At 33.6% G+C, this 72089-nt stretch overlaps 1 pseudogene; it reads left to right on the forward strand.

Moving 5' to 3' along the window:
• Positions 1–30696: 30696 nt before the first annotated feature.
• Positions 30697–35977, forward strand: LOC124985884 (rho GTPase-activating protein 29-like; annotated as a pseudogene).
• The last annotated feature ends 36112 nt before the right edge of the window (positions 35978–72089 follow it).

Here is a 72089-nt window from a genome sequence, read left to right on the forward strand (position 1 = left end):
TAAATGCATTCTACTGTCATGTACAACTAATTAGAACAAATAAAATTAGAAAATTAAAAACATTTTTCAAGAAGAAAAAAGAAAGTAGATGTAAGGAACATACCAGCCACGTGACCAAACTCTCAAAAACCTATGAGAATGATAAGAAACTGTTAACAAGTAATGTAATTCCTCCTGTTGCTGCTATCATAAACCATTCAAACTCCATGAATCCTGTGGCTACTATAAACTAATAAAGGAACCCAGTTGAGACCAAAGAGCATTGTCACTAAGCAAATGCTTCTTTTAAGTTCCTGATTTGGGAATGGGGGGAGTAGTTTGTTGTATAGTAAATGCTTAAAGAAAAGAATGGTACCATAATTAGAGTAGAAAAACACAAAATATGTGAAATTGCCTTTGGAACTGGGCTATAGGCAGGTACTAAAAAAACAAAACAAAACAAAAAACTCTTAGTAAAGACTAGAAAAATAGTGAGCAATCAGTAAAGTTGAAAAAATGGCGAGAAAATTGCTATAGCAGGTGGAGAAAGCATTAACGCTGATAGGTTTAATTGATGCAGGCATAAAATAAACAAATTTTGTTCACTGCATTTGAAAAATGAGCTGGCTATGTCTGCAGAATGATGGAGTAGGAAGCTCCAAATTCCTGTTCCTCCAGAGAAACATTGAAAAGCAAACAGAAACTGTCAGAATTCTGGAAAGTGACTGAAGGATTGTAGACATGAAGCGCACACCAAATCAATAAAAAGGCAACTTGGAAATGGCGGGAAAGTTTTGTAGTGCTTTTAACTTATCTTTGGCTCACCTGCATTTGCTCCCAGGTTCAGGGATGGTCAGGAAGACCAGCTTGGATTCCCAGAGCAGAACTCTTTTTCAGGTTCCAGAGGGAGCAGGACAGACCGTATTCACATTTTTGTGTTTGTTTATTCAAATCTGTCTAGATTTTACATAAAGGACTGATGCTTGTCTCTGTTGTAATACCTCAGAACTCTTCAAGGAAATGAGACAGTATCACCTGAAAACACAGTAAGGTGAACAAAAGCCCACAGCTGCCTGGAGCCAAAGAACAGAGTGGACGTATTTGATAAACTGCCTAAAGACTAGAAGAAACAACCTAGGGAGACAGTTTCTTTTGGAAATTATGGCATTCAAAAGTGCCCAAGAATCCTGTGGTACTCTAAGTTATACACATTTTCAAGGAAGCATGCATGCCAAGAAAGGACCTGATAAGACCCTACAACAAATACTAAATGTACAGCAACTGAAAAACAATAGATATGGGGTAAGGAATTATGTTTTCCTAGTATGGAGAATCAAATTTATGGAAACAAATCCTAGTAAAGTATACCTAAAATTTTTAGATTAAAAAGTTAAAATGGACAAATTGCATTTATTCATGGATATTTTTCCATGTGGAAAATACAGACTATCTCCAGAGTTCAGAAACAAATAAAAACTGCTTATGATAAACAAAGTCAATATTTCCTAGAATGTATCTTGCTAAATCTTTGCAGCTTAAAGTTTGGATTAAAATTATATCCTATGAAGGACAGAATTTCAAAGCTGTGAAACTTCCCTTCCCAAAGAAAGGAAAAAAAAAAAAAAAGAAAAGAAACTAGTGGAAGATTAAATTAAAAATATTCACATAAAGGAAGAAACCTTGAAATGTCAGTGGATGACAATCTCAAAGAATAAATGGGAGACTGGGAAGCTCATGGACTTTAGATTAGAAGCCGTGACTAAGAAAATTTACCAACTTTAGTGATTAAAATATCATATAGTAAACAATGAAAAATTAAAAATGTACTATCAGTGGCGATATTTGCATTTTGAATCTTAAATCTTACTGAAGTAAAAAAGGAATAATTTATGTCCTATGAGTATCTTTAACAAAAGTTCTAAGGAACATAATTCCAAAATCAGAACTCATGAAGCAAATAAGGAAACTTCTATGTGCAAAATTCACAAGAAAAACAAAATTAAAAACAGCTTTACAACGGGGCGATCCAAGATGGCGGCCTAGAGGGAGACTGCACCCCCTGTCACTCCAGAACCCAGGAGTTAAGAAGGGGAGGCATTGAGAGACTCGGACTGAAATAGAGCCACGGGTGAGTCTGCCCACTGGGTAAAGCGCGGCCCGGGTGGCAGGCCCAGATAGAGGTGGCTTATTGGAGCCGGGCAGGGCAGCTAGAGTCATCCACAGGCAGCCCTGCGCACTCTGGCGGTGGGCCCCGCCCACACAGCCAGCTTCTCCAGGTTCTCGGAATGGATCTGGCCTGCTAGTGAGAGCCTTTCTGACCAGAACAAGCTCCAAGTCCCGGAGCCAGCGCATCGCAGCGTACTCCAGCACACAAGCAGATTCAGGGACCAGATAGGGCAACCAGAGACTTCCCCAAGTAGTCTGGACCCCTGCGGTGGGAGGTGCCGTTCAAGGCTAGTTTCTCGGAGCTGACTGCCCAGTGAGAGACTTTCTACATAGAACCAGCCAGAAGCCCCCGAACCAACGGAGAGCCTCGATCCGCAAGCAGCCTCTGGGATCAGGGCAGGGCAGCCAGAGACCTCTTCAGGCGGCTCTGCCCACTCCGGCTGCAGGCTCTCTTCACGGGGTGATCCAAGATGGCGGCCTAGAGGGAGACTGCACCCCCAGTCGCTCCAGACCCAGGAGTTAAGAAGGGGAGGAATTGAGAGACTCGGGCTGAAATAGAGCCACGGATGAGTCTGCCCACTGGGTAAAGCTCGGCCTGGGTGGCAGGCCCAGATAGAGGTGGCTTATCGGAGCCGGGCAGGGCAGCTAGAGTCTTCCCAAGGTAGCCTTCCACACTCCGGCAGTGGGCTCCTCCCACACGGCCAGCTGCACGGTGCAGGCCCACAGTGAGAGCCTTTCAGCACAGAGCCAGTTCCAAATCGTGGAACCAGTAGGGGGCTAGGGGCAGTTTTCTTCGGATGAGCTGCTTTATCAGATTCCTCCAAGACATCAGGCTACTGAAGGCTGGGAGGTGATACACTGGAAATCTACCGGGACACTATAAGCCAATAGCGGAAAACTGCAATATCTCAGGGTCCCACTGACAACTGACCAATATGAGAAAACAAGGGAAGAAAATGTCCCAAACAAACCTAGATACTATATCAATAAAACCCAATGACAGCACAGCAGAAGAAATGTCAGAAAGGGAGTTCAGAATGTACGTAATTAAAACGATCAGGGAAGCTAATGAGGAGATGAAAGAGCAAATGCAGGCATTGAAAGAGGAGATGAAAGAGCAAATGCAGGCATTACATGATCGCTCCAATCAACAGTTAAAAGACCAAATACGGGACGCAAGAGATCATTTCAATAAAGAGTTAGAGATATTGAAAAAAAAACAAACTGAAATACTTGAAATGAAGGAAACAATAAACCAAGTTAAAAACTCCATAGAAAGCATAACCAATAGGATAGAACAGCTGGAAGACAGAACCTCAGACATTGAAGACAAATTATTTAATCTTGAAAGCAAAGTTGGCCAAACAGAAAAGATGGTAAGAAATCATGAACAGAATCTACAAGAATTATGGGATATCATGAAAAGGCCAAATTTAAGAATTATTGGGATTGAGGAAGGCTTAGAGAAACAAACCAAAGGAATGAACAATCTATTCAATGAAATAATAACAGAAAATTTCCCAAATCTGAAGAACGAAATGGAAAACCAAGTACAAGAGGCTTATAGAACTCCAAACATACAAAATTACAACAGACCCACACCAAGGCACATTATTATGAAAATAAGTAACATACAAACTAAAGACAGAATTTTAAAGGCCGCGAGAGAAAAGAATCAAATTACATTCAGAGGGAAACCAATAAGAATATCAGCTGATTTTTCAATCCAGACCCTAAAAGCCAGAAGGGCCTGGAACAACATATACCAAGCCCTGAAAGAAACGGATGCCAACCAAAAATCTTATACCCAGCAAAACTTCCTTCAAATTTGATGATGAAATAAGATCCTTCCATGATAAACAAAAGCTAAAGGAATTTACAAAAAGAAAGCCAGCATTACAGAACATTCTCAGCAAAATATTCCATGAGGAAGAGATGAAAAACAATGATGCAAATCAGCAACAGGAGGCGCTAGCCTAAAGGAATAGCCAAATAAAGGAGAAACCAAATCATGTCAAAAACAGATATGAGTCAATTGACTGGGAATACAAATCATATCACAATAATAACCCTGAATGTTAATGGCCTGAATTCATCAATTAAAAGACACAGACTGGCAGATTGGATTAAAAAGAAAAATCCAGCAATATGCTGCCTGCAAGAGACTCACCTCATAGAAAGAGACACCCATAGACTAAAGGTGAAAGGATGGGGAAAAACATACCATGCACACGGACACAGCAAAAAAGCTGGAGTATCCATCCTCATCTCAGATAATGTGGACTTCAAACCAAAACTAGTCAGAAGGGATAAAGAAGGACATTACATGCTGCTTAAGGGAAGCATAAATCAGCAAGACATAACAATCATAAATATCTATGCCCCGAACATTGGCTCATCCATGTACGTCAAACAAATCCTTCTCAATTCCAGAAATCAAATAGACCACAACACAATAATACTAGGCGATTTTAACACACCTCTCTCACCACTGGATAGATCGTCAAAACAAAAATTGAATAAAGAAACTATAGATCTCAACAACACAATCAGCATGTTAGACTTAACAGACATATATAGAATATACCATCCAACAAAGAACGAATACACTTTCTTCTCAGCAGCACATGGATCCTTCTCTAAAATAGACCATATTTTATGCCACAAAGCTACTGTTAGCAAATACAAGAAGATAGAGCTACTACCTTGTACTCTATCAGATCATAATGGATTGAAATTAGAAATAATTGACAGAATAAAAAACAGAAACTTCTCCAATACCTGGAGACTAAATAATACACTATTATATGATGAATGGATAACAGAAGACATCAGGAGGGAAATAAAAAAATTCTTAGAAGGAAACGAGAACAAAGACACATCATATCAAAATCTCTGAGACACTATGAAAGTAGTACTTAGAGGAAGATTTATTTCATGGGGTGCATTCAAAAAAAGAAGTAGAAATCAACAAATAAATGACTTAACACTACAGCTCAAAGCGCTAGAAAAAGAAGAGCAGACCAATACCAAAAGTAGTAGAAGACAGGAAATAGTTAAAATCAGAGCCGAGATCAACAAATCGAAACAAAAGAAACAATTGGAAAAATTAACAAAATAAGTAGTTGGTTCTTTGAAAAAATAAATAAAATTGATAAACCCTTAGCCACACTAACTAAGAGAAAGAGGGAGAAAACTCAAATTACTAAAATTCGGAATGAACAAGGAAACATCACAACAGACACGAGTGAAATACAAAACATAATTAGAATCTATTTCGAAAATCTATACTCCAACAAAAAAGAAAACCTCGAAGACATCAACAAGTTTCTAGAGACATATGAATTACCTAAACTGAACGAGGAGGACATACACAATTTAAATAAACCAATTCCAAACAATGAAATAGAAAAGGTCATCAAAAGCCTACCAACAAAGAAAATTCCAGGACCAGATGGGTTCTCAGCTGAGTTCTACAAAACCTTTAAAGAAGAGCTCATTCCAATACTCCTCAAACTATTCCATGAAATAGAAGAGGAGGGAATCCTCCCAAACTCGTTCTATGAAGCCAATATCACCCTGATACCTAAAGCAGACAGAGACACATCGAGGAAAGAAAATTTCAGACCAATATCCTTAATGAACATTGATGCAAAAATTCTCAACAAAATTTTAGCAAATCGCATACAAATATATATTAAAAGATAGTGCACCACGATCAAGTGGGTTTTATCCGAGGGATGCAAGGTTGGTTCAACATTCGGAAATCAATAAATGTCATTCACCATATCAACAGACTTAAAGTTAAGAATCACATGATTATTTCAATAGATGCAGAAAAAGCATTCGATAAAATACAGCTTCCCTTCATGCTCAAAACACTAGAAAAAATTGGGGTAGTGGGAACATTCCTAAACATTATAAAGGCAATCTACGCTAAGCCCATGGCTAATATCATTCTAAATGGTGAAAAACTGAAAGCGTTCCCCCTAAAAACTGGAACAAGGCAGGGATGCCCTCTTTCACCACTTCTATTCAACATCATCCTTGAGACTCTAGCCAGAGCAATCAGACAAACCAAAGAAATTAAAGGGATACGAATAGGAAAAGAAGAACTCAAACTATCCCTGTTCACTGATGACATGATTATATATTTAGAGGAACCTGGAAATTCCACCAGAAAACTTTTAGAATTCATAAGTGAATTCAGTAAAGTAGCAGGTTACAAGATCAATGCTCATAAATCCAATGCATTTTTATACATAAGTGATGAATCTTCAGAAAGAGAAATTAGGAAAACTACCCCATTCACAATAGCATCGAAAAAAATAAAATACTTGGGAATCAATCTCACAAAAGAGGTGAAAGACCTCTACAATGAGAACTACAGAACACTAAAGAAAGAAATTCAAGAAAACCTTAGAAGATGGAAAGATCTCCCATGTTCCTGGATAGGCAGAATTAATATTGTCAAAATGGCTATACTACCTAAAGTGCTATACAGATTCAATGCAATTCCAATTAAAATCCCAATGATGTACCTTGCAGAAATAGAGCAAGCAATTATGAAATTCATCTGGAAGAATAAAAAACCTAGAATAGCTAAAGCAATCCTCACTAGCAAGAGCGAAGCAGGGGGTATTGCAATACCAGATCTTCAACTCTACTACAAAGCAATAGTAACAAAAACGGCATGGTATTGGTACCAAAATAGACAGGTAGATCAATGGTACAGAATAGAGGACATGGACACAAACCCAAATAAATACAATTTTCTCATACTAAACAAAGGTTCCAAAAATATGCAATGGAGAAAAGATAGCCTCTTCAACAAATGGTGCTGAGAAAACTGGAAAACCATATGCAATAGAACGAAATTAAACCCCTATCTCTCACCCTACACAAAACTCAACTCAAAATGGATTAAGGACCTCGGAATCAGACCAGAGACCCTGCATCTTATAGAAGAAAAAGTAGGTCCAAATCTTCTACTTGTTGGCTTAGGATCAGACTTCCTCAACAGGACTCCCATAGCACAAGAAATAAAAGCAAGAATCAACAACTGGGATAGATTCAAACTAAAAAGCTTTCTCTCAGCAAAGGAAACTATCAGAATTGTGAAGAGAGAGCCTACAGAGTGGGAGAATATTTTTGCCAACCATACCTCAGATAGAGCGCTAATTTCCAGAATCTATAAAGAACTCAAAAAACTCTACACGAAGAATACAAATAATCCAATCAACAAATGGGCTAAGGAAATGAACAGACACTTCACAGAAGAAGATGTACAAGTAATCAACAGATATATGAAAAAATGTTCAACATCCCTAGTAATAAGGGAAATGCAAATCAAAACTACCCTAAGATTTCATCTCACCTCAATTAGAATGGCGATTATCAAGAACACAAGCAACAATAGGTGTTGGCGAGGATGTGGTGAAAAAGGAACACTCATACATTGCTGGTGGGGTTGCAAATTAGTGCAGTCACTCTGGAAAGCAGTGTGGAGATTCCTCAGAAAGCTTGGAATGGAAACACCATTTGACCCAGCTATCCCACTCCTTGGCCTATACCCAAAGGACTTACAATCAGCATACTACAGAGATACAGCCACATCAATGTTCATTGCTGCTCAATTCACCATAGCCAGATTGTGGAACCAACCTAGATGCCCTTCAGTTGATGAATGGATAAAGAAACTGTGGCATATTTATACAATGGAATATTACTCCGCAATGAAGAATGATAAAATTATGGCATTTGTAGGCAAATGGACGAAATTGGAGAATATCATGCTAAGTGAGATAAGCCAATCTCAAAAAACTAAAGGACGAATGATCTCGCTGATAAGCGGATGAGGACATATAATGGGGGTTGGGAGGGGTTAGCATTAGGTTTAGGGTTAGGTTTAGAGTTAGGCTAAGGAGAACGTTAAGAATGAAGGAAAGAAGGACTGTATAGAGGGAAAAGAGGGGTGGGAGGGGTGGGGGGGAAGGGAAAAAAATAAACATCATTACCCTATGTAAACATTAAAAATAAATAAATAAACAAACAAAACAAACAAAAAAAACCAGCTTTACAAAATTGTATGTATTGAAATTTTTGAATATAACATAAAATAAAATAACAATAAAATGAATCATATAGAAAATGATCAAGTGCATTTTAATGTAATAATATTAACTCATAATAATTAAAACCTAAACTTTTAAATAAAAACCTACTTTCTGCTCCAAAATAGTCAAAATAAATATTAAAATTATATATACATTAAATATATTGAGCATAAGAGATTAAGAAAAATGGAATACAGAGTTAAATAAAAATGATCAGATTGATATTCAGAGAGTAAAAATATGGAAAATATATTAAGGGACATAAAATGGTAGAAGTTTCAACTGAAAAAAACAAAGAGTGAATGGAGACTTGAATATGGGATAAGGATGATAGGGAAAAAGTTTTAACATTCAAGGACTAAATTATAACAAGATTGATAGACAAAGGGGAATCATCTAAGGTAGAAAATGCATAATGGGAAGGGGAGGTATGGAGAAAAGGAGAGAGAGAGTGAATAAAAAGCTAAAAGAGAAGAATGTCAAAGCATCAAAGAAAAAATGTAGAGGACCTAACAAGGATATTAATTTGCCTACCAAGGACATACCAAAAGAAAATAGAATACAGAGGAACGAAATAATATCTTCAAAATATTGAAGTAAATCAACATAAAACTGAAATTTCCAAAGAAATTGTTTTTTTTAAAAAATTGCTGAATAATGATGTTTTCAAACAAGCACATATCAAGAATAAATTAGAAATTATGGAAAAAATATTCATTACAGGTAGGAAGGCATGCAAAAAAGGAAAGTGAGAGAGACTGACAAGTATAATTAGTCTAAAACAAAATCAAAAGAATTTGTAATTTATGGTTTAATAAATAATAGAAAATAATAATATAGCCTGGAAGAAAATGACTGGAGTTGCATTTTTATAATTCACTTATACTTTGTTAAATTAAATATGCATACTTTATGTCAGGTATAAAATAAAATAATAACCAATTAAAGTTTATTTTAGAGGAAAAAGTAGAAAAAGTAAAGAAAAAAGAGTGTGAGAAGAACAGAATGCAGGAAAACACTGTTAGATATGGTCCAGATGTACCTTTAATTATGAATAAGTAACCCTTACTGTAGAAGACACAGGCTCTGTTTAGGTAATCAGTACAGAAGTTCTTCTTCTCTTGCTGTGTATCTGAGTAACCTTCCTGAGAAACATAAATGCTGGGTAAACTCAAGCAATAACTACCAACGCAATGTGCAAATCATTTCAGCACAATAAATTCAGCTAGGGTTTAAGTGATTGAATTCTAGAGAGCAGGCAGCATGTTGGGTGATGCTGATGTTCTCTTAACCCTCCATGTGGTGACTGTGCCAAATTTTTCACAGTAAAACCACTGCTGAACTTATCAGCCATGCTGATGCTTCCTTCACCACACTCTCCTATAGCTTTCTAACTATGTACTCTCTAGACCTTACTTAGTACATAAACACCTGGTGGGTGTTTGCATTGTAATTATTAAATCTTTCCCTCTCTCCCACTTTCTTGTGTCCTTTAATCCCATTACCTGCTACCAGAGAATTTCTCACACTTTGACCATCCTTAGTGTTTCCAGTGTCTTCTCCATGTTTCATGGAGCCAGCCTGGCAAAAATTTGGATCATCACCGAGGTTTATTGTCAGGTACTAAATCATCAGTTCTGGGACAGTGCTTCAAATGATTTACTCTCACATTCATCCAAAGTAGACATTCTGCTTCTGAATAGGGAGTGAACACTTGCTTCAGCAGATTCAAAGATTTCAGGGAAATATACAAATATACAAATTTAAAAATTTAGGGACATGAACCCAGATATTTCCGTCCATATATCAGGGTATCATTCTTTCCAGTTCAAAACTCTGGCTTTGGCTTGGTGAATCTTCCTTGTTTAGGATTTAAACCTTCCTCAGAGCTCTGCTTTTCTGATGATTGTCATCATACTCAGTGTTTGCTGTACTCCCCTTGAAAGACATGACAGGTTCTTCACAGGTAGCCCATATGAATTTAGTTTTCAGAGTAGGCTTTCAACTATCATAGGCTTTCAACTATCTATGATAGCTTTTTCAGCTTGCTAATCTAGTCTATCAATAGCTTCTTGATATGGTTATCTGCATTATTAATTTTCTATTGCTATATAACAGTATTACCACAGACTTGACATGCAGTTTAAAAACAACATTCTTGTCTTATAGTTTCTGCGAGTTCTGAATTCCAAGTATCACTTAACTGGTCTCTCTGCTTAGGGTATTCCAAGACTGCAATTAAGATACAGACTAGTCCACAACTTCATCTGGAGGCTTAACTGAGCTAGTATTTGTTCCCCTGTATGGATGATTGTTATTACAATTCATTTCTTTATTTTTTTTAGTACTAAGAGATTTTAATATTTTATTGTCCCTAGGGGAGAGAATGTTCCCCTTCATAGAGTGGCCTGCATGTGTGAGAGCTGCCTCCTCGTGCAAAAGAGAGACTCTAGAAATATGGAGCTATAGTCTTTTGTGACATTTTGCATCATAACATACAGATGATCATATACATACTATTGTCCTCGCTATAATCTATTGATTAGAAGTGACAGGTCCCACTTACTTTCAAAGGGAGGAAATAACACAATGTTGTAAAGAATAGGATGTGAGGTTAATGGCAGCCACTCCCAGAGTCCGTCCACAACAGGTGGCACAGTTACTCTTTAAACAATAATTTTCAAATACTTGATATGCTGTACCAACATAGCAAAATATTTTAATTCAACATTTTTGAAAGTTTTAACAGTTATTCTACTACCTCCTCTGAGAGAGGATGATGTGTGGTTCACCCACAGCAGTGAGGGGGTCTTTGTTGCCCCAAATAGTGAGTGGCACTATTCCAAAACTCCAGTTTATGACTGATACTTTTAGTTAACTTCTAATACCAATTTTTCTTTTTTTCAGGAAGCAAATTCTGATATGAATATTTGAGGGTAGGGTGTTTTCTAAGAGGAGACTTTCCAAATAACATACACAGAATAAAGGACAATCTGACAGTTTCCCTCACTGCACAAGTAGATACAGAGCTGAAATGACTCATCTTTTCCTAGAAATACTGACTTTATGCCCTGACTGCATTCAATTATTGGACCTAAGTGTCTCAGAGTAGTATGAGTTGATGTGATGAAACCTCATGAATCTGAGTTAATCTCTGCTGATGTTAGAAGCTTTGGTTGTCTGTCTCTCAAAAATATTCCTAGCAATTGAAGCAACAGTTACTTCCAATTTGCAGACCCACCAGCAACGTGTGATAGTACCCTTTTCCCCATATCCTGGAGAATTGGGTGGTCCATATCTGAGTCTAAATCTATCACCTGATTCCTCTTGAGGACAAAGAAACTCTTCCTACCATTTACTGGGTCTAATTACTTTTTAGGACTCCACAGGTGAGCCCCTCCATGGAATCTCCCTTGCCTTGCTCAAGTTTATGTCAACTCCCTGAGGGCTGCCTGTAGCAAATATCTGACCAATATTGTTAAGAAGGAAAAGAATGGGCCTTTCACCTCAATTGAGGTAACACTGAAGACCCATCCTAGTTTCAGATTCCCTTATGGGCTTGTCTGAGAGTCTCTTCTTCTTTTCTGGGTTCTCTTTCTTTGTAAATTAAGACTTCTCTTTTCTGTATTCTTTTTCTTTGTATATTGTCAGGAGCTGCAAATGAATCATTGCTTTGAAGTATGTAACCCTAGACAGTGAGAAGCCTCTCCTGGGAATCCTTCTGTGTGAGGGCACAGAGGGAAACACCCATTTGCAGGTGACTCATGTTGATAGGGAGAATTTCATGCTTTTCATGAATTTACTAGCTCAAAATCCTTGAATTCAAATTTCAGCTTCTTATAGAAGAGATGGGCGTAAATTGATAAACCTCAACTAAGCTGTTTTGCTCACAACTTTGTCCTGTTTACCTCCAGAAGCCTTTTCACAGTGAATCCCTTCAGTGTTTAAAATGTATATGATAAGCATAAGGAGCCTACCTTATTGTTGGATCAGACCCCACCAGGACTGATTTACCCACTGAATCCTGCTTTTTACCTAAATTGAGTCTTTGTCTTTATTTCAAATAATTTCTTGTTTTCCCAATCTGGTGCAGGTCACAGCAATAGTATATAATTCATATGTTGAAGACTTTCCAGATATTGTATATACCAACATCCTGTAAGAGTTCTAGGTACATTTATCCAATTGTTGGTGACAATTCTACTTGCATGTCCAATTGGTATACAGAATTCAACATGCTCCAAACAAAACATGATTTCCTCACCAAGTTTACACCTCATTAAAACAGTTTTACTTTGCTTAGCATAATAGTCACCAGAGCCATCAATTTTCCAGCACATGCAAAAAGTCATTCTTTTGATGGCTGAGTAATATTCCATTGTGTATATATACCATATTTTCTTTTTCCATTCATCTGTTATAGGGCACTTAGATTGGTTTCATAGCTTACTATTATGAATTTAGCTGCTGTATCACTGTAGTGTGCTTCATCACTGTAGTGTGCTGATTTTAAGTCTTTTGGGAATAAACCAAGGGTGAAATAACTGGGTCAAATGGTGTTTTCATTCGAAGTTTTCTGAGGAATCTCCATACTGCTTTCCAGAGTAGTTGCACCATTTTGCAGTCCCACCAGCAATGTATGAATGCACCCTTTCCCCATATCCTGTCCCACATTTATTGTTTTTATATTCTTGATTGTTGACATTCTGACTGGAGTGAGATGAAATCTCAGTGTAGTTTTAATGTGAGTTTCTGCAATTGCTAGAGATGGTGAATATTTTTTCATATATTTGTTGACCATTCGTATTTCTTCTGTGAAGTGCCTGTTCATTTTCTTTGTCCATTTATTGATTGGATTATTTTTATTTTTGGTGTTAAGTTTTTTGAGTTCTTCATATATCCTGGAGATTAATGCTTGATCTGAGGTGCATGTGATAAAGATTTTCTCTGATTCTATAGGCTCTCTCTTTATGTTCTTGATTGTTCTCTCTGTTATGTGGATGCTAACATACAACAAGGGGGAGGAGAGAATAAAAATTTTCTAGGATTAGACAAAGGGGAATGAAGGAAAGGGAGGCAGGACAGGAAATAGGAAAGACAGTAGAATGAATCTGACATAATTTCCTATATACACATAAAAATACACCACAGTGAATCTCTACATGTACAATGACAAGACTGGAATCCTAATTATACATATTTGTATAAATATGTCAAATTATACTCCATGTCCTGTATAACTAAAAATAAAACTAAAAAATTTAAAAATACTGGAAGTGTTTTGTCCAGGATGACCTGGACATTCAGAATATCTTTCAACAGAAAAGAAAAAAAAAAAAAGAAAAACAGTTTCATTGGCAATATTCTCCATATCACTAAGTGTCATCACTATGTCTCCTGTTTCTTGCAACAAAATCAAATATGGCCTCTTTGATTCCTCTCCTTGCATCATTCTCTAAATCCAATTCATTAGGAAACACTGTCAATCCTGTCTCCAAAAGGAAACCAAATCATAGCAATTCTCACAGGCACCATCATCATTTTTGTTCTGGAAGTCTGGCTGAACATTATAGCTGCTATTCATTCATCCATCCATTCATTCACACTAGTAATCTATTCCTTATGCAAAGCTAACTTGGTATTTTTAAATGACAAATGACATCTGTCCCTCTCATGCTTAAAGCTTCAATTACTTATGCTTTGCCTTTGAATAAAATTCATGTTTCTTATCACAGATTACATGGCTTTAAATTATCTGTACTCTGTCCAATTCACCAATCTTGACTTTGCTTTTAAGATTGACTATTTCAACTCCTCTGGCCTTTTTCATATTCCATAATAAGGCAGGTTTGTATTCAATATGGAGCCTGTGCAGAGACTGATAACAGTATCTCAGTATCCATCCTTCTCTTCTTCCTTCCTGTAATATAGCCACTGAATTGTAGATGGTAATATGCCTGGCAGTTGTGAACTGCATTTTTAGCCTCTTATTGAGTTGTGACCAAATTCAGACCAGTGTCTAGGACAGAGATAATGGGACCTCCACACTAGTCATTAAATGACTGAAACAACCCTGGAAGACTGTTACTGAAGATGATAGAGTCCCAAATACAGTCTAGACAATGAATTTTGGTGTTATGCAAGAAGCAACCACCTTATTTAAGGCAGAGTTTCTTCTCCTAGGATACTATTTGACCAAATTTTTGCATAGCTTTCTTCCTTTTATCTCTGATCAAATGTTCCCTGAACTGAGTCTTCTGCCCTTCTGCCTATTTTAAGAAGCTCTTTATCCATTTGGCACTAATTGCAATTCTGGGACTTTTTAAAATATATTTCATTTTGCAAAGAAGAAATCTTTCTAACTTATTCTTCACTGTAAATGTGGCAGTCTCAAACATAGAGTAGATATTCATTGAATTTTGTGGAAAGTGATTAGGTAGAAATTACCTTTTATTGGATGCTTTTCCTGACTTAATGAAAGTGAATTATGCAGTAGTTTAAGCAGTAAATTATTTTTAATTTTTTTCCTTTGCTTAATGGCAAGATATCCATACCATGTTTTTTGATAATTTTATGCACCGTTCTGAACACACATTGCTAGAAATATTTAAATATAAAATAAGTAATAGAACAGATTGAAACAAACAAAAACAGTTTTTGGGTGTTTATCACATATTTAAAGATGTTCTAATAAATTTTTATATTTGTTGCAATTATTATATATGGCTTACGATGTATTAAATATTGTATATGACCGTAGAAAGCATTGTTGGGAATAATTTCACAATGAGAAATAGTTATAACTTCAGTGCAGAGTCTAAATTTTTTCTGGGAACTTTATAAGAAAGTTTATTATTTTGCCATAGGATGTAGAATAAAATGTTCTTCTGTTTATCATCATACATAAAAGAGTCTGCCTAGTAGAGAACATTGATAATGGTAAAAAGAATACAGCCAGTAAACCAAAGACAAAAGTCAGTGTTCTGAGAGAGAAATGAATGGAAAGCTACAGCACCCCAGGTCAATCCTATTATCTAATAAATTGTTCAGTAAATATTTTTGCAGAGGATAATGTAGAAAAAATATCTACCTTTCGAAATCAATGTTACCTAAATAATACCTTAAGCAAGAACATAAACAAAGATGAGGAATTCTCCAGCCATGTTTTTAAAGTAATTCATGAAAAATAAACAATTATTCTTCCACATATCCTCTGTTAATAAAGAAAACATAAAAAGACTGAAGAATATATACAACAAAAGAATGAAAGTGTTTTCATAATATGCTCGGTGAAGATAAAGCTGAGTTGTGTGGGCTACAGTACAGTTTCTTTATATATTTATATATATATATATGCATACATCCATATATATAAACATGCACATATCCAAACTGATAAATATAAACTATTTTGTGAGCTTTATATTCAAATATATTCAAGTAAAATTATATAAAATTTCATATATATATATATATATATATGTGTGTGTGTGTGTGTGTGTACTATGTTGACATTGCACACTGGGAGGTTTGAGGGACTTGGAGACTGAGTAAAGAAAAAGATAGGCACCAGGTGGCACTAGCACAAGCAAGCTCCATTGGGTGATAACTGAAAGATTGGAATGTGTCCAGAGGGTTGCTATTAAGAAGTAGGGGAGAGTAAGGGAACCCCAGGGGAGCAGGAATTCCAGGGGACACTTATGTGTCTACGTGATATAATTTGGTGGCATGGAAGGGAGTCTGAGTCAGAGAGCACTGAAGAACTGCAGTAGTTTGGAGATTTGGGGTCCCAGGGTTTAAGAATGCCTAGCAGATTTGGGGTTTTGTTTCATGCACAAAAAAAAAAAAAAGAAAGAAAGAAAGAAAAAAAAATCTGCTCTTTTGGGCTATTTTGAAATATTTGGATGTGTAAATGTTTGAATTTGATATGGGCTTTTGAGTTAATGAATCTCAGCCTTCAGCAGAGTAGTAACAACTTAGAGCCTGATATACAGATGTAAACTCTTCAAATGTATTATGAATAAGAACTCACACTGATTGTAGAAATCAGTGGGTTTTGCATGACATTTCCATACATGCATACATCATGCTCTAATCACACCCATCCTTCTTACTACCCTTTTGGCCTCCCCCTCCTTCCCTACTCCCCTGGATCACTTTCCCCTTTCCTATTAGTCCCTTTCAAGAAACAATCTTTTTGAATCAATTATACAGTACATATATATTTCTTTCTGTTTCTCTTTATCTACCTACATCTGGTTTATTATAGAGAGTGGCTTCAAATATTCTAAGCAATGTTTTTGTTATATCCACAAGGATCATATTTTTAAAAATGCACCTGTTACTTTGATATTGAGATACTTGTCTTTGGTAGATTTTGCAAATGCCTATGCATTAAGAGGTGTTTAATTGCCTTAAACTTCTGTGAAAATTGATTTTTAAAATTTTGTTCATAGTTGTACAAGTCCTAGAAAATTTTCTGGTACACGACAAGCACCCAATAAATACTTGTTGATTGATAGGGTTATCTCTACTACATGAATTACATGGAAAGTAAACCTTAAATACAAAATATTGAGAGATTACTTATGATTGATGTGAATATACATTGTTTTGTTTTATTTATTTATTTTTATGAATTAGTCAAACTTCAATAATTACTTTAAAATAAACTGGAATGTTGTATGATCTTCTTATAAAAGACTAGATATTAAATATTTTAAGCTTTAGGGCTTTTCAACTTCTGTGCAATTACTTAACTCTGACATGGTAACATGAAACTAGTCATAGACAATTTGTAAGTGAGTGAGTCTGTGATCCCTTTACCTTCAGTTATAAAACTATTTCTAGACCAGAAAGTATTATTAATACAACTAATAATTTGTATCATATATTATATCAACTTATTTTCCTTTCAGTGATCAAATTTCAGATGTGACTAGAGCCAAACTAAATTTTAAAAATCTTGATAATTAGAAGAATTTCTAATACAACTTATGTGGTTATATAAAGTTCTGGCCATCACTTCTCACTTTGAGCTAAATTGAGGGTGCTTTATCTGGAGTTACCGGAGGAGTTCACCAAAAATGTGATGAGATCTTCACCAGAACTTGATTTTTCTCCCTCCTAGCCCTGTTTTCATTTCTTCGTTGCTACATGTGTTGATTTCAATGACCCTCTTTAATAAGTTTCATCTTACGAATTACTTCCTAGGGAACCTAAGGAAAAAAACATTTTTAAATTGATGTGTGTCTAACAAGATTGAAACTCTAAAACAGCAGGAACTATTTCTGTTTAATTTAGCAGTGCATAATCAGTCCCAGCACTGTGAGTAGTACCTGATAAGCTCTTAGTAAATATGGCCCATATAGATGAAATATTATGTAAATATTGAGATGTTTTATATATGCAAATAAAATATATCAGTAATTTAAGCAATAAGTAAAAAGAATACTATAAAATTAGTAATGTAAATAAATTTATATAAAACATGTATACATATATAATGCATAAATAGGAAACTATTAACATGACTGTGGATTAATAATTTTCTTTTTGGTTCATGTAAAATTTGCCTTCTATCACAACTTCTACAATTGAACAATTGCAGTTTCTACATTTAAATCATCTAATAAGTAACAGCTGAGAGCTTCTCAATATAGTAGTTTTGGACATTGGGTACATGGACACGTGCAAACTAATGACAGTTGGGACAGAACATTGATGGAGCATCATTCACATGTCTGCAATTTGGTCTGGAATGGATGAATGAGTAGAGTTGGTTCCACATCAATTTCTTTCTCCAGTTGGTTCCCCACATGACTATCTTGGGTTTTCTCACAGAATAAATATCTGAAGCTGTTAAAACATTTTATATGGTGACTGGCTTCCTCAGTGTGCGCGTTCTAAAGCATTTGGAAAGAAGTTGCCAGTGTTTTTATGATCTGGTCTCAGAAATCTACCACCATCACATCTGCTCTATTTTACTCATCAAAGTTTGTACAGATTAAGGGAGGGCATGAATGAATCCTGTCTTTCAATGAGAAATAGATTCAGTGTAAGGGAGGGAGAGAGAATTGATGGTTCCATATGGGGAGACAGGATAACACGTGCTTCTATCAAATATGTATCTGGATTTGGTTTTCCTATCCACTCAAGTCCTTTTTATTTTGACAGATAAGTTATTTGATAGACGTATAACTAAGTCAGATTGGTTTGGATTTAGTTCTCCCTTAGTATGTTGGGATATATTTTTCCATTTTTTTGTTGAAATTTTAAATATTTTATATGTAGAATATAATCTATTTTCAGAGATTTTTAATGCCAGTATTTATTTTCTTTTAATAAATTGGAAGGCTTATAATATTTTACTTGTTATAATTTCTGCCGTTAGAACAATTTACAAAATTTCTATATATTTATATAGACTTATTTTTGATTCAACAACTTTAATAACTAATCATTGTATTGATAGAAAAATAAATATACTTAAATTTCCCTATGTATCATCCCTCTGGATATCAATTCTTGATTCTGGTTGAATACTTTGATATTTTTATTTCCTGTAGTTTCTGTTTAAACAATGCATTTAGATCTTTATTAGTTGTGTGATCACCTTTTCCTAATCTAAATATTTTAAATATTCAAATGTTGCAATTGAAATCACTACCAATATCTAGCTTTATCTTTTTAAAAGGGTTCACATTTCCCTACTTTTAGGTAAAGTTTGATTTTAACTGTTCCTTTGCTGAAGCTCAAATAACTATACCTGACTTCAGGCATGTAAGCACATATCTATTATTATTTGATCATTAATAACAGCTCACATCTTACTTCTGTCACATTTTCCTGCTCTGATAAATCTATAGGGAGATAGACATTGCTCTACTCTCTCCTAAAATTGAACATATTATCTGAAATATGTTATAATGCAAAATAGGTTTGTATAATCATGTCATGGTATATTAAGGGATATTTTGTCTTTCTTATCCAGGATTTAAACCTTATTTATTATGTAATTTTTAAAAAAATTTTGGTAAATATTTATTTTCTTAGGACATAATGGTTGGATTGATGTCCCTGAGGACATTGAAAACTTAGATTCTTCCAAAGCCTCCAGAGAAGCAGAATTGATCTTCACCTTCTTGTTAGAGAACAGTGGTTTAAGTGGCCTACAGACCTTGAAAGACCTCCCTTGAAATAGAAAGAAGCCTTCTAAAGGGATCTTGTCCTCCTCAATATTTAGCTCTGCTCATTACCTCTTAGTCTAAAACTAAGCAAAAGTCTTGGCATAGCCAAAATGGTAAATTTTAATCTCTTTTACAGGAAGAACATCTTATCCCACCAAGGAACTGCAAGACCTGACAGGCCAGTGCAACCCTTCTGTTGAAATAGGTCACTCAGTCTCTCTGGTGTTACCTAGTCTCTCAATTTTATCTACCTTTAGCTTGTTCAATAGGTTTTGACCATAATAGTCCTGATAACAAGGATGGAAGTTGCTCATCAGCAACAAAACATGGATTTTCTTTCACCATGGTTACAACAATGGATATCTAAAGTGTCAGTATAGAAACCAAAACAGCTTAGGTTTCCATTATTTCAGAGGCCAATAATACACTTTCATGTTCATCAAGAAGAAGCCAGATAATTGTTTTGAAATTGATATTGAATTTGACTATAGTTTGGTTTTCATGCTCAGTAACACTCTATATTCACTTATAAAATACCTGATGTGGTAATATGTCATTCTGTATGAGATCCCCTTGTATCAATGAACCTAGAATGGTATGAATGAGTTATGACAGATGCATAATCATAGGACATATCAATACCATGATATTACACATGATCCAATAACTGTCAGTCACATGATGTGTTGAAATAAGCTTTGTAAGGCCTAATGAAGTCTATAACTAGTGGATAACAAGTTATGTGAATAAGGCACTGTCTTCTAAAACATAGTATATTGTTGAGATGATGGCTTTTAAATGATGTGGTCAATTCACAAGTTCCAGAACTGTGGAAAGAAAAATTGAACTCTAACTAACCATGCATTGATGCACTTGGGGAATTTGTTCTTCCTGTCTTCAGAACTTAAACCCCATTAGAATAAGAGGCCCCACAGAGAGGAAGAACACAATATGGGCTTCAGTGAATTTAAAATCCATATCTGTCATCTGATCATTGTGAGTTACTTGTGCTTTGAGACTAGAGAAAAAGGAAGGGGTTTCTGTGTTTCTGGGTAATAACCCCTGATTATAAGGAAACACTAGAGTTACTGCCGTATAGTTGGCATAAGGAGAAAAATATCTGGAACTTGAGGAAATCTTTTTGACATTTGGTAATTCCAGGCTTGGAAATAGCAATAAACAGGCAATTGTAAAGCTATGCTTTGTAAAGTAAAAGAATCTAATTCAGTGTTATTGGAGGTTAGTGTCGTCCCACTGAACGGGAAATGCAGACAAATGGAAGTTCTAGTTGAGGGGAAAAGAAATATAAAATGAAGAGTATAGAGACAAAATGATGAGAAAGTAAACAGCTTGTTCCTCTGACCCTTCGATTTAAGAATTTTGTAAAGAATATGGTATTTGCCCAGAAGTGTCTCTAAGAAAATGGATTCAGTGCAGAATATAAACAGACTTGAGTTTAGAGTAGCCAACTGTCTTGATATCCTGGTCCATAACTTGCCCATATGCTCTTGAAGATATTTTCCAGCGTTATCAATTTTCCACTTGCTACACCAAAAATTTGTTCAGCTACATTCAACTGCAAAGGGAAAAGATTACAGTCAATATAGCAGTAAGTAATATCTCCTGGGTTGACTTTACTGCACAGAATTGGATTAAAAAAATTGCCCAGCTTCCATGTTCTTTCTACACAATTCTGAAGAATGTTCCATGTGGTTTTGCTCAGTAGCTAACCACAGAGTGCAGATCAATGCACATTTGTTGACTTTTCTCCTTCCCATATCTCATTTTTCTTACTTACTGAATTATACTGAAGTCATATCCCAGATAAATGATCTTTCCCCAAGACTTCTCTCTAGGTCTGATCAGATCCTAAGTTTCCACACACATACACCCCCCCCCCACATATGAGTGCATATGTATATATGCATATAAATATTTATATATGGTGGTGTTTTGGGTATATAACTTCAGGAAGAATGTTATACATACACATATTTATATATAATTCTGGGTTGATTAAAAGCAATTGCAAACTATCATATTTTATCATAATACAATGTTCTTATCTCCTGCTTGTATGAAAATCTACTTTTTTCTCAATATCATTGAACATTTTAATTTAAAATATTATGTAAATCAAATCATGGTTCACAATAAGCTCTTTCAACTTTTTATCCATCCCAGATGTGCTTGTAGCAAAAGATTTACTGTCACAACATTAGCTCTAGAAATATAAAATACATCTAACAGTAAGGCAAACTCTTTGTTGTAAAGACTTCAACATTACCAAATTACTTAACAAGGAGAAAAGATAAAATCAGACAATGGAAAAGCACATTAACACACTAATTTCATCCTTACCAAGGTTAGGCTCATTATCAGAAGAAAATAAATATTTAATAAGGTGCCTCAGGCTTAAAGCTGGCATAAAAAAGGTTAGACTGTGAACAGTATTAATTTTATATTTTCCATTTGTGTGTGTTTGTGATTAAATTATCTTGTTCAACAAGCTGCAGTATACTTTGACTATTACACACCCAATATCTGCTAGAATACTATTAGCTACTCAAAGCTTTATACATTTTGCCATGACTCATAGTATCTTGTTTATCTTACATTAACTTGTAAACTCTTCTAAATTGAAATAAACCTTAGAAAATCCTACCTTACTGCACAGCTAAATAACATTTTCACTGGAACTGGATTAGATCTGGAAGAAAAGTAAGAAGATGATCCTACTCTTTTCATTCTTATTTAATATCTCTAGGGATGAAATTTAAGCAAAAATTATATTTACTTTTAACTCCTTAAATATATTAATAAGTGCAAATTGAATTGCCATTTTGTTTGCATATTGCTTTCCCTGAAAGTTTTGTCATTGCAATTCATATATCTTTGCATGATACAAACTATTTGTTATGTACAGTTTTGTTCCTTATTTTCATTATTTTCATTAGGTACACTATGTGCTAAATCATATGTAAAGACTGCATGGGATTATGTTATGCAACCCTTAGAATAGCACCTGGACATAAATACACGTTTTATTATCAGTGAAAAATTAGTTTAATTTAAAAATAACATTTGTATGAATAAAGGAAATAAAAGAAAATGGTAACCCAGAAATGCACTTTCCTATAAGAGTAAAATTCTTGGACGTGTGCTCATCAAAACAGTGCAGACTTAATTTTTAAGGCTGGGTAGAGTTCTTCCTAACAAAATTAAATTCATGAAGAATGTAAGTGCTTACTTATCTCCCACATAATTCATTTCGTTTGTAATTTTAAAGTTCCTTTAGATAAAAAGATATATTCCAGTTCCTCTTCCACATTCCCACAACAATCTTGGGTCTTGAGCAATTGAATAAATAAAAAATGGGTAAAAAAATTACACCTTTATTACTGAGAAGAACTTATTAAATGATATGTCTTGCCTGGGTTAGCCAGGTGATTTTATTAATGCTGAAGTTCAGAATTATTCAACTTTAAGCAATATTGCATGATCAATACTGAAGTGGGCCAGAGCTTCTAAGGTGTTGGGTCCTGTGGTTCTCATTTGTCCCTGGATAGATGGTAAAGGATCTTCTCTTAGCCAGTGTTATGGTTTACATATGAGGCGTCCCCCAAAAGCTCATGTGTGAGACAACGAAAAAGAGTTTAGAGGTGAAATGATTGGGTCATGAGAGTTTTAACCTATTTCAGTGCATGAATCCTCTAACTGGGTGGTAACTATAGGCCTATCGGGTGTGACTGAAGGAGGTGGGTCATTGGAGATATGCCTTTGGGGTATATATTTTGTATACTAATCTTAGTCTCTCTCTGCTTCCTAGTGGCCACATCCTGAGCCACTTTCCTCCATACTCTTCTAACATGATATTCTGCCATACCTTGGGCCCTAAGCAATGGAACTAATCATTTATGGATTGAAATTGTGAGTCCCCAAATAAACTTTTCCTGTGCTAAAATTGTTCTTGTCAGGTCTTTTGTTCACAGGAATGAAAAAGCTGACTAAAACAGCCATAGACATATTGGTTCCTCTTTTCCCATTTATTAGGTGAACTCTAAATATTTTCAATTGAATATATAAGAATTAATTTAATTAGAAATTAAATGATAAAAGTTGTAATTTGGGTACTTTTCTTGTTAATTCCAAAGAAGCTATGCAGCTTCCAAGTCAATCCATAAGAATACTTTCTCTGGGAACCTTGAGTCTCCATATAAGAAATTTCAACTCTCCTGAGACTGACATAATAAAAGGCCACAGAAAGACATATTAGTCAATAGTTCTTATTTTGTAGGGTCAGCACTATCACTTGAGGTGATGTAGAAATATAATATGTATCTAATGTATTTTCATAAGGAAATTTTCAATCAAAATTTTGAAAGTACTGTTTTCTTTTAGCCAGGAATAATGAGACATGAATAGAGAAATGAGCTATGAAGGAGATTGCCTAGTTTTCAAGCACAATTTAAAAGAAAAATAATGGAGTGAAGGATTGAAGTATTTGAATATAAAATTATTTCTTATTCATAGCCTGTTTTGACAGAAAAATACTCTTAAAATGAGAAATAGCTTTAGGGAAAAATCATCTCAATTTTGAGGCTTGAAGACCAAGAAAAACTTTGGAAAGATTTAAGGATGTGTTTCATAGATATTCCCAGCTAGATGAAAAGTTTTCTAAGAACTTTAAGCATGTTGCCTCACAACCTAATGATTCTCAGCCCAACTGAAAAAGTGCCAACTTCAGAGACTTTGTAATTAGATATTTGTTTAATGGACCGAACCCACATAAGATTCACAGGATGCCCATTCTTGTAAGAGATTTTGCTTGGTAGAAGCAAAGAGACAGCATGTGGGGGGGGTGGGGATGGGAAGAGCCCTTACTGAATGGGTAGGATATAAGCTGAAACTGTGCATCTGTAAACTTGAATCATTGGTTATGTAAGAGCTACATTCAAAGAGAGGAACTCAGATTTCACAGGACAGAGGTAGGAGATATAAGGAGTCATTCTTGGGAAAGCAGCCCTGAGCCCTAATCATGAAACTGGCGATAGGTTCCTTATAAGATTTCAGAATTATGATAGGCTATTTACTTCTGTTTTCTTCCTATTGCTTCCATTATTGAATAGGAGTATTCATTGTGTTCACTCTATCTTTGTGACATCTTTGTACACTGAGTGAATGGGAAGAGAAACTGGTTTGTAGTTCACAGGTCTTCAAGTTGAGATTGAGAACAGTGAGAAATCCTGAGTCTGTTCAATGTTGTTGAATCTTGGTCTTGCATTTGATTCCATAGTGAGATATGACTTTGGAGACCCTAAAGAAAGGATAATAGCATTTTTTAAGTGGATGCAATATAAAATTATATTGATCCCCCCCCACCAGTGGACTGACTAGAAAAAATAGCAAATTCTTGCTTTTCTTCTGGTTGAGAGGTGGATTCTAATTCTTTTCCATTTCAATATTAGCTAGACTTGATAATATTTTTGGTCAAATAATAGTTGATAAGGTGGCCTGGTACTTTTCATGTGAGGTGAGAATGGCTTTTTTCTTTTGTATGGACTTCTTGAAACATTCTCTCTGGGTGATAGGGTCAGCAGGTAAGAAATTTGACTTTTTTGACATTGCTCTGTCGGACAGCCAGTTCAGGCAATTTGATAGTCTCAGCAGATCTAATCCTTCAATCCAACATCATCAATCTTTATAGACATCTCAGTGAAGGTAGCCCCATCTTCAAGGTGGGACTTGATGTTCCCTTCTTGTTTTCATATATTCCACAGGAATGTAATTCCCATGATGTTACTGTCCCAATGGCATATTTGCTGCTTTTCACTCTGAAATATTTATGTAATTGCTCAACTCTCTGTCATAGTAGCAGCAATAGAAAAAAGTAAACTTTTCATGTAAACCTAGGATATTTCTCCAGTCAGGTTTGGTGGTGCTTTTGACGCTATCATTTCTGTTGGAGCAGTGAGAGCTGTAAGGGAGCATTCTACCTCCATGAGTGAACAATTCATTTTGACTTACTATAAAAAGAGGAAGTAAGATCAGAGAGTTACAAAATGATATAATAGTCTTTCAATGTCTATAGGGGATTTGTTCTAGTGTGTTCCACAGATAGCAAAATCTGTGAATGTTCAAGTCTTATGTAAAATTGTATACTATTTGTATATAACCTACATATACTCTCCAATATACTTCAAATCGTCTCTAGATTGCTTATAATTCCTGGTACAAGGTAAACACTACGTTAATAGTTATTACACTGTTGTTTAGGGAGTAATGACAGAAAATGTCTGTGCAAGTTCAGTATAGAAGCAATTTTTAAAAATAGTTTTGTCTCTGGTGTCGAATTTATGGATGTAGAACCTGCAGATATAGAACACCGATTGTGCTCCACAGTATGTCTTGCATATTATGATGTATTTGCATTCTAGGTGGTAGGAAAAGAAACACATATCTGCTCTCCAGGAACTCTAGCACATTTTTGGCCTATGGCTGTCCTTTAGTTTTTCCCTGACCTTGAGCAATTTTGATTCAAATATACATTTCAGTATATATTTTGTTTTAAGTATATGTTTTGTTTCGTTTTTGTAGACATGCACTGTACTAAAATCTTGACATTGCTGTAGAAATCTGTCATACAGATTTTATCCATCTGTACTTTCCTGAATCTAGTCTTTTCTCCCTCATCCTAATAATTCTGAAAATTCTGTTTTGGTTGTACTGTGAATTGTCACAGTGAGCTGTGACAATTGCAGGCCTTTGCTTTCCTTCTTGCAGAGACCATATTCTTTTATGCTTGATAACTAATATCTGACAATTTTTGTTTAATTTATATTAATGTATATTATCTTCTTAAGGTTATTTTTCTTTCTTGTTTTTCCTCGATTATAACAGTGGGAAATTAAAACCTGTTCCTTTTAAACCAGAAGCAGAAATTTCTACTTTCTAGTTTAAATCAACTGGAAGGATTAACACAGTGTTTTTGTAGTATATCTACATTTTATTCTCCACAAATCACACATAACTATATGGTATTTCCACCATATCTTATGCTCGAATATGATATTTTAAGAAGAGCATTATCTGATATCTGCATCCTATTTATCAATGTTGGGAAATAAACAATCTTTTTCATGATGCACTGCACAGTTCAAGAAAACAATAAAACTGATCCTTTTTGGGGGGGGCACACATTCTGTATTTTCTTTTCTTTTACTTTATTTTGTACAATTACACATTTATTCTTATTATGCCCACTTAGAAACTGGATCCTTCAGCATGACATTGAAACTAATTGGCTAATGTTTTCTTTGGGGAATAAAAATATTTTTGAAACATTATAATTATACTTATCAAAGGTGATTATTTTAACAATTGAAAACTATGTTATAGGCTATAGTTTAGGCAATCCTCCTTAATGACATATTAAAAAGAAAAGTACACTGAAGACAGACTATTGGCCATCAATGCAAAGTGTATTATTAATAGATATCTGTTAATAAAAACTCACTACATAAATATAAAATACATAAATATGCTGAAAGATGTGATAAAATTGAATACGTATTTCTGATGAAAGCTCAGAGTAGACTATAAATAGAAGAATGCATTGTTAACATGTTATCTTAAATCAGCAGCTCATAAGATACTCAAAAATAAAATAGGCTTTTCTATTAAAATCTGGATTATGAAAAAATACATTTCCTAGTTCTTTTACTAAGAAAATAAGAAATATCTCTAGCTAAAATGGATGAAAATTATTACTATTGTTGATTATTTGAATACCTAGAAAATTATACAAAATAAACAAGATTCTATAAAATCTCATTGTAAAGAAATGAAAGGTTTTTGGTACAGATGTGTCCCAAAGTATCTATAACATCATAATTTCAAATTAAAAATTATACTTGAAAACAGAGAAAACTTGTCTGGTATGCTTTTTCCCCACTTTTTCATTAAATTCATTTAAACATGCATTCTGAATTGGAAAGAAAGAAGTTAAATGAGAGAAAAGGTCATGGATCAAAATTCATGCATAATAGTCACTGACAATCCCAGTGACTGGAGAACTCAACTAGTAAAAGGCAGAAAAGACAGATACAGATAGATAATGCTGTTTACATGGTGTTTCTTCACCTAATTCACATATACGTGTGCTGAGCTAACTAGAAAAAAATAGTTATTTTAAAATATCACCTGATGCTGATGTACATGGAATACAGTCCTTACGGATATTTTTAGAATAATATTTATTTATTTATTTATTACTGGGGATTGATTCCAGGGTTACCGTATTACTGAACTATATTCCCAGCCTGTTTTAATTTTTTTTAATTTTGAGACAAGGTCTTACTAAGTTGCACAAGCTGACCTCAAACTTCAGATCCTCCTGCCCCAACTTTCCAAGTCACTGAGATTACAGGTTTTGCAAGATTATAGGTTCTGTACTGAGATTATATCCCTACAAGCATTTATCTTTTCTCTACGTAAAAACTTTCAAAGTACTTCTAGCTTTCTAAAACTATCAATATATTATCATTATCTATAGTCACCTTATTATGCAACAGAAACAAGAATTCTTTCCTCCTCTTAACAGTAACTTAGTTTCCATTCATCTACCTTTCCTGTTCCACCTCTCTCTTCTCTTCCCAGTCTTTGGTAACCACCAATCTACTTGATATCTATAAAATCAAGTTTTTTAGGTCCTACATTTGAATAATATAATGGGGTACTTGTCTTTCTGTGCCTGGCTTATTTCTCTTAAGATAATGATCTCCAGTTTCATATGTTGTATCACAAAGTGGCAGGATTTTATTCATTTTTATGGCTGAAGTGTATTGCATTGTATATATGTACCACATTTTCTTAACCCATTTAATTGATTCTGAGGTTATTTCTATATCTTAGTGATTGTGACTATAACTGCAGAAAATTAAGGAAGATATCTTAGTGACTGTGACTAGAACTGCAGAAAACTCAGGAAGATGGACATATTAAACATACTGATTTTTTCCTTTGCTTATACACCCAGTAGTGGGATTGCTGGATCCTCTGGTAATTCTATTTTTAATTTTTTGAGACAACTGTAAACTGTTTTCCATTGTAGTTGCACTAATTTACATTTCAACCAACAGTATGGAAGGTTTCTCTTTTTTTCCACATACTTACTAATACTTTTTTTTTATAATAGTCTTCTTTTTTGATAAACATTCTTATTAGACTCAGGTAATATCTCATTCCAGTTTTGATTTGCATTTCCCTGATATACCTATTGGTTATTTGTATATGTTTTGCATAAATTGTTTTTAATTTTTAAAATTAAATGTAGTCTCATTTGTTTATTTTTGCTTCTGTTTCTTGGGCTTTTGAGGTCTTATTAAAAAAAATGCTTGACTATTCCAAAGTCATGAAGAATTTCCCCTGTTTTTTTCCTACTAGTTTCAGAATTTAAGTCTTTAACCCACTTTTAATTCATTTTTTATAACTTTATTTATTTTTATAATTTTTTTAAGAAATAGAGGTTTGGTTTCATTCTTCTGCATGTAGATATTCAAGTCTCACCTCCATCATCTAATGAAAAGATTTCCCCCATATGTATTCTTAGCAACTTCATTAAATATTAGTTGTCTATAGATGTGTAAGCACATTTTAAATACTATCCTTCTAATATTGTCTTACTACATTAAATTGTGAACTGCAAGTCCCAGAAAACAGAGAAACAGAAAGATAATAGACATTTCATTTGCTAACCTTGGTAACTTATGGGAAAAAACAAATGTGAACTTGGTACAGATGGGAAAAGCATTGGAAAGGGTATATGTTGGCAAGTATTGCATTTCTTAAGTAGGAATCTTCTGCTTAGTTAGAAAATCTACCCTTTAAATCAGATAGATTCTAGGAAACCAGCTACTCTGAAATAAATTAATGCCTGTAGTGAAGTATTAATTGAAAGAGATGACTTTCAGGAAATACTGAACTTTATGTATTAGAAAGGAACCTATACAGAAAGTATTTAATTGTAAAACTTTGGGACTTGTACATTTATTGTCTGTCAGAAATCACTGCACAAAAACAAGTTCAATATTCAAACTGAAATATTGATTGAATCACAAAGAACCAGAAAATTCTGCTTTCTACAAAATTAAGTGAACAGTATGTTTCTGAAAATAACATTGCCCAAATTAGAGAAAAACTACAGGTTATTTCCTGGTTTTGAAGAGAAATGTAGTGTGATATGAAATAAAAGGGGTTAGAGCATTGTAAAGTTAAAACAGGATAAGATCATGGTGAACCTAAAAGTAGTTTCCTGAAAAATAACTAATAAAAGATCAAACAGAGCTAAAATCCACATAAAAGATGTTAATGATGTGAAACAATATTGCTGTGTTCAAGAATGCGATACACATGAATTGAAAACGTGCTCCTAATATTGGCCAAGTTATATCTCTTTGCAGTTATTTTCATTTGTTAACTATTTAACACAAAGGGGTGCGTGTGCGCGCGCGTGCACGCGCAAAGGTTAAATGAAAATATGTGTATAATTACACAATAATAGTTTAAGATTAAAGTAACAGCAGAAAACTGTATTACCAATATTATAATATTATTTTTATGAATATTACATGACAGGATGGGGGTGGCGAGCTCCAGCCTCTCCCGAGGCTGCGGCGGCCGAGAGCGTTGGGCGGGCCTCGGTATCCAGAACGCGGGGCTCGCAGGTCGCGGTGAGCGTGGAACCGCGGTGCTCGCTCTGGCCATAGACGGGTTTCAGGACTGGCTCGCCGGCAGCTGGCCAGTTGCTGTCCCGGGTCGGGGAGGCCACGCGGTGGCCTGGAGCGGAGGCGGCTGCGGACGGGGCGGGGTCCTCGGGGAGGTTCGGACCCTGGCCACAGGCGCCCAGGAGCAGGGCGTCACGACCTGGCGCTGTAGGGACGTTGCAAACCTCCGTGGGCAGCCGGAGTGGGGAGACGCCTCGGGGGAGACTTACGGCGGACTTTCCTCCTCATCTAGGTCTCCCCACCCAACGTCCTGCAGCCTCTTTCCCTTTTGTAGCCTTCCGCGTTCATGGCCTCCCTGCGGAATTCAGGGGCTCTTTACTTTTACTCCTTGGTTTCCTTACCCGGGTCTTCAAGTCCATCTTTCCCACTGGATCTTTTTTAGAAGTTTGGTGACCTTTCCTGGAATTTCAGTCTGACTAGTAAAAAAGGCTGAGCATTTCAGTTTTCCTGTTACATGAAAGGATGATTGCTCACAAACAGAAAAAGGGGAAGAAAAAAAGCGTGTGGGCATCAGGCCAACTTTCTGATGTTACAGCTTCTGAAATGGGGCTCAAGTCCATAAGTTCTAACTCCATTTTTGATCGACTACATCCAGGAGTTGGTGAAGGACATCAGGAAGTTCTCCCATGTGTTATTGTATTTGAAAGAAGCTATTCTTTCTGACTGTTTTAAAATAAAAGGCATTCATATATGGATGAGTTTTCTCTGTGTTTTAAAGTCCATAATGAATAAGCATCAGAACCTCAATTCTGTTGATCTTCAAAATGCTGCAGAAATGCTTACTGCAAAAGTGAAAGCTGTGTTAAGGATATTGGTCTGAAATTTTCTTTCCTCCATGTGTCTCTATATGGTTTTGTTGTGCCCAAAGGCTCCAGACCCCGCAAAGACCACCAGAGACCACCATCAATGCAAGCAGCAAAGAGTCATTTATTAGCAAGCTCAAGCCTGATCCTCTGCGTCCTTAACCGGTGACGCTAAGAGAGTCCCCGAGCCCTCCTTAGCAGGGTTTTTATAATGAAAGGCAAGCAGTTTTACAGTGTTCTTTTAATTGGTTAACATTTGAACAGCTAAACATTAGTCCTCCTCTGGTTGGGTCAGGCCAATCTATTTGATTCTCATTGGGTCCTGCCAGAACTGAACGGTCCTAGTGGAAGAAGGGAGGAGGGAAGGGGTGAACTATGCAGGAGATGAGTTGGGGCTAAGCCCCGCTCCCGTCCTTGACGGATAAGGTCTCCAGGCAACCGCACATTCCTCGGACAAATATCTCTTAACAACCTTGGTAAGCATAGGGACCCAGCAGTCCTGTCTGTCCTTGAGACAGTTAGCGGCACAGATACCACCCTACTCTCAACAGTTTAGGTATCAGGGTGATATTAGGTTCATAGAATGAGTTTGGAAGGGTTCCCTCCTCTTCTATTTCATGGACTACTTTAAGGAGTATTGGAATGAGCTCTTCTTTAGAGGTTTTGTAGAACTCAGCTGAGAATCCATCTGGTCCCAGACTTTTCTTTGTTGGTAGACTTTTGATAACATCTTCTATTTCATTACTTGAAATTGATCTACTTAAATTGTGTATGTCCTCCTGATTCAGTTTGGGTGAATCATATGTCTCTAGAAACCTGTTGATATCTTCAAGATTTTCTATTTTGTTGGAGTATAAATTTTCAAAATAGCTTATATTTATGTTTTGTATTTCAATCGTGTCTGTCATGATATTTCCTTGTTTATCCCAAATTTTAGTAATTTGAGTTTTCTCTCTCCTCTTTGTTAGTGTGGCTAAGGGTTTATCAATTTTGTTTATTTTTTCAAAGAACCAACTTTTAAAACTATGGCATTTGTAGGCAAATGGATGAAGTTGGAGAATATCGTGCTAAGTGAGATAAACCAATCCCAAAAAACCAAAGGACGAATGATCTCGCTGATAAGCAGGTGATGATACCTAATGGTGGATGGGAGGGAGGGAAGAATGCAGGAAGGATGGACTATATAGAGGAAAAAGAGGGTTAGGAGAGGTGGGGGGATGGAAAAATAACAGAATGAATCAAACATTACCCTATGTAAATGTATGATTACACAAATGGTACGCCTCTACTTCATGTACAACCAGAGAAACAAGTTGTACTACATTTGTTTAGAATAATAAGAAAAAAAAAATAGTGCGAAGCCAAATCTGGAGGGGAAAAAAAAAAGTGAAAGCTGTGAAGTTAATGAAGAAATCAAAAACGATCTATTCCGAGAAGTGTTTTCTTCCATTGAAACTTTGGCATTTACCTTTGGGAATATCCTTTCAAACTTCCTTATGGGAGAGACAGGCAATGACTCATTGTTACCACTGCCTGTTTCTTGGGAAAATAAGTCTTTGAAAACCTTTCTGTGGATTCAGTCAAGTCATACAATGAAAACGGAAATTTTTCTCCTATAGAATTAGTATGCTGTTAAGAAACACTGACTCTATTGAATTGGCCTTTTCATATGTTAAAACATGGTCAAAATATACAAAGAACAGAGTGTCAAGGATTGAAAAAAAGCTTAACTTGGAATTAGGGTCCACCAGAAATACTGTAAAGTTGACAGAGGCAGCTAGAGCTAACACTGGACTACAGGAGTTTATGCCACTACAGTCTCTATTTACCAGTGCTGTCCTCAATGACATTAAAAATAGTCGCCTTTTACAACAAACATTTGCAGCTCTCCAAGCCAACGAATTTGTACAGCCTCTACTGGGGAGGAAAAATGAAATGGAGAAACAAAGGAGAGAAAGGAGAGAAATATTTTGTTCCTGGAAACAGGAACAAAATAAAATACTCGAAACAGAAACTGCTCTCAGAAAGGCAAAATTAAAAAAAAAAAAAAGAAATGGGGATGAGGAGATAGCTCAGTTGGTAGAGTTCTTGCCTTGCAAGTTCAAGGCCCTCGGTTCGATCCCCCCAGTACCGTCAAAAAAAAAAAAAAAATTGTCAAATTATCATGCATGCAATGTCAAGATGAATATGAAAAAGCAAAATCTTCCATGTTTCCTGTAGAGGAGAAGCATCAGTGCTCAAGTGGTGGATTAGCAAAAAATCTCAACAAGCAACTAAAAAAAAAAAATAAAAAGGAAGAAAAAGCTCTTCAAAAACTAGAAACAGCAAATGAACTCTACAAAATTCATGTGACAAAAGTCGAAGAAAGATGAAATGACCTAGAAAATACCCAAAGAGAAATTTTAACACAACCCAGGACACTTGTTTTCCAGTGTGCTCTCACCCTTAAAGCTGTAACAGTTAATGTCTTTTAGATGCAACACCTGCAGGCTGCCTCCCTTGCATTGAGTTCCCAGTCTCTCTCTGATAATGCCAAATTTTATGATCCGGGCCAAGAGTACAGTGAATTTGTGAAGGCTACAAATTCAACTGAAGAAGAAAAATTTGATGTTAATGTAAATAAACTATTAAGGAATAGTTCCCAGACATCTAGATATGGTCCTGCCGACTTTTTAGAGGATGTTGTGCACCTTCCTGACAGTTGTAATAAAATTGAAGAGGACAGATGCTCCAACAGTACAGGCCTAACAGGTTCTTCTTTCATAATATCAGAGACATTTGGGATGTTTAGTGGCTCTGAGTGTACTGGAGGGAGCAATGAGTCTAGATTTTTGGATTCAGAATCTGTAAGCCAAGGAGACTTTCATAGAAAACTTCCACAAACTCCAGCCAATGGAACCATGTCTTCTGCAGATGATTTAAATGAAAGAAAGTCACCTTCCCCTTCAGAAGCTGGACCCAGTTTCCTTGGAGTAGTTAAGAAAACATTGATGCCAAAAGCAGCTGTCACTCACAAGTTCCGAAAATTGAGATTCCCTACAAAATGCATATATTGCAAAGGCTCTGTAGTATTCCAAAGTGTTGAATGTGAAGAGTATCTCCTTGTTTGTCATGTTTGGAAAACTTAGTCATTTTCTGTGGTCATCAGAAGCTTCTGGGGAAAAAAAAAACACCTATTTGGAGCAGAATTTGCACAAGTTGCAAAAAAGGAACTAGATGGCATTCCTTTTATACTCAAAATACGTGCCTCAGAGATTGAAAATAGAACCTTGTGTTTACAGGGAATTTATCGTGTTAGTGGAAACAAAACAAAAACTGAAACACTGTGTCAAGCTTTGAGAATGGAATGCACTTGATAGACATTTCAGAATTTAATTCACATGACATCTGTGAGGTCTTAAAATTATACCTTCAGCAGCTCCCAGAACAATTTATTTTATTCCAATTATACAAGGAATTTATGGACCTTGCAAAAGAGATCCAACATGTTAATGAAGAACAAGAAACCAAAAAGGATAACCCCAAGGATAAAAAATATCCAGATATGTGTATAGAAATAAACCAAATTCTTCTAAAATGCAAGGACCTTCTAAGACAATTGCCAACATCAAATTTTAACAGTCTTCATTACTTCATTGTATATCTTAAGTGGATAGTAGATCATGTAGAAGAAAACAAGATGAACTCCAAAAAGTTGGGAGTGCTATTTGGACCCAATCTCATTAGTCCAAGGCCCACAACTACTCCTGTCACCATCTCCTCCCTTGCTAAATATTTAAGTCAGGCACAGTTGGTAGAGTTCCTCATTACTTACTCACAGAAGCTCTTCAATGGGTCCCTACAGCCTCAAGATGTTATGCGTAGTGAAGGTGTTGTTACACCTCAGGCTGATCAAAGCTGTCCTTCAAAACCTCTGTTATCATCAGAAGAAAGAGACTCAGAACATTCCATGAAGTCACTATATTTTTCTTCAAAGGAAGATATCCACACTGCAGATAGTGAAAGCAAAAATTTTGAATTAACTACATCCTTTGAGGAATCAGAATGCAAGCCAAATGCATTAGAAAAATGTATTGCATGTCTCATTGATAAGAACTTGATCATCATCCCAAAAGATGAACAGCATTTGTAAAACCAGTAAGCTAAGTATTTTGAAATCTGACAGAGCAGCAAATAGCATGCAGAGTTATATACCAAGGACCAAAACTAGACCTGTAAGTTTACCTGTAGATAGGTTACTTCTTGCAAGTCCTCCTAGTGAGAAACAGCAGAAATGTGGGAAATGTGAATGCAGATAAGTTTTGCAAGAATTCTACCTTTGAAGGACTTAATAGAAAAGATATCCCTACTACTGCTTGTTCCAAATTTAATGGCTTTAATCAGCAGATTCTACCAAAAACTAGGGGAAAACATTATGAACAAAACAATTTAACTGCCAAGACTATAGTGATCGTGCCTAGTGTACTCCAGGAAAAAGTGACAATGAGCATCAACATCAGTGGTCACCATTCCAGCAGTGCCACACAACCCAATAAGCTATACACAGAGGCAGCCGGGTCAACAAGAGAGGCATCAGAGAGACGGTCCTCTGATTCCTACCCTCTCACTCCTGCCAGAGCACCCAGAACACTGCAGCCCCAGCACTGGACAATATTTTTAAAATCACGTATCTCCACCAGCAATGTCAGGGGGACTGAGGAGAGACCAGCTTCACCTTCAGCAGCAGTGCCTCCTGGCACAGCTTATACTCCCCGAGTCTGGTGGAGAAATCAGTTCCAGACTTGGACAGCACATCAGCTTATCCTTTGCAGTCAGGATAACCTAAAGAGAACTCTGAGGAGCACAGCCTGCCTGATGTGAATCCAACATGCCAGAGATCTAAGCTAAAATGAGTCCAACAGTTTGAAGACCTTGAAAATGAAATCTCACAATTGGTGTAGGGTTGTCAAAATTCAGTTTTTCTTTTTGTTGTTTTGTTTTGTGGTATTGTGTTTATTTTGTGAAAGAATGTTTTGGCAGGACCTTTTTTGTATAAGATTGCCAAAGTGTTTATTTTACTGTTTGTCCTTGTATCATATTTGCTAGACATATTCAATGGTAGTGTTTTGATAAGGTCACATTTGTGCCTCACTGGAATTATCTTTAAATTCTGTGTTTTTGAAGTTGTGCATAAAATAAGTATCATAATTTTAAATTTTCAAATGATTTTCCCCATAAAATGGTTCATTTAAATGCATCCCTACTGTATGATATAGTTCTCAACAAATTTGAAGGGTGGACATCCTATTTATGCAAGATAATTTTTAAACTAAAAAAGCAAAACACAACTCAAACAGTTCGAAGACTGTTAACTTATTAACATAAACGTCACAAAGTTCTAATGCAATTACATAATGGTCAAGGTTGTGTGGGAAAAGACATATTCATACCCAATGGAGATTTTTCAGGCACTTGCATGTAGAGAGGCATTTTATAGATAGGCACTTGGTTTTGCTTCAAAAAATAAAGCAGATTTTCTCCAATTGTGAAGCTGGGTGCTTGTTTGTGGGGTGTTTCTGGATGCAGGTGCCTGGGGGGGGCGGTCTTTGTTGGGTGTGGGTATGTTTTTTCTCATACAATTTTATAGTGCATCTTTGAACATTTGTGTGTTTATAGTATGCATGTAAGCTTTTATTTTTCATTTGGCAATTCATTTAACTTTTTAATATTTACATAATGGCTGAAAAGCTTGCAAATCTGTATTAATTACATACTAATTGTCAATTTTTACGTTTGGTAGTCAAATTGTACAGAGAAACTGCACTTAAACCTATTTTTAAATTATGTAGTTTAGTTATATCTTATTTGGCTTTAGATGGTTTTAATACATTTGATAGTTTTTCATCCCTTAGCTTCATCTGTATAAATTTTTACTTTATGACAGTTCCAAACTTTTTGGTATTTTATGTAATTGTCTTAAGAAATGCCTGCTTCAGAAATTTTAAAATTCAATGCATTTTCTCTTGATATTGTGTGGGTTTTGTTAAAAACATTCCTTTTGTATAAAATGTTATGACTTATAAATCATTTTATGTACTTTTTCTACCTGGATTATTAACAATTGAAAATGTGTATTTCATTAGAATCAAGCAAAAATTTATTTAAGTTCATTCCGAGAGTAGAGTTCAGTAAGCCTCATTGTTTGGAATTTGAGACAAGGGGTAGTTGATTGGATCTGTTTAATTTATAAAATATCAAGTTTTTATAACTAGTGCATTCCTGTTATTTTCTGGGTTTCATAATTTTGTCTAAAATAGGGTATAAGTAAAAACTTATGATGAAACCCAGAAAGTAACGGGAATGCACTAGTTATAAAAACTTGATATTTTATAAATGAAACAGATTCAATCATCTATTCCAGACAGTAAGGATGCCACCCACCTCTGCAAAGATACATCTTCTTAACTATCTAGTTACAGTCCTTAATAGGAACCATAAGGCATGAATCATCATCGGGTGTTGAACAAGATAACCATTGGCTAGTTACACAGGGAATTCCTATATTTAAGGGGTTAAAGATGTCCTTTTGTATCTTAACATCAGACTGATTTTTTTAAAGGTTCTTTTTTTGTTTTGCTAACACTAGACAAAAATCAAACTTTATTTGTAAAAATTTACCGCAAACCATTTAATTTTATAATGTGATTAATCCCAGGGCATTTGGTATGAACCAAAGTGCATTCCTTTTATATGTGCCTGCCTCTAGTAAGGATGGCCAGGGATTTTTACAATATGGGTGCAAGGTACTTAAGCCATTTTGAAACTTAATGGGTGGTTTGGAATCATATTAATTGACTTTGTCAGATTGTTAGAAAATACTTTAGCATTGGGCCATATTGGAATCTTAAAATACAAGTGTGAATTATTTTAAAGACAGCATTCATTTTTAAAAATTTTTTTTCATCAAGAATATCTCTGGTAAGCAGAAGACTTTTTAAAAATCCGATTTGGTTGATAAAGGTTTTAATATTGCCCAACATAATGCTGCAGTAGCATTTAAAAAACAAGTATTTGTGAACTCTTTGTTTCTTAGGGGCTTGTACATCTCTCTGCTATGGACATATATAAAATTAATTGTAATTATACTCAGCTCAACTGCTACAGTTATGTGTAGGCAGTGGCTTGGGTTTTTATTGAGCAACAACTTAGACATGTGATTATAATATGCTGCAACTGTGTGTACTGAAAATATGTGAAAATGGTTGAATGAGGACTAAGTATATATCTATGTAAAAATTTCTGTGAGATGCTGCTGTTGCCACTTAACATGAAATATGTTCTAGTGGATTTTAATCCTAGTGGCCAGTTCTATGATAATGTATATATTATACAACTGATGACAGGTGTAAGATTGTTTAGTGAATATTTGTTAAATTTTATTTGTTGTGGCCAGATATAATTTCAGAATAAAATTTTAGTGTCCTATCTTAAAAAATAAAATAGGATATAAAAGGGACAAAAATAAAATAGCCTCTTTTTGTATGTGTGAACTGTAGGAAAAAAAAAAAACCCCAAAACATCAGACTTCATTATAATTAAAGTCCTGTGGCTTTTTCCTGCACACTGTGCCCTTTCCCATCTTTGCTACATATGGTATCCTCAAGGTGAATTTTATGATAAACAATTTTGTTTATCCTATAATAAAGATATTATTCTTCACACCAAAAAAGAATATTATATGACAAATATAGAATAATTTTTATGAAAATTATTCATAACAAAAATAAATTTAAAAAACTGGCATTAATTTTGAGTCCATCTAGAAGTTGATACCAAAACTGGATTGAAAAATGTATAAACTCACAAACATAAATCTGTATAAAAATAGTGTACTATAAGCAAAGAGGCCATGACGAAATAATGCAAGAATAATGCAACATAGAAAACTGTACTGATTTGTCATACCAACAATTAAAAGAAGAAAATTATAATCACATTAAGAGATTTTATAAAGATATGTACTAAATTTCGTAGTCATTCTAATAAAATTTCTAGGTAAAATTTGAATAAGGTATATACATATGGGAATGTCTTTCTTGAAGAGAAAAAAAGTATTCTAAAGATGGAATGTAAATAACAATTTCATAATCAGCAAGATAGAATGTCAAAAAAATTATTTAATTAGTTTTCAATTTGCTTTATAAGATTTCTAGAGAACACACTAAGATTAAAAATAAAATAATTGGAGTACATATTATAAGCTATGGTACAATTATACATTTTGTGAAATTGTGACACTAGCAAACAGTAGGCATGACTTAAAAAACCAGTCAGTATATGAGGATATTTAATGCATTCATTATATACAGAACAAATAAAAATCAAATCAATTAATTTTCTATTTTTACAATAATTAAATAATGGAAATTTTAAATATAAACATTAAATTCACAATAATAAAGTTATCAAGGAATAAATTTGATAAGAAAGCAAACTACCTATCTAAAAATTCTAAATGATGTTTTTAAGGAAATTAATAAAATTATCTGAGTAATGAATGCAATATTATTTATTTGGATGGGAAAAATTTGATTCAAGATTAATAATTCTTCAATGCAATTATATTTATATAATGTTACTCCAATTGGAATTTATGTTCATACTATTTTCAAATATATTTTTTTTCAGTAAAATAAAATTACTTAAAAAGTATTTTGAATAAAAACATTTGAAAATTACTTAGGAATAAAATAGTGTACTATATTAAATATTTTATTTACAATCTATTAGAAGCAAATACAAACTGCATATAATAATTCCAGCTAAAACATCTATGTCTTCTTAGGGCATTTAAATTAGTAATTTTCATTTCCTTTTCACCATAGTATCTTTTGGTGTTAACCATTCTTTTCTTCGGTCATTATTTTCTCTGATTCATTAACTAAGATATAAGTAGCAATAAATATTTCAGAAGAATCATATACTGTTATTTGACAATCTTGACAATTGGAGATTGTAAATTCTGTTTTCACTAAGCTAATGATTGTCCATGGTACTCTGAGAATGGAAGGTTACTAAGTACTATGAAAGGCTCAGATTTGAAGTGTCACCCTGGAGCGGTGTATTATTAAAAATTTGTAGAATTGTGACAATATAAGTCAGTTTAAAGGAAGAATACTATCACAAAGTTGATTTATTTTATGGAAGGAACTTTAAATATGAAATCCTATTCAGCATTGAATATTAAACTGACTCAATAGACAAATACATCAGAATAAAAGAAATTAAAGTCCAAAATTAACTTCCAATATATTCACAAAACTATTTTATGACAAACATGATATTTCAATTATAAGAAAGAAACTTATTAGTTTAAAATAATTTACCCTAGCAAAAGTCGTGGGGAGAATTTCATGATCACATTTCCTGACTCTGCAGTTACCAACCATATTTTGTGATGACTCAATGAAAAATATATACTAACTTACTGAATTATAGTTTTACGATATATTATCCCACATAAAATAATAGTCACTAAAAATTATGAAAAACAAAAATAAAATTTACTTTTTCTCTTGCAAATTAAAAGACCACTAAATTTACTAAAAAAAGACATCAGAAAGTAATGTATAAATTGATTTTCAGAAAAGGATATACAAATACTTTCTTTTTCGTCTCTAAAATCTTATTTAGGGTAGAATTTTTTATATTACCTCAAAGAAACATTATATCACAACAGACTGAATGGAAAAGTAAGTAAGAAACCCAGGAAATTTTCATTGAGACAGATTTAAAAAGATGTGCAAAAAAATTAAAACAATGCTATTATCACTATCACTTATACAGTTTATTTTTAACCATATTTATTTTTCACTTAAGTATTTTTTTAACATGTAATGGGTTTATTATTACTTTGAATGAATTAACAACTATTTAATTTTTTTCTTCATTGTAATTTTTATGCATTGGTAATGAAAAATATAACTTAAACATAGAAAATATCTCTTTAGATCTTCAACAATTTCCAAGGTTGTACAGCAATCATGATACAATAATGATAAATGTTGTCATTAAAAATCAATAAACATTTGGCAGAATTTGGGGGAGAAGGTCTTTTGCTTTTGTTTTCCTTCATGATAGTAATGTTCACTACAATACCTTAAATAATAGTAATTGCTTGAGAACAAACATTTAAGTACTCTTGAATTACAGCAAAGTACTTTAAGTAAATGTCACAGTACTGTTCATTATATAAAGTAAACTTTAAATATTTTATTTACAATCTATTAGAAGCAAATACAAACTGCATACAATAATTCCAGCTAAAACAACTATGTCTTCTTAGGGCATTTAAATTAGTAATTTTCATTTCCTTTTCACCATAGTATCTTTTGGTGTTAACCATTCTTTTCTTTGGTCATTATTTTCTCTGATTCATTAACTAAGATATAAGTAGCAATAAATATTTCAGAAGAATCATATACTGTTATTTGACAGTCTTGACAATTGGAGATTGTAAATTCTATTTTCACTAAGCTAATGATTGTCCGTGGTACTCTGAGAATGGAAGGTTACTAAGTACTATGAAAGGCTCAGATTTGAAGTGTCACCCTGGAGCGGTGTATTATTAAAAATTTGTAGAATTGTGACAATATAAGTCAGTTTAAAGGAAGAATACTATCACAAAGTTGATTTATTTTATGGAAGGAACTTTAAATATGAAATCCTATTCAGTTCTGGAAATGGAGAAGTTCAGTACTTTTTGTTAGGTATTTCACTTTTTCAAAAAAAGATGATGAAGTGTTGTTTGGTTCTTCTAAGAAGCAGTGGGGATTAGAATAATAGATTACTTAACTCTGAATTTCTAGGACCTTCCTCAACAAAACCCAATCATTTCTGTACACTCATACACAGGTGGGCCCTTCTGGAACATCTCATGTCTGTCAGGGACTAAATCTAGTATTAATTGGTTTTGAATTTTCTTTCATGCCTTGAAACATGTTTGGCATGCTTATTAATTTGGCTCCGTGAATCATATCGGTGGAATAATTTAAACAAACTAAGCCCTGTTGAGAGGAGGGAAATAATTAAAGAAAAGAAAACTAAGTAATTGTTCTAAAATAAAGTTTAATATGGCCAATAACACATGGTATCTAAAGGAAACACCAACAGATTGATTTATTGGCTTAACATTGGACTCCAGGGCAGCATGGAGTAGAGGAATCTCAGTGGAAGGAGTAAAGCAATGAGCAGAATGCAGCTGGAAAGTTAGCGATTAACAGGTAGGACAGAATATTTTTTTCAGTTGTGTTAACATCTTCACTCCTGTTTTAATTATAGCTACAAAGTCAGTAATAATGTTTTTGATAAGCTTTGTTTTTTTTGGTGGTGCTGGGGATTGAACCCAGTGCTTTGTGCTTGCAAGGCAAGTGCTCTATCAACTGAGCTACATCCCCAGTCCCTTGATAAACTTTTGATCTGTTGGTCTCTTTCTGTTTTAAGCACCATTCTGGGTGCTTTTTTTTTTTTAGGGATTTGATTACTTACAACTCATAACCAATTATAGCAATAAAAAATGGAATAGCAAGTGTCGTTTGACTTAACTGTCAACAGAGAACATGTGTGAGAATTATTTATTAGAATTATCTCAGTTAAAATCTTCATGCATTTGGCACTGATATTGATGCTTTTCCCTATACAGTAGTGTCTCCAGAATCATGGGTATCAAATAAAAAAAGTAGAAAATTTGAGATTTTGAAAAAGCTGGCTTAAGAAAAATAACTAAAATGAGACCTGGCGTTTGAAGTATCTTTCACTGAAATTTTAAAGCTTGTGATAAAGGCAGCAATGTCTCTTCATTGTCTGAGAGGGATCACTAATCATAGATATCTTTTCTATGAGATAAGGAACACTGAATTTGACAGAATAATGGTCTCTGAAGATGTCTGCATCCTCAACCCTAGAACCTGTGAGTGCATTGCCCTAAGTGGCAAAGGGACTTTGCAGGTATGATGATGTTAGGTTCTTCTTTTGGGAAGACTATCCTGAATAATCTGAGTGCATCCAGTGTATTTGGAATGATGGTTATAAGTGAAAGGAGACCGAAGAATCAGAATCAGAGATGGAGATGAAATAGAAGAAACGGGTCGGAGAGACAAGTTGCAGGCTTTGAAGTGGAAGAAGGCTGTGAGCCAAGAAATAGGAGCAGTCTCTAGAAACTACAAAAGGTTAATAAATTCTAGAAGGAGCACAAGACTGCCAAGACTTTGATTTTAGACCTATTTGACCTATTTCATACGCAACCACCAGCACTATAGTTGATAAGTTTGGCTGTGTTAACACACTATTTTGGGGTAATTGATTACAGAAACAATAGGAGTCCAATAAATATGCAAACACCAAAATTAACATCTTTCTCAAAAACTTTCCAGTTCATTTTTAGTTCACAAGCTTTGGATTCTGGATAGCAGGTGCAGACCATCTGGTCTTCTGTTGTAATTAATACTACTTAGTCTCTGGTTCCTAAAAGTACTAAACACTGGATTTTGCAAGCATAAATTTTCCTGAGATAATTATCTTAGAATCTAAGGATTGGACTGCCTTCTAAATTGTACAGGTCTCGAGCCTCTGCTAGTCTTAGGTCAAGCTAAAATGCCTTTTAAAGCCTTTAACCTATAAAAGGAAAGCAAAGGAGGAATTTGCAATCAAATCAATATAATAATTCCCCTCCAAAAGAACTATACCTGCTCAGTAGGCAAGATAGTCCAGGCCAGATGCAACCATTGGCAGCCCCATTTCCTTTCAGGAATCAAGAAACCTCTAGTACACTCTAAACTAGATAAGAAATTGGCTACCATTGTTTTGGATTTTATTTAATTTAGGATTGTGGATGTGAGGCTTCTGATGCTCAAGTTTTATAGCAAATGATCTTGATGTTCAATTCCTTTGATCCTTGGATTTCAATTTTCAAAGGGAACTACTATAATAGAATTTTCCTTGGGAAATTTATGAGAGGTATTCATATTTAAAATTGGGTTCATCTCTATGTTGTTTGCATGTGATTACTGAACTACTTCTATAGATTTTATTTTAAAGTTGCCTTTTATTTTGAGTTTCGTATGATATTTTGCTTAAAACTCCAAGGCAAACAGCTTGAGTGTGTTCTTACAGAGTGAGTTTTGAACGATGTCTGTTACCACCCTGATTAGCTGTGTGATTTGGAAAGGGTGATAACTGTTGTTCCAAATTGCAATTATAACAGAGACAAACCTGGTGGACTTGCAGTTCTGTATTTCTAGAGCTTCAGATGATAACTTAATAATTTTTGTGATTATAGGCAAATTTAGATATATGCATTGCTATAATTATTTGCCCTCTTATGAAAAATTTTTTTACATTTTTTCTAAGAATATGTAGGTAGCTAACTATGTACTGGGTATTTTTATATGTTGAAGAATGGGAAAGAAAATAGAGAAGGAAGTACTTCCAGATTAGAGTACCGCTTGACCTTGGAATAGAGTGGATTGTAATACTGTTCTGATCATCACAGTGTATTGCGGAAAGTGTGGCCCACCTTAACTAAAGTTCCCAAAAATCTGAAAAAGGACTTATTTAGGAAATGGCCTTATAAATGCATCAGAAAACCAGTGACTTGATTGACAAATCAACAAAAATAATTGGTCATATTGAGCTCAACTCACTCTTCCTTTGACACTAAATCTGCTTGGGGTTTCCTTGCCAGCTCCCCCATGTGGTAAATCTTACTGGGGATTTCTACACATCAAGAAGCATAGCCAAGAAAGACTGCCTGTGATTGAGTAACAAATTGTTCCAATTCTGCAAAGCAGCTCACAGATATAAACAATATCTTCCAACCTGGTCTTTATTTGTATTGAAGTTAATGTAGCAGCAGTCGTCTTTAATGACTTATTCATATAAGACCAGAGAAGAAGACTATAATTTAGTGGGTCTACTTCAGAAATGCCAACATATTTTATGTCCAAAATACAAATAATATACAGTATTTTTCAATCAGGCCATATTAAGTTAGAAAAGTGAGACTATGTGTGTGCACACAAAACACACAAACTCACACACATCCAGAATAGCTCTGTGTGTGGGGGCTTATGTAGTGCTCTTATTTAGGTACTTATTCTTCTGAGTCAGTTATCGTCAAAAAAATTAAATGGTTACTGAAGACACTGCTAGGATAAAACTTATACCTGAAAATGACAGAAACCTTTTCAGAAGGAACTTACTGCCAAGGCCAGAAGCAAGACAAAATGAGTGGTAAAGTGCAATAAGAAACAGAAACAAACAAATAAACCAACCCTGGTGGGAAGCCACTGGAAAATAGGCTTACATTTTGAATCAGAGTAATTTCCTGAAAATATCATTCTCTGTTTAAGCACCAGTGCCATAAGGTTCAATGACAAATATTGAGCAATGCAGCAGATTTTCTTATATTGGTTTCTTGATCTGTACAGGCACATTTGCACAATATGACAACCTAGTGTTAATGAAAAGTGCAGGGGGCATCTATGTTAAGTGTTTTGCAGAAGAGAAGACCCTCCACATGTTAGCGCAGAAAACTTTATGAACAAACATTCAAAGTACATTAGTAGCAGAGATTCATTGAGACTGCACACCAGGCAACAGAAATAGTAGTCTGAGTTCTGTCTTCTGTGTGTCTTTTCTACTGCTGTGAAGTCAGAATGTTTCTATAATGATTCTGAACTAGGACAAAGTAACATATGTTCAGAGATAAGTGTGAGGGCAGGTCTATGTTACACTCAAGATACAGAGATTATGAAGTAGCTACAAAAATAGACTGATAAAATACATAATCTGGGAATTCAGGATAAAATTGATTTCAGCTCCTCCAAATAAAATATTTCAAAAAATGCCATAACCTTCTCATGGGCTTTTGTGTTCTGTATATTTCCCACTTCTTTCAAATAAAGTCAGTCTGCTATTCTATTACGGGCCTATTTAGTACCATATTGATACACTGCAGGTTTGGAAAATTATAATGGTATGAATTATAAATCCTCTGAATATGATTGTATTTCTTACAATATATGAAAACAGCTGAAGGCAGAAGTTGCAAAGTATAATGGTAACAAGAATAGATGTTGGAGCTAACTTTCTAAGATTAATGCTTGCCTCTTCCACACTGCAACCATGGAATAACGGGTAGCTTCTGCTCCTTACTTCCCTCAGATTCCAAGTTGGAATAAAAATAATTTTTCTTATGTTGTAGGGTACTTATGAATATAATTTACTTCAATATCCAATATTGTTTGGCCCAAGTAAGCAATCCATGCATGTTAAATAAAGCTTAAAAATTAATATTTTCAAAAGCATCTTATATTACCTTAAAATACTTACTGTGATTTAGAAAATAAATACATTCCCGTTTCATATATCACTATAATATTACACATTTTTCCTTTCATAGACGTTTTTGTTCTTAAAAAAATGTTTATTATTTACTTCCCAATAGGGTGTAAAAACATTGTTTATCATGTTACCTGTTTATTACCTAATACTTAATAGAGTATATGACACATTAGCTGATAAATATTTGTTCAGTAAATTATGAATGAAATGGTTCATGTTTTAGATGATCTCTGAGATACATGCATATACACACACACACACATATAGGCTATTCAGTGGGTACTCAGTGTTTGTTAAATTGAATTGAGTAATTTCCACTCCAGGTCATTCAGTCAAAATATCAGAAAACAACTAATTACTGTCCTGTGTACCTTAAAATATACTAACTATAATAAAGCAATGCATAAAATTGGAAAAATAAGAGCTTGAGAGTATTGAGAATATACTTCTAGAGTATTTTCTAGATTATACCTGTTCCCTTCCTATGTCACTTCAAAACTTCTGAAGGGTAGTAACTGAATACCATAGGAGAAGAGTTCTGGTGGATTTGTTGGTCTTAGTCATTCTATATTTCCAGAGTTCTCCATGTGCTTGGTGACAAATTGTGTGCAAGTCCAGATATTATAGACAAGTAGATAATCTACATATCTACAAGCATGTTTATTATGGGATATATTTCAATCATAAGTTGTATTTTTTAAACTAATGTACAGTATACTTGACTATTTTTATTGTATAGTTCTATGAATTTAAAATACCTATAGGTTCATTTAACTACCACAATAATCAATACACAGAATAAGTCCATCATCCCAAATTATTACCTCATGCTATCTTCCTGTATCAAACCTCCCTCTACAACCCCTGACACCACTGATTTCATCATTGCAATTTTTGTCATTTTGCTAATTCTACATAAGTGGAAATGCAAGCTTCTGTGACTGACTTTGTTCACTTAATATCATGCCTCTATGATTCACCTAAGTTTTTTCATGTGTCAATACTTCATTATTTCTTTGTTACCGAGAAGTATTGCATTGACTGAATTTGCCACTCTATTTATTCTCCCATTGAAAGAAACCAGTTGCGTCCAGTTTGAGTGATTATGATCAAATAATTGTGGAAAACCTACTATGTACTATGTACCATGGGTTGTAACTGAAGAAATATGGTGATGCAATGGCATAATGGCAAATGAATCCTTGTTAAATTCCATTAAGTTAATTATGATTTAAAAATGAAAAAAAATCATAAGGTTTGTGTGCCTTACTGTTTCCTTCAGATGACTAAGATTTTATTCTAATATATTTGAAAGACTTTAACCAAAGCTTCAATTAAGACTATAGAGTTTTCTCTGTTTCTCAGCACTATAATTATATGCTACTTGTATGAGGGCTGTGTTAGAATTATGAATAGAGGGTATTTTGTTTGTTTTTTGGTTGAGAGTAATTTTTCAGAATTACAAAGGCAAGACCAGGGAACATGCATTTTGTTTAAGCCCTTATAAATTATTCTGATAAATACTCAGCATCAAAATTGACCCATCAGGTAGAAGGGCAGCCAGAAAGAGTTGACAGTTCACTTGAGTTTTAGAATTGATTTAAAAGAGAAATAAGGTAATATGACTTTCAGTAAATTGACTGCTCTGAATTTTTGAAATAGAAAATCCAAGCAATGATGACTTATATGTCACTTTATTATTTATTTACTTATATGTTACTGGGGATTGAACCCAGGGGTGCTTAGCCACTGAGCCTCATCCCCAGCCATGTATGTATATATATACATACTATATATGTATAGTATTTAGAAACAGGGTCTCACTTAGTTGCTTAGGACCTCTCTAAGTTGCTGAGTCTGGCTTGAACTCATGATCCTCCTGCCTCAGCCTCCCAAGCCACTGAGATTACAGGTGTATACCACTGCACCCAGCAGGTCACTTTAAAGACAGTATAAATTAGCAGCTTTACTATTTAATATTAACTAGTAGCATATGATCTCATCTTAATCTTCTTCATATTAATGTACCATGAGATATATATAGCTGAAACTAGACATTGACACCATTGTAGAATAATAGGCAACACACTGAGTTTCTATAGTCCCCAAAAGGAGAAGGAAAAATTATTGTCAGCCTTTCTCTAAGACTTGGTATCTTAGAATGATCGCATATACTCTCAGCTTTCAGTCTTCTATCCTAGAAACCTTTGCCCTTGCAATTGTGATCTTCATACCAAATTAACTAGAAACCTAAATTTAGTGTATGAAAACAATAATTTTTGATAGCTCTGGTATCAAATGTGTCCATTCTGTGAATTTTAATCTGATATTTAAATGAAAGGGTGCGTGAGTGTCTTCTATTGCAGTTGAAGTTCTCTCTTTAAAGATTCACCTGTTTTCTCTTTTGTCTGGTGATATGAGATGTGCTATTTAAATCCTGTAGGTTTTACAAGAAATAAGGAAGTACAGATTTAGACTAAATCTAACCCATCAGGTAGAAGGGCAGCCAGAAAGAGGTGACAGTTCACTTGAGTGTTAGAATTGATTTAAAAGAGAAATAAGGTAATATGACTTTCAGTAATTTTTTGAAGTGCAGTTCTTTTCCTAAATAACAAGATTTTTCTCAAATAAGACTACAGAAGAATGATAGGTTTAAAATTTATAGTTCAAAAATGTCTTATTTTGCTAAAAAAAATGATGGCTATGATCAAAACAATAGGAGACAAACAAAATAACACATATGTTGCTTTTATGTAACAAAACTTTTTCAATTTATGAAGTTGCCTGTTGACCTGAAATGATTCATTCAACTGAGAACTATTTCTTTTTTGTATGTAGTTATTAATAATATCAGTTACACAAATATTTTAAAACTTCTCAAAGTTTGAGAAAAATGGTCTCATAGGTTCCTTGGTTCATTGGAGAGATAATTTTATGATTTGTTTAGGTGAATTTCTGTAGTATTCAACTCGAAAATGAGTCTTTAATTCTTCAGAATGAAATTTTAGAACTATTTTTTTCTCATTCTGTGAAGAATGTCATTATTATTTTTATGGGGATTGCCTTGAATATGTATAAAATGATACTGTGGCTCTTTTGATAATATCAATTCTGCCCATCCAAAAACATGGGAGTTCTTTTCATCTTCCAATGTGTTCTTCAATTTCTTTCTTCATTGTTTCATAATTTTGATTGTAGAGATTTTTCACCTCCTTTGTTAGATTTATTTCCAAGAATTTTTTTTGAGGTTACTGTGAATGGGATATTTTTCTGATTTCTTTCTTTCTCAGCAAATTCATTACTGGAGTATAGTAAACATCGATTCATGTACGTTGATCTTGTATCCTGCTACTTTGCTGAATTTGTTCATTAGCTCTAGAAGTTTTTTGGTGGAGATTTTGGGGTCTTCTAGATAAAGGATCATGTTATCAGCAAACATAATTTGACTTCTTTCCTTAATTGCATTTCTTTAATTTCTTTCTCTTTTCTGATTGCTCTGACTAGATTTGATGTTGGTCCTGGGTTTGTCATATATTGTCTTTATTGAGGAAAGCTCCTTCTGTTCCTAATTTCTCCAGTGTTTTTAACATGAATGGGTCCTGAATTTTGTTGAATGTTTTTATTGAATCTATTGAGATTCTCATGCTTCCTGTCCTTAACTCTATTTGTGTGGTGAATCATTTTTATTGATTTGTGTATGTTGAACCAACTTTCCATTCCTGGGATGAAATGCCACTTGCAACTATCTTCTTGATGTGTTTTCGAATGTGCTTTTAAGGACTTCTGTATCTATGTTCATCAGAGATATTGGTCTGTAGTTTTATTGGTCTGTCTCTTTGGTTTGTATATTGGGATGATTATGGCTTCATAGAATGAATTTAGGAGTGTCCACCCCTACCCCGGCTTTCTGTTTCATAGATTAATTGGAGGAAGATTGCTATTCATTTTTATTTGAAGGTCTGATAGAACATGTTTGAGAATCCATCTTTTCCTTGACTTTTCTTTGTTGGAAGGCTTTTAATCTCTACTTCAATTTCATTGCTTCATATTGGTCTGCTTAGGTTTTATGTATCCTCATGGTTTAATTTGAGCAGGTCATGTTCGTCTAGAAATTTGTCTATATTTTCTAGATTTTCCAGTTTATTGGTGTATAAATTTTCAAAACAGTTCCTAATGATGAGAATGTTTAAGTTCATAATGTTGACCCTATTTAAAGAAGGAAACGAATTTTGTGTGTTAAAGGAAATAAAAAGTAGTGAAATGGAAGGATTTACTTATTTTAGGTAAATCTTAAGTTTCTTATATAATTTTTAAATTCCTGTTTCTTTATGAAAGTTTATCTGAGTTACTGGGAGTACTTTCTAAAAGACTTTTCATGTGTGCTTAATTCATTAAAACAATGAACAAAATTGTCATTTTTCTTGTTTATAATTCAACAAAATTTTCTTTGTCTTTTTTTATGCAAAATCAGGTTAAAATCATTTAAAAGCCACACTCATTAATGCCAGTAACTATTATACTACATTTAAATAGTGATAGACAATCCTGTGACAACTTTCCTTGAAACCTTAAATTTTCACAATATTTGAATGAATATCTCATCCCATGCTTCAAATTTAGTTTACAATTTTTTATAATGCAAATGTAGTTCTACTTTTAAAATGTCTCTAAATGTAACCAAGAATTATACTTTAAATGTCAAAAAAGCTGGTATGTTTATATGATTTTTTTCAAATGTTTTCATTTTAACATGAACAAAAACACACCAAATTAGACTGAGGATGTGAACCCAAAAGAATTTTATAATTTATTATTGAAGGGCAATTTAAAAATTTTCATGTTTGCTGCTTCTTTTCTCATAATTATTGTAGGATGCATCCTCAGTGAGGCAGGTGGAATGATTGTCTTTCCCTATGAGAACTTCAAGATGACAAAAAAAGATTACTTTCATTACCATTTCTGGGGGAGGTTGGATGTCTAAACCACCAAGAACATAAACAAGTTTTTCTTAGTTTATTATTTTTATGATATAAATAAGAATAAAAAATTCACTGCCTTAAGCATATTTTAGTTTACACACACATGAATGATTATGTGTACCTCACTGTATACACAATATCAGCTTTTTTCCTCCTGAAAAAAAAAAAGTTAGAGATTGTAAAATGTCAAAGTGAACCTTCAGAACAGGCTTAAATCTAAGAACATAATAAACCTGAAGTGTGAAAACAGAACAAACATGCAGCAAAAGAGTTACTTAATTTTTAATCATATCACACATTTATGATTTTTCCATTCTAATAAAGTAAATAGTTGCCTTCCAGTTTTCAAATGTGTGTAGTGGGCAGAATGATTAATGAAAATAGAGTGTGGATATTCTATTTTTGATATTTTTGTAGTGACTGGGTAATATTATAAGATTATAATAGCCACTATTAAGTTTTATAATTTTAAATTTCATTTACATTTTTCTCTCAAAACATGTCATGTTTTCTCTTGTGTTCACTGTTATTATTATCCCAGTATTCAATTTTAGAAATGAGAAGACAAAACTAAATGAACTGCTTGGTTTCCCAGAAGCATTCAGTTGTAAAACCAAAGCTTGAAATAAGACATTCCAACAGCAGAACACAAGACATTATTTCTGAATCTTTTGAAAAGACTTTGATGAATATACTAGAAATATTAAAGGCTCAATGCAGACGGAAATTGTAGACTTTAAGATTTTGCTTCTAGGATAATATATTTTTAGACGAGTTTTGTGAAATTTATTCCATAAAATGTTTTGGGGTGTATCTGTAACATGACTTAGAGAAAACTAAGTATTGCAAAGTTGTAATAAAGTGTCATAAGAATCCTCATATTTTGTTTAGCATCAAATTATAAATACTATTTATCTAATGTTCCTCTTAGTTAAACATGGAGTATTAATCTATTGTAGAAACAAGTTATTTAAGATGATTAGAAAACTAAGTCCTAATGAACACATTGGAAGGTATTGATATGCAGGGAATAGTTAATTCAAATGTGAGAGGGAATTTTGAGACCTAACCCAAGTCTCTTGGGAGATCACCTAGGAGCTTTGATACTGCTTAATGGCATTGTCATCTTTTTCTTTTTAATTTATATCTCATGTTTCTCGAAAATAGAATTCACTCAGCAAACACAATGCTCAGGCATGCCACCAAAAAATTCGTTTGAGAACTTATGGACATTTATATATCTTTGGTCTTCTAATTTTAATAGTTAGTTGGGAAGGTAGCTCAGTGCACTTGCCTAGCATATGTGAAGCCCTAGGTTTAATCCCCAATATTTAAAAAAATCTTATTTTAATAACCAGACATTCATTCTTCATAAAAGAAAGTGGCACTCTGGGTAATTCCAGGAGTAGGAAATATTTCAATTAATTATTGGGGTAATTAGGATAGAAATATTAAGTTTGCCAGTTTATTTTAAAAGGAGCGATGCAAAATTCTCTGAATATCCCCCAAATCAAAGCTGATTTGTGAAGCTATCAAAGTCAGTGGAGTTCTGTCCTCTCTTGTGATTCCCTTAAATGAAAGAATAATTAGAATATTGAAAATTAAGCATTTTCTTTAAGGTAGGTAATTATAGACCCTAGTCAAATAAATCAGTAAATTTAGAAATTCAAACTTTCAGAAATTTCCCTGAGGGTATCACAAATTTATCTTGAGGCCGAGTCCAAGATAAACTCTTTAACTTTCAAACACTCTCTATTTTCACCCAGAAGCCCAACATTATTACTTGTGTTAAACATACTATGGAAATCATAGACTTACAAACTTTATAAAGAACTCTTACAGCTTTGTTTATTCTGGTCTCTGAAAGAAATCTCACCTGCAAAGCCTGTTCTCTAAAAGCAATATGGCAATAAAAAGTAAATCTTGGCAGGCTATGATACATCTCCACACCACTGAGTGCTCAAGTACATAGTTTTCTGTGGTGTCTTAAAAGTGCATTCTTAGACTTATGAAATAGACTCAATATTATAAATTTGAAACTGTGTAAATTAACCTTGTCATGGTGCCAGAAATATCATTCTACAAGTAGTTGTTTAATTGACTTGTATTAATAAAAGGTATTAAAGTTCCATGGGACTTAATTTAATCACAGGAAAAATGAATGGATCAGAATTTTGCCTACATTTTAAGATAATTTTTTAATCTTAATTCTATTTCTGCACATTTTTTATTTAATCCACTAACAACTAAAATATAATTTAATCTGAGAAAAATATAGTCAAATGCATTCATTTGATCCTTTACATATTTTATTGCTTTTATTTCTCTGAATAAATATATCATTTATATTTATAATATATGTATTCCAGTTTCTTTAAACCTATTCAAAATATTCATATTGTTACCACAAAACCTACATAATTCTCTTACCATTTTGAGTACTGAAGTGAAAAAAGTGACCTTCTGAAGTTTTTCACACTATTCATCCTTTTCATTTTCTATTACCCAAGTTCTTTTAAATTTTTAAAATGTTGTATTTTAAATCATACAAATAGCATTTTGCATCAATGCCTATGCTATTTAAATCAAATAATTGCCTTCACTATTTATAAATGGTTCTTCAAATAACATAAATTCTTTCCATGAATATCACTTCCATTAAAAATAAATGTAGAACAAATAAATGTATCTCAAGGTGTAAGTTCACTATCACACCTATGGAAAAGACATAATTTATGCTACCCATCACCAGCAGGGGATCATGCACTCAGACAAATCATCTTCTGAAGTCCTGGGAATTCTTATCCTCATCGTGAGCCAGTTCCCACGTGGCTCAAGGTCAAGGTCTTCTGTTTTATAACAATATCTATGTAAGGTAATGAGCACAGAGGAGCATAGGTTTAATTTTTGCAAATATCCAAAGTAAAACAAGAGAAAAATAATAAACTGCTCTGAATAATTGCTATGAGTAAAAATATTAAAGTCTAAGTCATGGAAGAAAATAAGTAACAGAATATAAGTGAGAGCCAGAAAATAGGAAAACATTGAAAAACACTGCACTAAAATATATGTTCAAAAGCATTCCATTTATCACCTACCACCTTAATTCTTTTCTTACTAAATTGCTTTGTTGCTAATTGTTCTAGATTATTTTCAGTGTGAACATATGGTCTATGTCATAATCAAACTCAACAAACATTAAAATCTGCTTTAAAATAAACATACACCAGTTAATGAATATAACATATTTACTTACTTGTTTAATACAGAATTCTCAATGAAATCTATTTTGAATAAATTTGTTAAAATAAAATTGAGGAAGGACTGTAGCTGAATGGTGCAGTGCTTGCCTAGTATGGGTTCAATTCCCAGCACTGGAAAAACAGAAAAGAAATGAATTAATGAAAGAAAGAAAGAAAGAAGAAAGAAAGAAAGAAAGAAAGAAAGAAAGAAAGAAAGAAAGAAAAAGAAAAGAAAAGGAAAGCTAAGCAAAACACGAGTATCATATTTATATTATGCTTCTTTTCATTCTTATGGCTTTCTAATATTTCCTTGAAATCTGTTTTTAAATCCAAATAAAACAATTTCTATAGATAAATTGTTAATTTTGTGCATGCTTGTTTTTGTCTCTATCTCTGTTATTTTGGCTCTCTCACTCTGTACACACAGACACACATACACACAGTAAATATACAGTATTTGTATACTTATATATATGTGTATATATATACATATGTGTAGATGTGTATACATAAGCATGTATACACACATATATATGTACATATATATCACAAATTTGCATGCATTTGATTAAAAAATGGTTTTAGTGTGCCTGCTTTTTGAAATGCCCACATTTTTAATTTACTTTTTTTCCTTAATTCTGTGAGAAAAGTATTTTCTAGCTACTATCATTAAATATGTCTAATCTTTATTCAGGTTACTTTTCATTATCTAGATGAGGAAGTATAAAGCATTTGGGTGTTCAAAAGAAAATAAATGTAATTGAATTGATATTTTTATTCTTTCAGTATAGTTAAATTACCTACATGAAGCCATTACTAATAGAGTATTTGTGTTTCACTTAAGTAGAAAGGTATATCCGAGTAACTTACTCTATTATGTTACATATACTATAATAAAGTTCCTAAAGGTTTACCATATACTAGATTAAGCTTGAATGTAGACTAATATACTTTATTTCTTAGCATACTCTCAAAACTTGATACTTTCTCCATTCTAGTTACTTTTTATTTATTTACTGAAGTATGTGGTAGTAGGTTTCTGTAAAGATAATAACTTATTGTCAAAATGAGTGATCAAACAATTCAAATTTTGAGCTTTTAGTAAATTATAGGATGTAAAGAGAATAGAAATGGATTATTAAATTTTGTCTTAAAATGAAGGTGGCTTTGATGACTAATTTTCAATGGTAATCATTCAGGATATCTACTAAAACAGCTTCATCAATTTTGTGCAACTTTTTTAGATATCTTGGTGTATTAAGCAATGCCTAACTATATGTGATCTAATTGGACAATGATTTATCATACTAAATAAAATTAGAATGTATTTAAGTTAAAAATAATTTACATTTTTTTGTCTTTTCAAAGCCATTAGGTTTATGTTTTTATCTAGCTTCAAATATGGTAAATGAGTTGCAAGTTAACACATTTCTTAAATCAGTGTTATATCCCAATAACCAAAATAATATAAACACCTAAAACTTGTTAGAAAATTCAAGATCTCTCTACCACATTACCTAATGACCTCAGAAATATCTCTAAATTTTCTCCAGACTCATAGTAAAAATAGAAGTCAAATGGGGTTCTTTAAATCTCTTTCTTGGGTCACAATTAGATGATGATAGTAAGCAAATATAAAATATTGGGATATAGTAGTTCTCTGAAATACACACATTTCTGATATAGATTGCAGAGAAATTGATCTAGGTATATAGCCAATCTATATGCTTGATTTTTCTGTTTGGTTATGGTATTTCAACCCAGCGTCTTGCTTATGCTGAGTACATGTGCTATCATTGGATCACATCTCCATCTCCTACTGATCTGAATTCCATTATTTGAAGGGATAAATAAATGTAAATATCTAATTTTACTAGCACTGAATGATCTTTCATACAAATACAAAATAACTTTAAACTTTTTAGTTCTTTAAAGAATCTTACAGTTTGAAATATTGTGCACCGATCTTGGATTATAATGTATGACAAGAATATGTTGAGGTAAATTTTTATCATTATTAGGACCACTTGGCATAACATCAGTTATTGAATTAAATAGTACCACTCCCTTAAGAGGTAAGGATCTCACTGGATAGTTTACCCAGTCACTTTTCATAAGAGTCAGAACAATGCTTTCTAATTTATCATGAAATGCATCTTATTGTTACTTCCTGCATTGGAAGATATTTTTGACCTATGCTGCCAACAATCCTTCTCTTATGTGATTTATAAGCAATGTTGACAGATAACAAGTAAACCTATTAAATTACAGAAGAATAATGAAGATATTATGTATTCAACCCTATGCTGTATATTGATAATATATCAACCCTATACTATATATTGATAAAATCCCTATTAATATCTATATTTTTCTATAGGCTTTCATGATAATAAAAATTTGCATTATAGGGTGATAAATAACTTGGTATTGGAATGGCTACTTTAATAGTAATTATATGTTGAGTTTTATTATAAATTATAAATGTATATGTACATACATACACAAATATTCTGTTATATCCCTTTTCCAAATATTAATTTTGGAAACATTTCCCTCCAAGTCACTTTTTATGTGATTTTCAAAAATAAATTTCAATTTTTTGTTTGTTTGTTTTGGTACTAGGAATTGAACTCAGGGGCACTTGACCACTAAATCACATCCCCAGCTCTATTTTGTATTTTATTTAGAGACAGAGTCTCACTGAGTTGCTTAGTGCCTCAATTTTACTGAGGCTGGCTTTGAACTCATGATCCTCCTGCCTCAGCTTCCCAAGATGCTGGGATTATAGGCTTGTGCCACTGTACCCAGCTAAATTTCAATTTATGATGATGTTAAATTTGTCAATTTTTATTTACATATTTTACTCCTAGTGCCACTAACATTTGCCTAAAACAAAATCACAAATACTTTCTCCATTCTCTTGTAGAAATTTTATAGTTTCACAGGTCTGAATTTAAGTGCATGATATATTTTTCAGTTTAGTTAAGGGTCAAGACTCTTTAGCTTTCATAATAAATATTTGAATTTTTTTAGTGCTATTTGTTGAAATATTATTGTTTATGGTCTTGCCTAGGTATTTTTCTTTTAGTATCTGTGTCTGGTTTCAGAATCACTAATGGACTTCAAATATCTGGGCTTATAGTAGGGTTGAATTATGAGAATTTTTCTCAATGTTATTACTTTAATCTCAGTTTTAAACCAACTTTCTGTGACTTCATAACAAAGTCAATCTTTCTTTAAGCTCTTTTCCTCCCTACAGTTACCAAATTGCCTGCTATTGCCCAAACCATTTGCCAGCTTATCAAACAACATTACCCTATGTAAATTTATGATTACACAAATGGTATGCCTTTACGCCATGTACAAACAGAGAAATAACATGTATCCCATTTGTTTACAATTAAAAAAAAAGATTATATGGAAAAAAAAAATAATGGGAAGCACGTATGCAATAGAAAGCAGTAGTGATTGTCCCACACATAATACAGACATGAAGGCATTTATATAAGTATTAGATCATTTGTATGCCTTAAGTATAGCAATGTAAAAAGCTCATGGAACCATGAATATTAAAGACTATAATTTTAGGGTATTTGGGTTCATAACTAATTATGAATTTCTTAAATAGAAAATTATTCAGTACCATCATGTCCAATATATTTCCAAAATGCTTATTTAGTAAAATTGCTGACTTTGAAAAATACCTACTGCCTTCTATTGCATAGAAGCTACAAAACTCTTCTATGAGTTGTTCTTATGTAATCTTATTCTAATCAAGATAAAATATTATTGCAGTGCTTATATATTACCTTACTAACATTAGCAACTATTATTCATAACATGAAGCATTAGAGAATATATCCAGTAAGGAGAGAAAATTATTTTATTTTATAAGTTGAGATAGAATTAGTCTGACACCTCAAAACTCCAAAGGATAGTGAAAGCATTACAGAAAAAAATGAGATATTTTATTACCATAACTATGGAACATATGCAAATGACTTTTGATGATTACTTTCAGGTTTTGAGATAAAAATCTTAAGATTGCAACAAATAATTAAAACAGATAAAATCTTGGCTTCCTTGAGGGAAATGGAAGGATGAAACAGAATGGTAGTGACTGCAAATTCACCGTACAGCTCTTCCTCCATCCTCCTGGAGTGGAGATTGAAACCCTGACTCAGTTTCCCAAACTGCACAAAGTGACAGTCACTGACCAACAGATAAACAACAGCTGTGAATGAAGTACATTGATTACCAAGCACCAATACTTTAGAGTCATCACCTCTCATAATCTTAACAATCTCATTGACTATGTAGCATTGCCTCTATTGTGTACATGAAGATGCTGAAGCCCAGAAAGGATAAACGACTTTCCTCAAAGTTAACACGTGAATTACATTTATTGATTTCCTGATGTTGAACCAACCTTGCATTCCTCGGATGAAACCCACTTGATCATGGTGCACTATCTTTTTAATATGTTTTTGTATGCAATTTGCTAAAATTTTGTTGAGAATTTTTGCGTCGATGTTCATTAAGGATATTGGTCTGAAATTTTCTTTCCTCGATGTGTCTCTGTCTGGTTTAGGTATCAGGGTGATATTGGCTTCATAGAATGAGTTTGGGAGGGTTCACTCCTCTTCTGTTTTATGGAATACTTTGAGAAGTATTGGAAAGAGTTCTTCTTTAAAGGTTTTGTAGAACTTGACTGAGAACCCATCTGGTCCTGGACTTTTCTTTGTTGGAAGGCTTTTGATGACTTCTTCTATTTCATTACTTGAAATTGGTCTATTTAAATTGTGTATGTCCTCCTCGTTCAGTTTAGGCAATTCATATGTCTCTAGAAACCTGTTGATGTCTCCGAAATTTCCTATTTTGTTGGAGTATAGATTTTCAAAATAGCTTCTAATTATGTTTTTTATTTCAGTCGTGTCTGTTGTGATATTTCCTTGTTCATTCCGAATTTTAGTGATTTGGGTTTTCTCTCATCTTCTCTTTGTTAGTGTGACTAAAGGTTTATCAATTTTGTTTATTTTTTCGAAGAACCAACTATTTATTTTGTAAATTTTTTGTATTGTTTCTTTTGTTTCAATTTCGTTGATTTCAGCTCTGAGTTTAACTATTTCCAATCGATAATGGGCTAAGGAAATGAATAGACACTTCACAGAAGAAGATCTACAAGCAATCAACAAACATATGGAAAAATGTTCAACATCTCTAGTAATAAGAGAAATGCAAATCAAAACCACCCTAAGATTCCATCTCACCCCAATTAGAATGGCGATTATCAAGAATACAAGCAACAACAGGTTTTGGCGAGGATGTGAGGAGAAAGGTACACTTATACATTGCTGGTGGGGCTGCAAATTAGTGCAGCCACTCTGGAAAGCAGTGTGGAGACTCTTTAGAAAACGTGGAATGGAACCACCATTTGACCCAGCTATCCCACTCCTTGGCCTATACCCAAAGGACTTAAAATCAGCATATTACAGTGATACAGCCACATCAATGTTCATAGCTGCTCAGTTCACAATAGCCAGATTGTGGAACCAACCTAGATGTCCTTCAATTGATGAATGGATAAAGAAACTGTGGTATATATATACAATGGAATATTACTCAGCCATAAAGAATGATAAAATTATGGCATTTGCAGGCAAGTGGATGAAATTTGAGAATATCATGCTAAGTGAGATAAGCCAATCTCAAAAAACCAAAGGACAAATGATATCGCTAATAAATGGATGATGACACATAATGGGGGGTGGGAGGGGTTAGTGTTAGGGTTAGAGTTAGGGTTAGGGAGGGGGGCAAGAATGGAGGAAGGAAGGACTGTATAGAGGGAAAAGAGGGGTGGGAGGGGTGGGGGGGAAGGGAAAAAATAACAGAATGAATCAAACAACATTACCCTATGTAAATTTATGATTACACAAATGGTATGCCTTTATGGCATGTACAGAGAAACAACATGTATCCCATTTGTTTACAATTAAAAAAAAAAAAAAAAAGTTAACACGTTAAAGTTCCGGGGATGGCTAAAGGTCAACCTGGTGTTAAAACTCATGCTATTGTCATTATAATATGCTGCCTCTTGGCTCTTACAGATAGACATTAGTGAAAATAATTACAAAAACAAAAGTTCAAATTCAAAGCTGATAAATATTAAACTAATGGCATATACTGTTTTAAGAGTCTAACACGAAATGCCTTAACCAACTCACAGAGGTCATAGATGGTGTCCTTTAAAGATATGCTTTTAAAAAATAGTTTTCATCTGAAAATTTATTCTGATATGAGAATTCATCTTGTATATGTTCATTTCTTTTCTGTTCTCCTTGCCAATTGTACATACCTCCATCTTAGCACATTTCCCCTTGAGTTGCTTCTGTTTATTCCTCTGAACTCAAAAATGAATGCTTAGAAGAGAGGTACAATATATTTTTTCCATGAATCTTTACATTACCCAGCCTAGAACATTGCACATAGTAGTTATTTGCTACATCGCTCTTAATTTTCAATGTTTAAAAGACCTATAAGCCAGTTAAAACCATAGCTCTCTGAAGTCTCCTGGTGATAAGATTAGTTCCTATTTCACAAAATAAATGTGAAGTCTAGGAATCACTCTCATCAGTCATATGCCATTTCTATACAAATTATTCTGTGAAGGATAATTTCCCAAATCCAATTTATGAAGTTAATTCCTCAGTATTTAACAATGTATTAGTTTTATGTGATTCTCCAAAGATACCTGGCTGTACTTTAGATCTTTAAAATATTAATCTTTAGATCAGATGCTTTTCCTGAGTTTGAGAAACTATATTTCTAAGAGACTGATAGATATTTTTTGACTTTTTAAAGATACAATAAACTTCAAAACAAAATCAGTTACTGAATACATTTTTCCTTCCTATCAAACACCTCCAATTTTGTATTCAATATTTCAGTCAAGGTTACCCCAATCAACACAGTCTTCTGAGTGTACAGTCTTGCCATTATCCTTATCCTTTATAAAATTCATAACTATGTTTTATCTAACTCTTATTCAAGAGGAGGTAAATTTTTTTTCAATGAATTTTAGTGATGCTAATTTAACCTTCATTTTATTTACTTGTTGACCTCATATATAATGTTTATGGATCGATCCACCTCACCATCAAATCTCATGAAATCCTAATACATCCACCCAAACACTGTAACAACTATTTGAAGCATATTAAATGTTGAAAACAATGAATATTTTCTCCTTAAGTTAATAGTTTCTGAGATCTTTTTTAGTATATGCAATTTATTAAACATACTCTCCAAACTTTTCTTCTGAACTTCCTCTTGTCACTTATCACTGACCCAGCTATAGTTCTGTTTTAAAAAAAAGAAATGTCTTGCTTGTTTTTTAATGTTGTATATGCTTAGAGAATCAGCATTATATTTTTCTATGCTTGGAAGGCAGTTTTCACCTCCTGTGGCTGTTAAGTTCCTTCTCAGCTTTCAAGAGCTAGCTTAAATATGGTCTCCTCAGCTAAGAATTTCATAGACTTTCTCAGAAAAAAATGATTCATCTATTTTGCTGGTAGAAAGTTTTACATGTGTTATTTTAGATTTATCTGTACTTATAACTTTATCTAACTTTCTCCCTGACCCTATCCAGACCTCCAAGGGCTGTATGTTTATTGTAGGTGTCTACTCAATTCTCAATAATAGCGCCATACATATTAAGGTATCATTGACATAAAACTAGTCGTACTGATATGCTATTCCAAAACACAACTTGGTTTATTGTTTTCTACACATGACTTTGTCAGGTTTTGAACTCTTCAAGGCTTAAGCCTAATTACATATGTTATTGTTTCCTTCCCCTGATCATACATCTCATTCTAACTACTATCTGGAGCTCTTTTATTATTAGAATTCTGAATAAGTAAGTTTAATAAAAAGAATTGTTGCTGGGCATGGTGGTCCACCCCTGTAATCCCAGAGGCTTGGGAGACTGAGGCAGGAGGATCGCCAAGTTCAAAGCCAGCCTCAGCAACAGTGAGGCACTAAGCAACTCAGTGAGACCCTTTCTCTAAATAAAATATAAAAAAGGGTTGGGGATGTGGCTCAGTGGTTCAGTGCCCCTGAGTTCAATCCCTGATAAACCCCCTACCACAAAAAAAGAAGAATCATTATACTTTTTCTAATGTTCTTCTCCAAATATAAATCCACTATTCTCACAAGTTTGAAATATAGGTTATATTATATTTTCTTTAATAAATATGGGCAAAGAAATAACATTTAAATCATTATGATCAGTTATGAAGAAATCTGTTATTTTATTATTATATAACCATTGTAACATATCCTATGCAAAATTATATAATTTTAACACATTTGGTACTCCAAAAACTTATCTGCATGGAATATTTTACTTCAAGTATTACACCTAAAATCATGAAATCTAAGTGCAATACTGATCTCTCTTGAATATTTTAAATGTTGATTACATGTCATAAACTGATAAGCACACATGTATTTGGTTTCACAGTAAATGGCAAATACAGAATAAATAATAACAATAAAGAGAGATGATAATGATAATTAACTTGTACAATGTTTATTTTCTTTCAGATGCTATTAATTCAGTTTTAGATGCTATTAATTTAGTTTAAACAGTTATCTGTGGGTGATCTGTTTTGAACTAGAGCAGGAGTGCATTATTAAAAAGCATATGACCTAATTGAAATGGTGTCTTATTCATCCTTTTATTCCTACTACCAGGGGCAATTCTTGACTAATACACAGGCAACACTAAATAAATATTTTGGAAATTAAATTTAATTATTCACTTTGGATTGTTAATCAAAGATTTATTTTCTATTAGAAATCAATATAACTCATATATAAACCACTAATAATATCATTGACTTTTATGATTAATTTATAGTATGGATATTTATTCAAAATATTTTGAAGTACAAATATGGTGGGGAAAGAATTCTATAATAGTTTAAGTACTTATGTGATAGTTTGTGATTTTATAGTTATTTGTCTGTAAATTTGGCTGACATGTAGAAAAATTATAAATATAAACATTTAAAAGTAAATATCTCTCTTTAAAATTGCTGTGACATTGTGTCTGTGAGGGCATTTATAAATGTGCATGGGGCTGGAAGTGTGGCTAAGTGATGAAGTGCTTCCAGAGCATTATCAAGAAGACCAAGGCAGGGCTCCATCCTCAGGACCACAAGATGAATTTATATGTGTGAAAGAATTACCTTCTTTAATTTAAGTTCAGGGACTATCTTCTGAACTCAATAATGAGTTTGGAATATTCTGTTTAGGTGCCTCCACACCTAATTTATTATGGTACATTTGTTTGATCATAGTTAAAATGTAATTTTACTGCTTGGTGACATGTTTTCTAGAAGTATTAAATAGATTTGCTGCTTAGGAGTGAATTACTTTTTTATATACAGGTTGTCAGGAACTTTCTAGGCAGGGAAGGATATGTTTTGATCATCATCATCATTATTTTTTCAACAAAGAAGGAAGAAAGGGAGAAACCCAGAAGGTAGTTAGAAAGCAAGACTTGATAAATTCAGAATATGAACTCCTATTTGCTGTTGTAATTTTGCAAAGATGTTTTAGCTACTGAATCATTAAAACTAATACTAATTTAATTTATATCATGAAGTTTTCTACAAAGATAGATTTACTTCAAATTTTAGTTTGCCATGTTACTTCTAAACTGTTCATTAAGTTTTGACAATAATGTGAAAGATGTTGGGGAACAGAGAAAGTATGGTTGTAGGATGAATAAAATCAGTAGTATTTTCAGTGCTCAGTAAGTGTATTATCAGTCCAATTCCCTCAGGGTAAATTCTGCTCTCAAATGGAATTAAAAGATGTAAGATTTTCTAGACTCTCTCTCTTTAGGATGACCTTGAGAAAAAACACTAATTCATCCAATATGGGACCATGCTCTTGGACAGGCAGTCATATATGTTCATATTTATAGCAGTCTCCCTAAGCATCACCTTCAAGGAGATATTTGAATTTTGCCTGAAGTAAAACATCAGTGCTTTCATCCAAACTCTCTGGTTTATTTCCTATTTTCTGTTGTTCTATTACTCCCAGGCACTTCTCTGTAAATAACATATATGTTCCACTTCCCTAATATTTAATGTGAATTTGCTCACTATAATTTCTTTTTGATTTTTTTCCCCCTTAACACCTATATAATATAAAGGAAAAGGTTTTTGGTTTAGCCTCTATATTAGATTTCAGTTCAACATAAGTGAAAAAAACTAGGAAGAAAACAATTATTTAAATGATGTAGACAAACTTTTCTTTCTCATGCAAAAATATGGGTAAATGGCAGCATTGTTAAGATGTTCATGATGTAGGTAATACTTAGTGCTCATTACTCTGCATTCTTTCCTTGAGAATGGCCTTGAAATCATGGTCCATAGTGGCCTTTCCTACTATTATCCACATTTCGGTCACCAGGAAGGAACAAGATATAGAGAAAGATAAACATTACATACATCTGAGCCACTTATACCTCAATAAATCTCATTGGCTGCAAAGTCCAATATAGCTGGAACAGAGGTTTAGAAATGTTTATTTGTGGTGTCAAGGTGCTCAGTTGAAATATGTGCAATATAGAAATTCCATCAAAATCCGTCATATTTTTTCTGTGTAGTGAAAATATGTGGTAAGCCCAGAGGGAAAACAGAAAGTGATACCACATGCTTGAAATTAATCATACCTAAAGAAATGCCAATTCATAAAAATTGTTCCACTTTTCAAGGTTATCACTAACACTTACAGTTTGAAATTAATGGGTCTATTCCGTTTCCATCTTACTTGACCTATTTCTATTTCCTTTTTTTCTTTTTGTATTTTGTCTCTCAACTTTTAAAAATTTAGTTGTGTTTCAGGACTTAGTCTTTGGAACTCTTCTATTATTTATATTTACTATCTTGATAATTTTTTTTAGCCTTGTGTCTTTAAAGATGACCAATATCTCCTCTAATTTCATTTTTCATATATTCAGCTATGGACTCCTATATATACCATTGAATCTGATAGCCCAGTTTTTTGGTTGTTGTTGTTTGTTTGTTTGTTTTGGTAGCAGGGATTAAACCCAGAGGCACTTAACCACTGAGCAACATTTCCAGATCCTTTTTATTTTTTCTTTGAGAAGGGCCTCACTAAGTTGCTTAGGGCCTCACCAAGTTGCTGAGGCTGACTTTGAACTTGTGATCCTCCTGCCTCAGCCTCCTGAGCTGCTGGGAGATAGACCAATCTTAACATGACTGTACTGACCTCCTGTCTGTTTCCTAAAAATTAATTCTTCTAATATTTTCCCAACTCAGCTAATGGCAACTCCATTCTTGCCATTCTATAGGGAGGAAAAAAATCTTTTCAGAATGTTTTGCTTTTCTCTTTATCTACTCTCTATAGACATTTTATCAGCAATTACAAATGGCACAAAATAAAATACATAAAAATCTAAAACATTATGTTGTTTTAGTCATAGTTGACCATGTTACTTTCAACCTGTGGTAAGAAAGGAACTCATGATGGAAGTGCATGCAGGAGCAAAACTGCTCACCTCATAGCTGGGAGTAAAAGAAGAGGCAGAGGCTGGAGTCCCACCACCCTCCTCATTCAAAGTCACCCTCCACTAAGACACACCTATTACAGATCCCCATATCCCCCAGTAGTATCACACTGTGAACCTTGCCTTTACCATGTGGATCTTAGGGAAACATGTAGAATCCAAATTACATCAAGGTCTAAAGTTAGGCTGATTATTTAAGATCTTTCTTCTTCCTAGTAATTAAAGTTACTAATGTGTTACTATTTCTCCCTTCAGTTCTCTTAATGGTTTCTTTATGTATTCTGATGCTCTGATATTGGGTGCTTTTAGTCAACTTTTTCGCTGCTGTGATTAAATGACCTCACCAGCACAATTATAGAGAAGGAAAAGTTTATTTGAGGGCTCATGTTTCAGATTTCTTAGTCCATAGAAGGCTGGCTCCATTCCTTGGGGCTTGAGGTGAGACTGAACATCATGGTGGAGTATGTGGCAGAGGGAAGCAGCTCATATGAGATCAGGAAGCAGAGAGAAAGACTCTATTCAACAGATACAAATATATACCAAAAGCCACACCCCAATTCCTACACCCTACCACTTCAGTTACCACTCTGCTTATCTCTATCAGGGAATTAAATCACTGATTAAATTAAGACTCTCAAAACCCAATCATTTCTCCTCTGAACATTCTTCCATTGTCTCACACGGGCGCTATTTGCAGACACCTCACATCCAAACCATAACATATGTTTTCCGCATATTGTAGCAGTGGTCTCTTAAATGATCTCATGATTCCAAAATTGCCCTCATAGTTTATGTTAAATAGTCACCAGAGTACTAATGTAAGCCAAGTCAAGTGGTCTTTTTGCTGCTTATATTGCAGTGGTCTCACATTTTATTCAGACTAAACTTTCGAGTGCTTAAAACAACCTCCAAGACTTTCCCACATCCATGATTACTTCCATCTGTTTACTTCTTTCCTCTTTCAGACCCAAATACATTGACCATCTCTATTTCCTGGATACAGCTATCAGTACACTCTTGTTAGGAGAATTTTACTCTGTATAAATCCTCTGTCTACAATGATAATCACTTCTTTCTGCATCTTCAGCAGTTTTTCCTCCTTCAAATGTCATATACTCAATTAGGCTTGCTTTCATCATTATTTAAAATACCAACAGTTACTAAGTACTCCTAACCTTACTTTATCTTTATTTTATTCCTATAGAACTTCCAATGTTATGAACAGACTTGATAAGTTTGCTCTTACACTTGTTGCTTACTACCTATTATTTATATTTCTCCAAAAGAATGCAAACTTCATAAACACAGGAGATTTTTGGTATATATGTATTATTTGTTTGATGAATAAATGACTAAGCAAAAAATGAAATTAATTAATTTACCCCAAATAATAGTCTGTAAGAGACAAGGAACTTCCCCTTTATTAATAGGTAGAAAGAACTAATCAAATATAAATAAATAAAAGAGCCAAAGTAAGTCCAGTAGAGGAAGGAGAATGAGAGAGGGGAAAAGAGTGCAGGGTTGTGGGAGACAGAAAAGGGGAGAATCATGAACTGAAATTGAATTCCATGCATGTACGAGTTTGTTAGGATGAACTCAACTACTATATATCACTATAAAGCTCTAATAAAAAAAATGAGGTTTTAAAGCATTTCAGAAGTCAGATTCAAATTTTGATAATTTAAAGATAAAATTAGAGATTCAGTATCATTAAATTATTATAAATCATAAAAATGAATTCAAATTATATTTTTCTTCTAAAATTTAATATATTGCATTATTACATTAGCCAACATGGAGGTAAGAAATGAAAATGCAAATATATAAAAAATGTTTAGTGGAATCTTGCTTTCATCAGGGAAGGATGATGAGTTGATCCTTGGACAACTATATTTGTACTCAGTAGATCAATATGTTCTGTAACACTATCCTTATATTATATAGCAAAATCCTCAGTCACCAATTCCATATTTATGAAAGAGTATTCTCATGACAAAGCACTATGTGGTATTTATAAATTAAATTTTAAATTATTAAAATAAATTTCTTAAGTGGCAGCCTCATATATTTTCTCTTCATTTGAACTAGAATTCCTGCTTCTGATTTTGCTGAAATGTGTGCCCTAGACTTACAAAACTAATGTAGAGACCTAAGTGTATGGACTGAATCTATGCCTAGGCAACTAGGGTCTTTGACTTTTATGTTAAGAATAAAGTTAAGGGGAGAGGATGAAGGACTTTCATGCAGAAGGATAAACATGGTTTTATCTGCTATTTTGAAAAACTTCTGTGTTTGCTATGTGAAAAATGTAAGACAGGGTAAGAATAGAGGTAGAACACAATGGGTAAGACCATTGCATTAATTTGAGAAGGATATGAATTAAGACTGTGGCAATGGGGACACAGATAAGTTGACAAATAAATAATTTTTTTTCACAGAATTTATAGAACTTTGGAAAACTATATGATACAATGAATTCAAGCATCTTGCATTTTCTATTTCCTGAATTCTCTCTTCTTGAGAGAAGTAACAAGTTACTTATTACAGAAGCTTTAGTATCTTCACAGTGATAATAGTAATTCCTCAGACTTGTTGGGATAATTAACTGAGATTATAATTATAAAGTTATTCACAACATGCCTGACACATAGAACTCAATGAATAATTAATATGCTTACCATTCATATTAACATTAGGTGTTGATTATACATTCAGTGTTAAAATTAGAAAAAAGTCTTAATATTTTGATCTGAATCAAACATAATAAAGTTATTTATCAATAACAGAGAAACTGAAGAAAAGTCAAGTTTAGAGGATTGAGTAAAAATGGAATATACAAAGTTTATGCTGAAAATGCTTTTTCTTTCCTAAAACACATTCCCATAGTACATTATATGTGAGAGTTTTAATTCTGACCTTTCAGAGATTACTAATGGAAGTATTATTAGCTAAAAGCCATAGTAGTCAATTCTGGGTTTTCTCTTACTCATTTCTTTCCAGGTACAGGATCTTTCATCCTCTTGATTCTAGGGATAGCATGAGCACTGTGTCCCAGCAGAATTCTGAGAGAGAGATTAGAGGAGATATTCATTTTCCTCTAAATCACACTTGTCTACCAGACTGGTTGTTTTGTTGTGGTAGACTACATAGCAGTATTCCAACTGTAAATGACAGACATAACTATTCTTTCAGTAGTGTTTATTTGTTTGTTCGTTTGCTTTAATGTAGGATGGAGCAATTTAGAATCATGTAGAAATTCAGATTATGCTAGGCAAAAGGAACCACTATTTTATGTTTACAGTAATCTTAAGGTTTCTTAAAATGATGGAGTGTACTGATAAAAGTCAGGGCTGCGGGAATGAGAAAGATTGCTTAGCAAACAAAATAAAACAAACAACAAATCATCAAGAGTATAAAAACAAAAATTCCTGATTTTTGTCCTTTCCTCAAATATGCAGGTAGCAGCATTTTCTCTTTCAAGTACCTTCCAATTTGCCAAACAAAAATCTTAGTGTTATCCTTAACTCCTTATTTTGTCTCTCATCACATATTCAATTTATCGACAGATATTATTGATTTCATCTTCAAATTATAGTCAAAATCTGATTACTTTTATCACCTTCACAACTATCACTCTGGTCCTGGACTCCTGTATCTCTAGTCTGGATTAGTATAATGACTTTCTGTCTTAATTATGTTTCTATATTTGGCTTCTTAGTCTATTCTTCATACATTAAGGTATCATTTTAAAATATAAATCTTATTTAATTATTTCTCTGCTCCAAACTTTGCAATTTGTCTTCTCACTTCCTTCAAAATTACAGTTATAGATTGACAAGTCCCTCAAATCATATATATTCCATTCACTTTCCTGATTTTAATTTCTACTACCCTCCTGCTTCAGTCAACCTTGCCTCCACTATTCCCCTTTACTCACTTTGGGCAGACATCCGTCTTAGGACCTTTTCTCTTGCTGCCTTCTCTTCCTGAAACACTCCTCTGTGAAATACCCATCAGAATCAATATCCATTATTTATTCAGTAGTTGCTCAAATATCACCTTCCATATGAAACTCACCCTGATTATTCTTGGTAAAGTGTTAGCTTCCATGTTAGGCCTACTCTGTTTCTCTTACCCTGAGGCAGCTTCTTACCTATAGAACGTAGTCCATCTCAACACACTATACTATATAAGCATTTAAATTTTTAAGATTAATATTTAATATTTTGTATTCAATCCTTGAGTAAACTCTATGAGAACTCTGAACTTTATATTGTTTACTGACAGGTACAAGTATGTACTAAGGTATCGAGCACAAACATAGTAGTTATTAAAAAATATAACAGTGTCTTAATGAATAAGAGACAACTACATGACAATCATGCAGACATTCTTGTGGGGTTGGCTTCTAAGTGATATGTAAACAAATAAACTGCAACTTGTTAGTTATGTTATGCTAGTTAGAACAACAACCTGTACTTGTGAATATAATTGAAGGTAAAATCAGAGGATAATATAGGTAATTAATTGTAGTAATGTGTTTTAATATATAAAGTCCCATTGTCCTTAGATTCAGTTAATTATATACACCAGGTGTTATTATAGAAGAAGGTTCATACTTATCAAATTATGATGATACAAAAAATGCTATTCAATAATCTGTTCAGTGTACATATTGTCAAATACCATGTAATGAACAATGATATCATGATTTTCATTATTATCTCATTATGCAAAGCAAAAGCAAAGACTGACTCAGTGAGAAGAGTAAAGGCAATTTATTCAGTTTTCTGTGGTAAGGGAGGAAGCCACTGTCACCCACATTTTGGCAGAGTCTCAAAGGCAGGGAGAGGAAGGGGAAAATATTATAGTGGGAAAAACGTCATGGCTTCAGTTAGGCTTGATTGTAGGCTATTGGTATGGGAAAGTTGTAGGCACATAACTAGATGTTAAAGAAACAGAGTGATTGGTTCGAAAGCATTTTTTTTTTTCTTTCACAAATTACCATTAAGTTTAAACTGAGCTAAAAATTAGAAAAACAACCAGTTGTTAAACAAGTCTTGGCCAGTTGGGTCAGTTGACTGAACGGCCTAACTTAAGACTGATTGTTACAGAAATTATTAGCTTGCTGGATTGTTACTACAGATAGTGATCTGACTTTTTACAAGACTGGAATTTTGCAGCCTGGCTTCCTGGGTTGTCTACTATGGTATGTGTTTGGTTTTGTGAGCAAATGATGCACCTTATGTTAGAAATATAATTATATATATAGCCACTGTCTCTTTGTGTATTCAGCTCTCAGTAAAATTATGTTATCCTCACAAAAATCTGTATATATTTCATACTTATCTAGTCCTCATTTTATTGGTGAGATATGAAGGGTAGCAGTGTGGAGATTTGTCTTTGGTCATACAGTTAAAAAGTGGTAATAATTTGATTAAAATCAAGATTTATTTTACTTACGAGTCTTAAAAATTTTATTAAAACTCAAAAATCATATACTATCTGAATGACCTGTATTTCAAAAGATATTTAAAGCCTGATACGGAAATTTCTCATAAATGTTATGTAACAGAATTATTGTGATACAGGGAAATATAAAAGAACTAAGAACCATTAGAAATATTCAAACTAAAATGATACTTATGTATGTAGCATACATATTCATATGTATTTAAATATCTTTATAGTTACATAGATAACAATGTCAGTTTATTTATTTATGTACAAATGGGATCATAACTAAATTTAAATAAATGTGACATTTATTATATTCTTTCAATGACTTTTTAAACAAATAATCTTAATTATCACATTTCAAAAGGATGTAAGAAGTTTT

The sequence above is a fragment of the Sciurus carolinensis genome, chromosome 5 (assembly GCF_902686445.1).
Source record: "Sciurus carolinensis chromosome 5, mSciCar1.2, whole genome shotgun sequence".
Classification (NCBI taxonomy): domain Eukaryota; kingdom Metazoa; phylum Chordata; class Mammalia; order Rodentia; family Sciuridae; genus Sciurus; species Sciurus carolinensis.